The sequence below is a fragment of the Erigeron canadensis genome, chromosome 1 (assembly GCF_010389155.1).
Source record: "Erigeron canadensis isolate Cc75 chromosome 1, C_canadensis_v1, whole genome shotgun sequence".
NCBI lineage: Eukaryota > Viridiplantae > Streptophyta > Magnoliopsida > Asterales > Asteraceae > Erigeron > Erigeron canadensis.
Window position 1 is genome coordinate 8,220,258 of NC_057761.1, and position 72,089 is coordinate 8,292,346.

Consider the following 72,089-nt stretch of genomic DNA (forward strand, 5'->3'; position numbering starts at 1 on the left):
GTTTCAACAAACAATAAATCACCATTGAGTGATTCAGTAATGTCCAGTTTCAGTTCTGGGTCATCCTGCTTATCATAATCACATACCTTCTTCAAAATGATGTTCACCCATCTTCCTACAATGACATCATCTTTCACCAGATGCTGTTGTTGATCTTCCAGTTCCATAAAACACATATCCCTAATCTCTTCCTCATCATCAGATAAATCATCAGAGAGTTCTCACTTCCCTTCAGCGCTTGCCGTCATGCATTTGTTCTTTTCTTTTTCTTTTTCAAGAGACAAGAGGTCAATTTGTGCCTTAAGCTTCTTATATTTAGTTTTATATTTATCATCTGGCACATTATAAATTAGGACAAGGGGACCAGCTTGATTGTTCATTTGACTAGATCTGCATTCCTTCATAAAGTGACCTTTCTTACCACACTTATAGTATGTAAGATTGGCCTTGTCCAGAGAGTTGGAGCTGGAAGCATTGTTGGAACCATTAAATCGATTAGATTTATGCTTAACCTATTAAAGGTCTTCGCAATCATGGCTACCAGATCATCATCGTCAGTTTCATCACAACCAACACTTATCTCAGTGGTCAACCCAGAGTTCAGCAAATAGCTTAGCATCTCCTTCATAGAATGTAGCTGGACATTCTCAGCAGATATTAAAGTAGCACAAGGTTGTCCAGTGAAACTGGTTATCTTGGAACTTTGGGCATGGTTTATGGCATCCTGTTCAGCCACAAGTCTTGCAGCATTCTTATCCTCAGTGAATCTAAAAGCTCCATAGAGGGATGAAAGAGTGTGACTGTGCAGGGTTTTACCTTGTCTTAAGACAAGAATCATATTTTCCCATTTAGATGTAAGAATATCACAAAATTTCTCAAGAAGGATGTCCTTGTCTTTTTCAATACCCAAACCTCTTAACTGATTGATAAGGCTAGTAAATCTGGTATATGTACCAGTTAGACTCTCATTAGGTAAAGCAAAGAAGGATTCATACTTCTTGTTTAAAGCAACTTTCCTAGTGACAATAGTATCATCACCTCCTTCAAACTGAATGACCAATTCATCCCACATTACCTTGGCACTGGGAAACAACACAAGTGTTGGAATCAAGTCTTCAGGGACAGCAACAAGGATCATGTTTTTCAGTCTGGTATCCAAGTCTACCAGTCTACGATCCTCATCTGACCAGTGGTCTTCTGGTTTTTCTCTAGAGCCTCTTCTTCCAGTTGGATCAAGAAGAGGACTTACCCCGAGAGACATGGGTATATATGGTCTATCCTTAAGGATTTTTAACATATACTTCTCTATCCCACAAAAATGCAGCAACATTATGGTCTTCCATGTCCAAATGTTTCACCATTCCCATCAAATTTGGGAACAGGATTATTTGAGTAGTGGACATGAACGTGGTTGGGGGCATTAGGAGGCGGTGGAGGAGGATTGGTATTAACAGTTTGATTAACATTTTGATTAGGTACCGCATTGTTAACATTAATGTTTTCATCATGACCAGAACCATTCTCACCTTCAGTAGTAGACATCTTAGCAGATCTAGGCAATTATGTTAGCCTTCTGCTTTGATACCACTTGTAAGTCCCAACTCAAGAGATGGTACTAACTGAAGACACCTCTATGTCGATGGTGAGATTTCTTTGCAATATAAACACTGAATTAGAGACGAACAGTCGCAATGAATGTATACCAAGTCCTTATTCAGATTACTTAACAGGTGACAATAAGTAAATGACAATGCAATAAGTAAATATAATAAAGTAAAAAGGTGAGACCTAGTTGTAGTTTTCAAATGTATTTTATTTATTGATGTTAAATAAAATACAAGGTTGTTGCGGAACCAAGATAATACATAAATGTAAATATCCTAACAACCTACGAAATACAAATGATCTATACTTGGAAATTCTCTTTCACAATCGAAACACTTAAAGTTGTGAAGTGTTCCCTTTTACGATTGAGAGAATATTTCACAAGTACACCAAGAATATTGCAAAAGTCTGAATATGCAAAGTTATATTCTTTTTGTGCAAAGACCTCTATTTATAGACAAAGTTGGCATTGGGATTCCAACTTTGTCGTATAGATATGGTTGACAACATTTAAGGAAACTAGTGAGTTCCTTTGAAATGCTTGATAAGGTAAGTCAAGATGTTACTTTATCCAACCTGCTTTATGCACTTTTGTACTTTAATCATAGATAAATGATATTATCTGTATAAAGTTGCATAAAGCAAAAAGGTCTTCCTCGTAAACAGTGTAAAGCATTATAAAGGCTTTAAGCTGATCCTCTCCAGTTTCTATCTGAGTAGAATGCCAACTGGGCTTCGCTGCCATCGTCATTCTCTATCTTCCATTTGTTGTCTTCGACGTCAATTGGAATGTCTTCAGTTCTGATCAGATCTCAACTGGAGGAAGTCTTCAGTTGCATTAACTGTACACTGCAACTAGACTTCAATATATTTCTGGACAAATCTTCTGGTATCCAGATGCAATTGGAGACTAGTCCTAACAGTATGAATGTTCGATTTGATGAACTCTCCAGAATGGTTCTTGAACAACACAGTTCAAGACCCGGTGTTCAATGTCCCCAAGCTTCCGCAACAAAACCTGATTCAACTATCAAATCTCCATTCAAAACTCCAACAACATAAGATTTGGATATTCTGTTTAAAGAATTCTACCATGATCATCCCAATGTATCTGATCCTAGAATTTTATCCTAATGAAGCTTCCGGTTCCCATACCACTAATTCTGATCAATTTGGTCCAGCTGAGTCTTCACCATCACAATCATCAGATGTATATTCTTCATCATCATGTGATTCTCCTCCACGTCCAACTGAGTCTTCGCCAAATTTGTCTCCCCACATCACTCAAGTGACAAATCCCAACACTCATCCTGAAGCTTATGAAACTGATGACTTTGTTGAGCTAATAGCCACTTCATTGGAACAATTGACTGAGCAACATACTCCTGGTTTTATTGACTCTGAAGAACCAAGTACTCCACTAGATCCACTTCCTCACACCACCAAATGGACTAGAGCTCATCCCATTTCTCAGATAATTGGGAATCCCACATTTCGCATTCAGACAAGATCAGCTTCCGCCAATGAATGTTTGTTTGTTAATTTTCTGAGTATGGTTGAACCAAAGACAGTGACTGAAGCTCTTGGTAGTCCTAATTGGGTGAAAGCAATGCAGGAAGAACTTAATCAGTTTGAAAGACTTGAAGTGTGGAAATTGGTTCCGAATCCGTACAAGAATAAAGAACCAATTAAAACCAAGTGAATTTTCAAGAATAAGAAGGATGAAAATGGAGTTGTTGTGAGAAACAAAGCACGTTTGGTTGCTACGGGATTTTGCCAACAAGATGGCATTGATTATGATGAGACGTTTGCACCTGTTGCACGAATTGAAGCAATAAGAATGTTTCTTGCCTATGTTGCCTACAAGAACTTTACTGTATACCAGATGGATGTCAAAACAACATTTTTGAATGGGTTCTCAAAGAAGAAGTCTATGTTGATCAACCAGAAGGCTTTGTGAATTCTAAACATCCGGACTATGTCTACAAGTTAGATAAGGCTTTGTATGGTTTGAAACAAGCTCCCCGTGCCTGGTATGACGCTCTCACTGCTTTTCTTTTGAAATCTGGGTTTAGCAAGGGTTCAATTGACACTACTTTGTTCATAAAACAACAAGGTAGTGATATTATTATAATCTAGATTTATGTAGATGACATATTTTTCGGGTCAACTAACCCAAAGTACTACAAGAACTTTTCTGCTTTGATGATTAGCAAGTTTGAAATGAGTATGATGGGTGAATTAAACTTTTTCCTTTGTCTTCAAGTCAAACATTTGTCTAATGGTACATTTAATTTGTCAAAATAAATATATTCTAGACATGTTGAAAAAGTTTGATATGTTAAATTGTCAACCAATTGGAACACCCATGGAAACTCGAACAAAGATTGATGTTGATTTAGATGGTAAACCTTTTGATCAAAAGAAATATCGCAGTATGATAGGGTCACTCATGTATTTGACTGCTAGTCGCCCGGACATTATGTTTGCTACGTGTATGTGTGCAAGGTACCAGGCCAATCCCAAAGAAAGTCATTTTCAGGCCGTCAAACGGATTTTCCGTTATCTTAAAGGCGTTGTGAACCTTGGTCTCTAGTATCCAAAGTATACTGGGTTTCAGTTAGTTGCATATTCGGATGCTGACTATGTAAGTTCTAAACTGGATCGAAAGAGTACTTCTAGAAGTGTACAGTTTTTAGGAGATAGATTGGTTAGTTGGTCTTAAAAGAAACAGAATTGTGACCATACAGGTTGTAAGCTGAATATGTTGCAGCAGCTAGTTGTTGTTCACAAGTTCTTTGGATGAAGACACAATTGACTGATTATGAATTTCAATTCAATAGAATCCCCATTTACTGTGACTCAAAGAGTGTTATTGCCATTTCTTGCAATCCGGTCCAGCACACTAAAACCAAACACATAGATGTTCGGTACCATTTTATTAAAGATCATGTTGAGAAAGGTAACATCGAACTCTATTTTGTTCCCACCGACTACCAACTGGCTGACCTTTTCACTAAACCACTGGATAAGCAAAGGTTTAATTTCCTAAAAACCAAGTTAGGAATGCTAGATTTGCAAAATTAAATGCTTTCATGCCATGTAATCTATGTTCATTATCTGTTTCAAACATTGTGTTTTACTTGCTATTACATGCAATGTTTGGGGGGGAGAAAAAGGATAGAATGCATGATTTTATGGGGAGTTTGTAATTTTTTAGTGTGCAATTGCATGTAAATATTTGCTTATTTTGATTGTTTATTTGATTCTATTTTTTTTTTGTTATTAATGATATTTTGTGTGTTTGTTTAAAACTGAAAACCCAAATACAAAAATGGAGAATATAAAAAGACAAAAGGATTTTTAAGTTTCAGATTTTTTTTTTGTTTTAATTTTTTTATTGTTACTGTTATTGTTATTTTTTATTTATTTTTTTTTTTTTTGATGTTTTGTTTAGCCCATTGTGTGATTAAAATACCTAAAATGATGTGAAGCCTAAAATTTGTGTTAAGCCCAATAAAAAGACTTGATCCGGGTTGACACGCGGGTCAAACCCAGACCCGTGACCCGAATTTGAGTTTTTAAAAGGAAAATTGATTTGGGCGGGGCCTCATTTATTGGAATTTAAATTCAAACCAAAGTTCTTTTCTCTCTCAAAAACCGATCATATCATTCATTATTTCTTCAATCTGGTTCTTAAGTTGGGAAATAATCAAAGAAAGTTTAGTGTAATTATCTTATTTGGGGTGATCATCTCTTTCCTGTTTCATCAATCAGGTCATTCTTTTAAGGTAATCATCTCGTTCTTGAGTTTGTATACCAACTGTTTGATTAAATGCCTATAGAACTGATCATGTATTATATGATTTCTGTGATGACTTCTTTTATAGTTTGATGTGCTTAGATGCATGATTAGGGTGTCTAATTGATGTTTATCTGATTTTGATGCTTTAATCTGCATGATTGGAATGTTCTGGGTTTGATCATCAAAGGGTTGGGTAATTTTTCTAAGTGTTTGAAGATCTTGTTCTAAGTGCCGAGGTTTTTGCTCGGCAAACAATACCACTGTCCTTCAGTATCTTCAAATCTTCTTAAGTTCTGGGGTTACTTGTTCATATTTCTTTTATCAAGGTGTGCCGAGGTGTTTGCTCGGCAAAGGTTAGTTTTCTCAAAATCAAATTTTTTTTAGCCATAAAATTGTCATTTGCAGAGCTTTATGCTCGACAAATCATTAATTTTGTTGAAAATTTTGGTTAAAGTCTTAAAAGTTATTATTTGCAGAGCTTTTTGCTCGGCAAATAATACATGTTGGTGAAATTTTTTTTAAGGCATACTTTAACTATTTGACGAGCTCTAAGCTCGGCAAATATTACAAGTTGGTAAGATTTTTGTCTAAAGTCATCTTCAACTATTTGCAGAGCTCTGAGCTCGACAAATAGTACAAGTTGATAAATTTTTCTTCAAAAAGGCTCTTTATCTATTTGTAGAGCACTGAGCTCGGCAAACCATACACTTTGATGAAAATTCAATTTTAAAAGCCTTCTTTAACCATTTGCAGAGCATTGAGCTCGGGAAATCATTCATTTTGATGAAAATTTTTCTGTCTTGTTTTTCAAATTGTACCATTTGCAGAGCATTTTGCTCGGCAAACTTTTAAAGTGTTAAAAAGATTTGAAAAATGTTTTCACTCAATTATTGAAATGATCCTTTATCAATTGGCAACATTCTTGTTGTTTAATCAAATGATTGTACATTTCTTCTACCTACCGAGGTTTTTGCTCGGCAAATCATACAAGTTGTACAAAATTGTTTCCAAAACCATTTTCCATACTTGTATTGTTACCGGGCAACATCTTTGTTACTTATGCTATTTGTCGTGCTGTGAGCTCGGCAAATACATAAATTTGTCAATTTTTCTTTCTTGTTTTAAATTTCTTGTCCTTGTCAACTTTATTATGTCTAAATAAATGTGTCTGAGTTGTTAAAATGTGTTTATTTCTTTGTGTTGTGTTTAAAGTTTTTTTTTCTGGTCAAATTTTGGTCCGTTTGTTTTTCTTTCAGATTATAAAAAATTATAAAAAGATGGCGATGTTTGAAGAGGGTGCTTCAATGAAAATGCAAGCAAACCATGCACTCCAAATTCCTTTTACCTCCAAATTCCCAATTATCACCGAAATTCTAAATAATCATCCCTTGAATGTTGTTCTTACAAATGGTGCTATAGTTCCTGAGAAATATGTCTTTGATTTATGGGAATCCATCGAATATATAAAAGCTGATAAGAGAAAGAAATCAGAAGACTACTTTCAGTACACTTTAGAATCAGAAAGTTCTACTTGTGTAAATTCAACTTGAAACAACTTAGATCTATCTTGGGATTCTTTAAACAAGAGGAATATGAAGAACTGCCATCTGTAGAAGATATGTTGGCTGCAGTTCAAGCCTTGCATTATGAAGGAGACTTGGCATCTATGAGAGACTTTAAAAGGATGAACGTGGCTACTTTATGGCACACAATGTATAATGTTCTGAGGGCTTGATGCCTACTCAGAAAGGCATAGATACTATGACAAAACATTCTCTGTCAATATATTATGCAGTCACTCACAATGTGGAGTGTGACTATGCGAAGATTATCTGGGATAAAATGGTTCAAGTTGTTTCAGCCAAAGAAGTACAAGAAAGAAAGTACATTCCGTACATCCGATTATTCACTCTGCTCATTGAAGATGTTCTTGATTCAACTGATGAGATCCCAAAGCTTGATGATAGCTTTAAATGTGTGATTGCCATGTACAAATCGAATATAAGAGACACAAGCAGTGAAGTTGTTAAACCATTCCCAATTCCTCCATTGTTGTTGAACATAGTACCGGCCAGTAGTCCCCATCTTAGGACTTATAGAGAGTGGTTAGACACAGTTACGGGGTCTGAAAGCCGACAGACTCCTACCCAAACTGTGCATAGGTCGCCAAGTGAGGGTCCAAGGAATACTAAAAGAAAAAGAGGGGTTAGTGGTAATGGGACTTCTGGGCCAAAGAGGAGGAAATCTAAAAGAGTATCTTTTGAAGAAGAAAATGTTCTCGAATCTCCAATCTCTTCTCCAATCACACCTATCATCCCATCTTCTCAATCAACACCACCACCATCTCAATCAACACCATCCATTCCATCAACACAATCTACACCACCCGTACAAATTTCACAACAATCACCTTTGACACCACTTCCATCTGTTTCTTCTCCAATTTAACCAATTCTTTCCCCACCTCGCTCATCAACAATTCTTGCACCAACACCAATTACTTTTGCTCCATCTAATATTCCAAGTCCAATTCCAGGGAGACGCTTTAAAATGAGAGCAAGAAAAATGCAAACAATCAAAGCACCATCTGGTTTGCTAAAGGTGTTGATGCGCAAAATCGAGCTTTAATGTTATAAAACTAAAACTACCTAAAAACTCACTACTACGCACTCACGAGCAGTAGACCCGATCGTTTGTAATATAGTTAAGAGATAAGTCTGAGTTCATTCTCAGGGATTGGAAATGATTTGTTGCTTATGAAATAGTTTGGAAAATGGGTTTTGCTTCGAAAATCCTCTTGACAAATAAAGTAAATTGGTTTGCAAAATAATTGCATAAACTGAAAAAGATTTCAAACAATATAATTAAAAGTCATCCATCTTGACTTCCCTCAACTTCAAATGTGATTGCATTTAATGAAGAACAAATTCTCTAGAGTTTAAAGATAATCGTGACAAGATTAAGATACTCACGTGGTACCACCAACCGTGAACAAATTATCGAATCACCTAACTGCCTGTTAAATTACCCAAGTCGGTACCACCAAAACTAAGACAATTCTTCTAACAATCAGTTTTATTGACTATCAAATTATCAATTGAACCTATGTGACAATAGCATGGTACCACCAACCGATATCAATCACGTTGACAAAATAATCTTTTCTTAAAATGATATTCACTGTCATACCATGAACAAGTGATAATTACTTATAGACAAGTAACCGTTTTAAAATCACATACACATTCAACTGGTACCACTAACGAAGAATCATATGCAACCAATATCAAAATTAATTAATGAAAAGAATTAACTTCATCAAGATCACAGAACAACGATAATTAAATAAACCTTTTTGAATTAAAAATATTGCAATCACATTATCCGTCTAGTTTCATCAAGGTGGATGATTAAACGTTTAGCCACTCATGATCAATCCAAAATAATAAATAAAATAGAAGAGAAACATGATGTACCAATCGTTTGATGAAAAGTAAATTTCAAGACAATAAGTAGATACGATCTAGATGGGTGCCCGTGAATCTTCAACGAATCCGCCTAAGAAATAATCTTTATTGGAGGAAGAAGAACCCTTGTAGAACAGCTCCTAGAAAGATTTTTGATGCCTGATTTTCGACCTAGGGTTTGCTATATATACTCCTCCAAAATCTGATGCAAAAACAAGGAAAGTCTTGTTTTCCCGTGCACCCACTGCGGCGTAGTGGGGTTGAGCCTTCCCTCACTGCGGCGCAGTGAGGTGTGGTTGAACTTTGACTTTAAGTGACTGCGGCGCAGTGGCTTGTGTGACCACCACTGCAGCGCGGTCATTTTCCTCGGCCTTCGTTTCTTCCTTTAGTGACTGCGGCACAGTCACTTCGTGCCTTCCCGACTGCAGCGCAGTTGGATGATTTCAATAAACTTCCGTGGATCTGGGCTGCGGCGCAGTGGACTCTATACATCTCCACTGCGGCGCAGTCCTGTACTTGTGTGGAGCCAAATTCTTTCGGTCTCAATTACTTGCCAAACTCTGCCGTCTCCTCCACTCAATTCAACTCTCAACATCATAACGCACTTCCGGGCCAATAATCATCCGAAAATGTACCAAATGAACGCGTATCCTGTTTAGAGCCTGTAAACACTAACAAACACCATAAACGCGCCAAATGCATACAAAAACGACTTAAAACATATAGTAAAATGGCCAATAACAATGTGGGTAATAGGTATAAATTAGTCATATCAGGTATCAAAGAAGAAGCATAAAAAGAAAGATTCTACTACTTCTTCTAGATCTCAAAGAGTAGAGTCGGGTACAACTGAATTTGATGAAATTTTTGGTACCTTGGGAGAATTTGATGATGCCAACATCACACAGACAATTGAAAGTATGATTTCAGATGTTTATATTGAGAATGAGGGCACTAGAGATGATGTTGTGTCGAAGGAACAAGGCAGAATTAAGGGAGGAGTTCAAAATAATAGAGAAGTTGAGAGTTTCGGGCTAGGACAAGGGCAAAAAGAAAACGTTAGCCCTCTGATAGATGAAACCAATGAGTCTAGCTGGGATGACAACCCTAGGATAGAAGTCGAGAACTCCCCACTCTCGCAAGCACATAACTCTCCTCGCCATTCTGACTCCTCACAACAGGAGTTAGTCTTAGAAATGCACGAGGAACAGCCACGATCACCACACTCTCCTCATTTGGAGGATGAGAGTGTTGAAACAAGAGAGGACCAGCCCCACCTCTCGCCTTCATTTTGCGCACTTGAGTCTAGATCTCCTAGGGACACGAACCTGGAAGCTCAGTTGAGTACTGATGCCGAAACAAGCGGAGGGGGACCCACTTTGCATGACCTGCAAGGACAGCTTGGAAGTCTTACCTTAGCTAACATCACGCCAGCTTTAGCCGCAGGCAACAATTCTCAAACCGAGACTGAGAGACAGTATGAACGCCAAGGTGACACTGCTGTTTCTCAGAATCAACTTCAGACTGTATTAACGGGCATTCTCAGTGACCCCGGTGTTGTTAGTGGTGTTACCTAACAACAAGTCCCCGACAGTGATTTATCACAGTCTAGGACCAACCCGATTCTGGTTGCAAAGCCACTGAATCTGAAATTGCTGGTGAGGGTCTAACCCGAGGAATTGCAGGAAATCCTGAATCGGCTTCGGTTGATTTAGGTCACACCACAAGTGTGCCAACAACCTCCGGGTTGGTTTCACTATGTATACCAACACCAACATAAATACCCCATCAAATTTCATCAACTTCAAACCAACAAGAAAAAGATAAAGCATGTGATCACTTATTGCAAATCTTGAGGTCTGAGGGAGATTTGCTTAATATGATTGACAGGGGAATGTTGAATGCTTTGGAGTTAAGGGATAGAGAACTTGAGCGTGAGCGTCAAGTTAAAGCTTTGAAAGAGCAAGTGTAAAGTCAGAAGAATGAATATAATGTTAAACTTGCTGCTTTTGAGCTAAGATTAATTGCTCTGGAATCTTGCCGATCGACCTCAGTTTCTACAAGACGGGATGATCCTGATTCTGATGATCACCCCGAAGGGAGAACCAAGGAGAGGGTCAAACAAACGAAAACATTTCGGCAAGAGTTGAAGGAAATGTGGCTAGTGGAGATGTAAAGATGAGAGAAAGGAGTGAGGGTGGAAATCAATGAGCTATTGAAGATCAAGCTGAAATTGACAGATTAGCTGAGTGTAGTGCTAAGTCTGATAAAATATAGAAAGAGCTTGGTCTAAACATTCATGAGGTTGAAAATGAGGAAGTTGAGAGAATTGATGAGATTAGCAGGAAAGTTGATGAATTTTTTGGTATTGAAGAAGAAAAAGATGAACACCATGGAGAAGAAGAAGAAGATGTAACTGATGAGGATGTTGTTGATGAGGCTATTATTGAATTTGTTGAAGGAGAGGCTGATGTAGAGGCTATCAAAGACAATGTTGTTTTAGATGAGCCTGAATTTGTAGAGACTCAAGAACAAGAAAATGTTGAAACTACCGATGAACCAGTGTTTGAAGAATTTGCAGATCTTGATTACTTTAAAATTGGTCCATCAAGTAGAAGTGAAGTTGGAGAGTCGTCAAATCCTTCTATGTCAACTCCTAAGCATTATACTTTTAATGATTTTGATGGGTTTAATGAACTGAGAAAAACTCCTGAAGCTGTTGCTCAAGACTTCAAGAAGTCTACATTCAAGCAAGTGTTTAGAGAAGCAATCATATCTTAAGAAGAACCACTTCCTGACTATTTCCCTACCGAATTAACTGAAGAGCAGTGGAATTTTGTAAATAGGGGATACTTCCTAAGAGATCAAGAAAGAATGGTTGCACTTGGTATAAAGCCAAAGCAAGAAGCAATCAAATCAAGATTTTTGGAAGAAAGAGCATTTCCGATCTTTTATGGAGCAACTAAAATTGCAAAAGTAGAAAGACCTGAATTTGCTTCTATGTACAAGTTTAAGGATCCAAGACAAGTTGAAGAATACAAAGCACTCCTTAAACTTACAGATAGCTATAATCCAAAACTTCTTGAAGATCAAAGGAACTACAGGATCTTGGTGCTTGTCAGAGTGATTTTGATAAGAAAAGCATATATATATGTTCCTTGCTTTCATGTGAAAAGAGAGAATGATGTGATATACAGATTCAGTGAAGCTCATTTCAAGCTCTTACCTATAGATGACATAATCTTTCTTTACAACCATTACATCAATGCTATTCAGAGATATCGTGAGGATCTTATTGCTTTTGATGCAGTAAAGAGATATATGTAAAGTGTTATTCAACATGCATCATTAGAAGATTTTCATATTGGTTTTGAGTTGGTTAAAAGAAAGATTAATGTTTTCTATCCTGATCAAAGTCTTTATACAACAGATATTGAAAATATCAGTATTGGTCATGTTCTTAAAAAACCAACACTTGGAGTGATTTTTCTTAACAGCAGAAAGAAGAAGATTTTCATCAAAACGTGTGACCTTGCTTCTTACTCTGATGGAACTTTGGAATTCTGTAAGAATGTTCTGTTATGTCTAAAAGGAGATAAAGAATCTGAATAGAAGAAAGCATTACTTGATCGAGTAATAGACAAGATTGATAAAAGACTTTGTTTCAGAGAGAGAGCATCAGAATGTTAAGAGAAGCAAAGAATGTTAAGAAGTCCAAGTATGTTGTTCTTCAAAAAGGAGGATGCTGGATTAAGTATGAGCCTAGCAATGTTCTAGGACCACAAAATCTTCCTCCAAGAGATTATGAAGCAAACATGGTGGTTCCTGATGATAGACCGGAAGGAGACAACTGGTTCTGGCATCCAAATAAAAACAGACCAAATACTCGAGCTTGAAGACTATTGATCAAAGGATATCTTTTGACAAATCACTACTAAGGGGGAGATTGTTAGAAATATTATTTGTAGTAGTTGATTTGTATTAATAACACCTTTGTAATTATATTGTAATATTCATAAGTATGGAACGGGAATAAGTGTAAATTGTATAGAAGTATATAAACCCCCTCTATAGCTTTGTTTTGTAACCTTTTACCCATTAATGCAATCCAATCTTTCCATTACACACACTATTTCTCTCTCAGATCACACACACACTAACCGCCATTATCACACACTAAAACACACACAAAAGCTCAATTACACATCTTATCAGATAATATAAAACAAAACCTGTATAACTGATTTTCACCAAATACAACTATCTTTTAAAGTAAACTTGATACTACTAACCAGGTCATATCTTAACCTGGTGAAATTCAATCTTGACAAGATTGAACTTCGGGTTTCTTATATAAGCTGAACTTTAATCTTAACTGGTGATAAAACCATACCTTAGATTGAAATTATTTTGAGGACTAGACGACTTGAACATAACTCCGAATTTAACAAAAAATTAACTCCTTTGCGTTCTTGAGCTATAGTTACCTCTTCTAGCACTCTTTTACACCTTCCACTTCACACACTATATACACGTGTTTTCTATAAGTGTAGCTCCCATGGAGTATTTATCTCTGATCTATTTTTTTTCTTTTATATATTCATTTAATTAAGTTAATCTAGTAATAATGAAATAAACTCTACATATATGACACATTAGTCCCTAAAATAAGTTACTTTGTGCAAGAAAGGCACTAACTAGTTGACTGATACTTTACACATATACCAGATATAACTTATATATCATAATGTTTATATTTTAGCCTATATAGATTAAAAATACTTATTTAATATACCTTCAATTATGGGGTGTTACAGAATGGGTCAAGAAGCAACAGATGGAGGTTGCTTTGGGTTTAAGAGTTCCAGATTCATTACCATCCTCTCTATCTCCCAAGAGGAAGGCCACTGAAGAAGCCCAGGGGCATGTGAAAAAACGAAGGGCCTAACTCTTTTATCTTTTACTTGTACTTGTATTTATTCTAAATGAAGTTTTAACTTTTACCAGTTGATGTCTGCAAATATAAGTTGCCAGCTTTAATTTTTACAAGTAATTGATCAGATTAAGTCTAGCAGAATTAAAATGTAAAAACTAGAAACACTGTTAATCTATAAAGTGTTTTCCAGTAACTCAAAATTTAGACTTGCATAGATAGAAGCTTGAAAATCCATGCATAATTTCTACACATATAAGGGGAATTTGTTAGGTCAAGATCTACTGGACTCACTCGAGACGTGAACACTAGAGTCCTTTGAAGATTTGTCCAGAAATTATGAGAGGAACAGTGAACCATTTACTTGTACAAGAATCTGGATTCCACCAGATTGGTTCACTGGATGTAGATGCAGATTCGTTGTGACAATCGCAACATAGATTTGATTATCGTTTATGTTTTTAGGAACTTGTGTGTAATCATTTAAATAAGAACTTGTGTTGATATTTAATGATTACGTTCGAACTTCAACATTATATCTGTTTATGTTTTGTATTGTATTTGTGTCTTATATATTGTTTTACAGGTACAAGAACATAGAATCAAGGTTTTATAAGTGTCATAGAACACTTAAACGGTGATTGGATGTTATGTACGAGTCAAACAAAGTCAAACAAAGAACAAAGGATCGTCCCTCGTGCTGACGTCATCAGCATGTAGGATGAACCTCGTGCTGACGTCAGCACGAGGCAGATCGGTTGTTAATTGTTTCGGGCCTAATACGTAATTAAGGCCTAAGCCCACACGATCCAATACTTAACTAGTATAAATACAAGACCTAATCTACGGAATTAGGTTAATCTTCGTTAATAATTTACGAATTTACGAGCTAAGGTTAATTGTTCCTTCGTGTGATCTCCTACACGAACCACAAGCCTTGTGCATCTCCTTGGGTTGATTAATTGCTCATTAATCAACGAAAGGCAATAGCAATTTAGTTATCTCAAGAGGATTCCGCACTCTTGACATAACGAATCACGTCTTATTACGATCCACGCAACAATAGGGCACCTTACACTGGACTTCACTCCAGTCAATATCTTTCCACTGAATACACTTTCACTGAAGTCGAAGACTAAAGTCTGAAGAAAGAAGACTGACAAATGGCGGGGCCCACTGGTAGTCTTACCAGATCTCCTGACTGGAGTCCTTGCCAGTGTTCTACACCTTACAAGTCTGAACACTGATTACGAGGAATTGACTTATTTGCCTTTGCACGCTTTTATCCGGACAATCCATTTGTCCTTTGTTAAAAGTTCTTACACGTGTGTAAAGGTGGTTGGTTAAAGTATTACAAGTCACATCATATTGACTTTATTCATGTACTTTAACCAATGCTTTTAAGGAATAAATATTATATTCCTTAAATGCATGAAACCTTATTTGTATATAAATACCAAGTCATTTCCCTCGTCCAAATCACTTTTGCAATTTGGTGAACTTGCACAAATACTCTCGATCGCTATAAGGAATACTTCATAACTTTAAGTGTTTCGATCTTAAGTTTATTTGGCAAGTATAGATCACTTGTAATTCATAGATTGTTAGGATATTTACATTATTTGCAATATCTTGGTTCCGCAACAATCTTGTATATTATTTAACATCAATAAAGAAAATACACTTGAAAATTACACTTGTATTCCACCATTTACATACTTGTTTACCTTATTTATTGCTTAAGTCTTTATTGCTTTATTTATATTTTTGCATTTATATTCAAAGCAATACTAGTCCAATCTAGTGCATACTTGACTTGTTATTCTACACTTGTGGGTTAAACCATCGAGTGAGGGACTTCACATGTGGTATGGGAATCTAGATACCTCATGTGGCATAGTTACGTTTGATTATTCCGGGTGGAGTAACTAACCACCATTGCGCAAAGGCATAAACGGTTTATTCAGTTGGAATGACGTAAGTCTATTACTTAACGATGTCGATGGACCACCTTATGGTTTACCCATCATGTCAGGTGTGAGGACTCCATGTATGGTCTATGACCTCCTGCACACAAACCTCACATCTCTATGTAAGTGGCGTAAGTCACTTAGCCTACGTCTAGGCAAAGAAACAAAGTAAAGAAAAGAAAGAATGTAGGCACATTAGGTATAAGATGATCCTAATGTGATATGATTATGTGTGCAATGATTTATATGTATGTGATATTAACATTAAAAGATGATTTTGTTAATATATCTGAAATGGCAAATGTTTTCAATCTTATGTTATCTCACTTAGCTAATTTATTAGCTAACACTTGTTCTTTTGAAAATGTTATGCCTTCAGGATAAGCAAGCTTGAACTAGGAAAGGATTAGCTCGGTGAGATGGGTAGAAGTAATAAAGATGAATAGCATTAGACATTAAATGCTTAGACTTCACCTTTTAGCCTTATGTTTTGGCTGCTCTCATTTATGATTTATGAACATGTAATAATGATGGCATTTATGTTGGTGCCATAACTTGGATTTCATTTATATTGTTTCGATGATGCATTAGTAACACCATTTATTGAAAGGTACCATTGTAAAAAAGAAATTTGAGCTCGATTTGTGCAAAAATGGAGTTAGTGTGTGAAATGGTGTTTGTGTGTGTATGGAGGTTGAAGATGGAGATGGAGAGAGAATAAATAGAGTGAAATGGAATGATTAGGATAAATGTGGGAAAAGTCTTACAATTAATGTGTGGAAGGGGGCTATTTATATCATAAATCTAAGTTTCACTAATGCCCCTTCTACCTCTAAAACATTTACATTTTAACACCATTTTTAGTTCTAACATTCTTCCCCTTGGTGTTAAAATGTAATTCATGCATGACATCATCTTTAAATACGAATTTGTTGATGAAGGTCTTCGAAGCTTTCTCATTGTCTTCAAGATCTTCCATCGAACTTGGCTTTACGTCTTTAATCTTCACACTTACCTTAAAGATGTATCTTTCAGTCTTGAATCTTCTCAGAGTATAAGCATTGCGGAAACTTGATCTTGGCTCTTTAGGTTTGAACATGAAAGCCTCTTCTTGACAATCTTAACTTTGTCACACTTCCCCTTAATTTATGAATCTCTCTCTTGAAGCATTTGGACAAACATCATTTTCATCACAAACTTCCCCTCGATCAAACAATCATATTTGCGTACCACCAACGCTTATGTATAGGGTGTAATCGCGACGTACCCACCACGTTGGCGATAACTATCTTCAAATAATAATTTGGGGATCACTTTAGTCAACAATTTATCTTTCTTCCCCTCAACTGATGAATTCTTCTTTCTCCCCATCAAATTTCAAGAAACTTAAGGTATTTTCGACTACATTGTTCTCTTTCTTCCCCTCATGATGAATGTGTTCCAATATGTTCATCATGTTTATTTGAAGTCGAAACTGGGGAATCAACCATTATGAAGATGTAGTCTAATAAACAACATCTTTAGCCCGGGTTATACACTGACATGTGTATAAGCCATTTTCATCGAATCACTTATGAACCACCTTCGGGACCCATTTGAGTGTAGGCCCAATGGTTTTTGTTTTAACATTCCAAATGTACGTGTCATCGATTCGACAAATAGAATCTGCAGTCCATGGTGGGTGAAAACTCGAGGTTGTTGAAAAGTTGTGTTTTTGTGGCCGCAGTGAAGATGCAAAGACATTCACTTTTTGCACTGCAAATGGTTTTGGTGCAAGATCAAATAACTCCCAAAGTGAATATTTGAATGTCTTTGACTTAGTTGTCTTTGGTTTGTAAACTTTCTAACTTTTTGGCTTCTTTAACTGAGATTTTGCTTGAGAGAAGAGCTTGGTATTGTCTTTAAAAGATAGGAATGAGACTGAAGATACTAATCCATCAACTGTAGATGATGTTGAATACTTCTTACTCTTCTCCAATGAGTAATTGGTAAACTGAGACATCTTTGGGCAGGGGTTGATGTAACATTGACATTGGAGCTCTTTGGGATAGACTCAGTGGAAACTTTCTTTGAAACATCAAGTTCAGTTGGAAGTATTGGAGTTGCATCATGATAAACTGAGCCATCGTCACTTTGAGTGTCACAAGATGTTGATTGTGTTTGCAATTCAATCTCAAGTTCAGAGATTCTCTTTTGTAAAGATGTTTCATTTGATTAAGATTGCAAACATTTTTCTTCAAAAGTCTTGATTTTGTAGCAAACATCTTGTCTCTCCTTCTCAACTTTGTTCATCTCATCAATGAACTTGCTCTCCATGGTTAAGAATATGGATGTCTCATTTTTCAACTGAGATTGAAAACTTGAAATATTTTCTTGCAAAATAAGTTCTCTTGATTTGCTCTCCAAGATAGTATCATTCAGCTTCTTGTTGGAAGTTTCCAATTCCTTTGATAGACTTGAAATCTTGGACTGCAAAAGATCTTGTTCTTTTTTAACACTTTCCATGTTGGACAACTTTAGATCATTTGCATGTTTGAGCTCTTTGTTTTCTTCTTTGAGATGTTGAACTTCAAATTGGAAATTGTGGTGTTGTTTCAAAATATCAAGAAGCTTTTTCAAGTTAGCTTCTTTTCTTTCATATTCAGCCACAATACAATTTGTAGAAACATATTGAGCACCACATGAGCAAGTTTTAGAAACATGATGATGAATCTCTTTCCAATTTGGTTCTAAGCCTGTTAAATCTTCTGACAAGGAATGAATAAAATATTTTGTAATTTCGATTGACATTTTGTTGAGCAAAGGTGGAATGAAATGAAAGGTAATTGTGATTGAAATTGAAGTGAAAATTTTGATAATTTCTAAAATTTTTTCGTCAAAACCGCGTCGATAACGGATGAAAATTGGCCTAAAATTTTTTTTAATGCTATCAAATTTTAAATCTTCATGAATTATCCCTTTTTAAGACCCTAGGAAAAAATTATTTTTCCCGCCAAAATACTCTCTTTTTTTTTTAATTGGATTTTTGAAATTGGAACGATCTTGTGAAGATCGTCTTAGAAATTTCATACCAATTTCTAAGTATGAAAATAGGAAGGTAGGACGGTTTTGAAAGGAGATCGTCCTGGGAAAAAAATGGGACGGTCTTGGGATGAACTGAAATGATCTTGGTCAGGATCGTCCTAGTGTCACAATGCTGAGACGATCTGGTCAGGATCGTCCTAGCCTTCAATGTGCTAGGACGATCTTGGTAGGTTCTGGCTTAGAATCTTCAAGTATCAAACACTTTCCAAGTGTTTGAATTGACCAAACCAATCCGTAAGGATTAGTTAGCCACAACAAACACTTCACCACACACAACCACTTGTCAGAACGATCTTGAGGAGATCGTCCTACAAGCCACTAAGTAAAAGTATGAAAATGAGGTTCAAAGACTAAGACGATCTCAGGGAGATCGTCCTAGTAAAGATCGTTTTTTTAAAAAAACGGTTTTGCATAAAAATTCGAAAATTGTATGAGAATTGCACAAAATTGAGCTATGGATCGTTCTGATTAACTAATTGAGGTCTGATACCAAATGTAAAATAGAAATTTGAGCTCGATTTGTGCAAGTTGGAGTTAGTGTGTTAATAGGTGTTTGTGTGTGTATGGAGGTTGAAGATGGAGATGGAGAAAGAATAATAAGAGTGAAATGGAATGATTAGGATAAATGTGAGAAAAGGCTTACAATTAATGTGTGGAAGGGGGCTATTTATATCATAAATCTAAGTTTCACTAATGCCCCTTCCACCTCTAAAATATTTACATTTTAACACCATTTTTAGTTCTAACAACCATCCGGTTACGGATGTGGCAGTTTTAAAGTGATCATTTTCCGCTACATTTTAAACGCCATTTGGCAAAGTTTTTTTGAAAATCCAGGTTTTTAAATGACGGGTGTTACAGTATGTAAACTCAAAAGATCTATATCGTTTGATATCTCATGGGCCAAATGGGTTGTGTGTGCTCGTCTTTCACTCGAATAGTCCTAATGGGCCAAATTATGTTCATCAATTATATAAACGGGTCAAATGGATTATATGTGCTCGTATTTTAATCGAATAGGCCTATTAGGCTTACATACTCCTTTGATATCTCATGTGAGTTGTGTGTATTTATATATGGATATATGTTTGAAAATTCAAAAGATCCGTATCGTTTGATATCTCATGTGAGTCGTCTGTATGTATATATGGATATATGTATGTAAATTCAAAATATCCACATCGCTTTATATCTGATGGGCCAAATGGTTTGTATGTGCTCATCTTATATAAAATGGGATTTTTTATGCATGCGATGAAGATCCTCCGGAAGTCTTGGCCTAAAGCCGCCGCCAGGTTGATGTATGAGCAGGCCACACAACCGTGGCAGGGACCGGAGCCGTTGATCATGCCACCGCCATTTCCAAGTGTACGGATTGAGCAGGTGCCTATGAGGCTTCAGCATGATAGGGATGCCGACCATCAGGTGGACCCCCCACCACCATATCACCCGCGACGCTGCTAATAGGTTACCCAGCTTCCTCACGACACCACACGTGAGCTTCAGCATCTAGCATCTCGAGTCGGGAGTCTGGAGCACGTTGTGGCTAGTCTTGAGCAGATGATGACCACGACGCATGCTCGTATACATTGGATGTGTCGTTTGCTAACCCAGGGGCCAGATGGTCCATACCCGATGATACCACCTCCGAGTCCTCGTGCTATTGTTGTTCCATCACATATTGTTGGTCCCACTCCTCCCCTAGATATACCTGCTTCTGTTGCTAGTACTGCATTTATTTATCTTGCTTATGATGTTCCACCTGCGACTGCTACTGCTCCACCTTCGAGTCCTGGTCATATTGTTCCACCTCAGTCTTCTACTTGTGTAAGTAGTCCTACTCTTAGTGATCCATCAACTCCCTTAGCTCCACCAGGTTTTGAGCGTGTTGCTTCACCTACGGGTTTTGAGCCTACTGATCCACTGAGTCCTGATTTTACTACCCCACCAGAAAGTCCTGATCATGGATTGCAATGTATTTAATGTTATGCGTACTTATTAGGACTATTATTATGATATATTATGATGTGTTATGTGTAGTTTTTAGGAACTATAACGATGTGTGTATTATGTAGAATTTTATGTTTTAATGTCTAGGAACTATGATGATGTGTGTATTGTGTAATATTTCATGTTTTAATGGCTAGGGACTACAATGATTTGTGTATTATGTAATATTTTGTGTTTTAATGACCCATCTAATTGTGTTTGGTTTGAGCGTCCATTTTGAGATAAATACCCCTATCGAAAGGCCTCATTTCTATGTCTTAAATGAGTTAATATTCTAGAACTATCGGTACTTAATGAGTCATATGTTTACGCAGGTTCATGGAAGATGCGAGATAGGGTAAATGGCATCAAGTAACTCAAGATGAAGGCCTATGAAGTTACAAGACACAAGGAGGTGATTCGGGAGTCAAACGAAGAAGTACGAGAAGCAGTAGCAGTTGCCAGCACCGCTGGCCCATGCCTAGCGCCGCTGGGAGCCCATCCAGCGCTGCTAGGCGGCCCAGTTCAGCAACCAATTTAAACACCTATTTATATCGAACTACCCCTCAAAACCTTAAGAGATAGCTGATTCAGCACCCCTAGCCGCCCATATTCAACCCTAGGTCGACTTTGCAGATTCCAATGAGGTTTTAGAGCTTCTAACACCTTCCGATCTTCATCCTCAACCTAGATCTACTCTTTTATTTTACTTTCAGTTGGTAAACAATATCTTTCATCTTTTCAGACTTTGTTATACCTTTAATAATGTCAGGCTAGTAGGCTGAATACTTGTTTAGATCGATGTGATCATGTAGACATTTATCTCTTTTACTTTATTTGTTAGATCTGTTGGAGTGTGTTTTACTGTTTATCGTAGATCCATGTTTTACTAGTTCTTCATACTGTTATCGGTTTTATATCTGCATGTATTGATTTAATTCTTATGATCGGTCTATAACCATACACTAGGATTAATACATAAGGATGGAAAACACTAGTCGGTCTTTAACTAGATGTAAAAGGTGATTCACTTGTAATCGAGGGATCCAGAACCAAAGTAATTAGGATGAATAGAACATGATGCTTAACAATGTCATACGCGATCCTTGACTTGAAAACGAGCACTTTAGTCACCGGAGATAATTATTATCTGGTCATGGCTTAAGAGCTGTTTAACTAAAAGATGAATTAGTAACACGAACTTTAAGTCATTTATGCATAAACAATGAATCTAAAGAAAATTTGTTTATAGGGTAGTGTGAGTCTAGCGACAACACTAGTTATTTAGGCAAAATGAATCTAACGAGAATCTGAGCTGTGATTAAGTTTTCAACAGACTAGCAAGTAGGTAGAATGATATTTGGTTGTACCATGATATCTGAGATGTCAAACAAGTATTTTATATTAATTACTGTTATTTACTTTTTCAAAACTATTTTCAGACTTAACTTCTCGCTGAATAAGCAGTTGCGGCTTCTATTTACTTTTCAATATTTTTAATTAGTTTAATAGGACATCGTGACAACACCACGACCGCTAGAATTACACGTATTACTAGATTAGGTAAAGCAACGCGTCCCTGTGAACGATCCTGTTCTTATCACTAAACTATACTACATCTGATCGGGTCCCCTGTCCATTAAGGTGTATGTGTTTTTGGAGATAATAACTTGTACAACAAATATATAAATTTAAACACTAAAAGAAAAACCACCGTCAATTATTCAGGGTTGTGTTTTTGTGTTTGGAAAATAATTGTGTTAACAAGTTATTTCCCATAGGTGAAAATGTGAAATGCGACAACATTCATTTAAGGTATACATTTATAATGTCAAATGTATCAGTTAATACACGGTTATCAGGAGGTTAATATCTTATACCGTGAGATTAGAAAGAGATTTTTATGTTAACATATCAAGTACTTTACAATTATTAAATTTTTTTTAAAAACTTATAATAAACTTATATAATAAACGTATCTGTTAATACAGGGGATTATCAGGAGGTTAACATCTTATACGTTGAGATTAGAAAGAGATTTCTATGTTAACATATCAAGTACTCTACAATTATTAAAATCTTTTAAAAAACTTATAATAAGCTTTGTATCATCTACACGCTCATATCAATGATATCGTACATTATTAAGAAGATTAGAGGGGAACACTAAATTTTGATTTCGCCGTATTATTAGCTTATACAATGTTATTATAACTTTCTTTAAAATAATTATAATAAGGTTTTCAACTAATTAAAATACCCCGTTTTACAGCATATGGATAATACAAGGCACCTATTGATGGAGAATTAAACGAAGTTAAAAGGAGTGACGGTTGTGTTACACTTTTAATATAGTAAGGATGGATGATACAAAATTTTAACAAAGATGGATGGTAAGTGATAATCCCCTTAAAATACAGGGGAAGTTTATGTATTTGACTCATTTATATATAAATAATTACTTATCTCTTGTTTTTATATGAAACTCCCCGTTTTAAATCATATACACCATTTTGTTGATTATGACGTGTCATTCTCTGACATGTCAGTACAATCATTGCGCCATATTTACACACCGTTTTTTACCCTGTTTTACTTCATACGGGGCGTTTTCATCACCAAAACAAAGAGTATTACATAAAACGGGTTGTATGAGCGGTGTGTAAATGAACAATTGTCGGTGTGTAAGTAGGAGCACTGTAACATCCCAATATTTTAAGGTAATAGAAAATTAACCCTTTTTATAGTTTTGACATTTAATTAATTTCCTAGTATTTTGTTTTGAGATAAGGGGTTAATTTAGTTGGAACTTTAGTGGCTAGCGGGTATTTTACCCACAAAAATTAGAATGGGACGTGGTTATCAGGAAATAAGCCAGCCAATTCATCCTTATGACTCATAATTCCCACTTCAAAATTCTACCCTTCTCCTAACTATCTTATTTTCTCAAATTCTTCCAAAGTACATGCAATTGAATCTTCAAATTATAAATTAAAGAACCTTAATCTTTGAACAATAACAACAATCACCACCAATTGAATAAGAAATTGAAATTTGAGGGTTGTGTGGAGGTGGTGGTGGTCGAAATTCTTAAGAAGAAAAAGGGGGGGAAATTGTGATTGAAAGCCTTAATCTCTTGTCTCTCACATTGAGGTATTGATTTTCATAACCTTAGTTTAATTTGTTATTGAAATTTAGGGTTCTTAGCCTTAGAATTGGGGGTTTTTGCTATTGGAGATTTTCAAGTAAAACCCTAACTAAATTTGATTGATAAATGGATAATTGATTGAAAGAATTGTTGTCAATGAAAATCCCCCTTGGTAAGAATCTCATATTTTATGGTGTTTGGCTAGTGATTATGAAATAAAGCTTTATTTTGAGAATTTGGAACTTGTTGGAAAAGTATTTAGTAGCCAAACACCATAATCTTAGAGTTGTTGAATGCAAGTAGATGTTTGTAAGAAGTTGAGTCATGGAACTCATAAATGATATGTCATTATTCTTGTATAGGTGTTAAAGAAGAAATTGTTGAACTTGTAGCCTTATAGTGTCCAGTAGCCAAATTGAGGTGAGTGTATATGCATATAATCATATTCTTGTTATTAGAGGTCATAGGTGGGTAAATTCCTATGACCCATAGTTTGATTGTTTGTAAGAACTAGTAGGTGGGTAAATTCCTACTAGTCATAATGTATGTAAGAGCTAGTAGGTGGGTAAATTACTACTAGCCAAAATATCCATGGCCATGTCGAAAATGTATGTATGATGTTTGTTATGAATGATAAGGCTAGCTTGTTAGGCTTTATGTGGTGATTGATGCACAATGTTAAGATAGCATGGTTATGATTATATGTGTATGCATTCACTAAGCGTAGCTTACGTTTTAGTTGTTTAACTCTTTTATAGGAGTTGGTAGTAGCAAGAGTAAAGAAGCGTTAGAGTGAATATCAAGTTGAAGGTTCTTGCCATCTCAAAGGTTGGCATTTGGGTAACTTGGGTAGAATATCCCTTTTGTACTTAATAGCTCTTGATACAAGTTCTTTTGGTTAATGTATTTTGGTACATATCTGGAAATTTGAGGTTAAGGTGGAATTGTAAGTTTTTGGAAGAAACATGTATATGATTTGGTGATTATCCAAGATGGGTAATGACCCACTTGTGAAACAATGTTGTTGTCGATAGTTCATAGAGGCAAATCCTTTTGTAAAGATGTTTTTGTATGTCTCAAAATGTTTAGTTTAGCTTTTGAAAAGTTTAGATGTGAAATGGTGTTTTGAAGTTTGAGGTTAAAATCTTTGTGCAGGAAAAACCTGATTTTGAACAAAGGGTTTCCTGCAGGTGGTCTCACTGCGCCGCAGTGGGAGCCCTTCTTGGCCCACTGCGCCGCAGTGGGCAATTGCCCTTTTGTTTCCAAGATTTCCCACTGCGCCGCAGCGGGTGTGAATTGCCTCACTGCGCCGCAGTGGGGTACTGTAAAAAAAATATATAAAATAAAATAAAATATAAAACTTTTAATCGATTTTGATTTAAATGGTTTGGGTCCTTACAAGCACCCTATAATATTTCACCATTCCAATTTCCAGTATCTTAAATTGTTTTCAACATCATAAACCCCTACTTTCATCCTCATAATTTAATTAAGTCAAGGAAAGAAAGAAAAATTGACATCATCATCATTATCAGCGGGGAGAGAGTCGGAGGGCTCATTTTCCTCATCTCCCTCCAATTATCTAATCAAATTACTCCACCTCATTTCAATTCTCCAACCTTTTTTTCAACTTTTTTTATTGGCAACCGAAACTCCGAACCTTTTCTTCATATTTTAATAATTTATCCTTAACATTTATAAACTTTACATAATTAACCCTTTTTTTATTTATATGTTTTATTAATAACAAAACACAATACGTAATATTAAAAAACACGTTACATAATAATAAAAAAAAAACATTACATAAATAAATAAAAAAAATTTACACTATGCAAAAAAAAAAAAGTTGGAAAAACAAAAACAAAACAGAATAACTTACCGCTACCTTAAAAAAAAGCTTAAAAAAGAACCATAAAAAAATATATTAAAAAAAAGCAGTTAAAAAAAAACAATCTCATTTTGCTAAAAAAAAGTAACTAAAAGGTTGGAGAAAAAACAAAAAAAAAAAAGCAACGTGCAGCAATCAACAGCTCAAGGAAAAAAATAAAATAAAAGTTTGGTCCATTTTACGCTTTTGGTCCCTGGCGTCTGCAAATGTACACAGTAGATCCCTAAAACGGTCATATTAGTTTACACATTCAGTCCTTCCTCCCCCATGTCCCTCCCAACCCTCCACGAACTCAAAGCTCGCTAGCCTCCATCTCGCCGTATTGGCTGCCGAACCACTCTCAACCCTCCCATCTCCCTCCTATCTCCTTCCCATCTCCCTTTCCACTCCCTCCACCCTCATCTTTGGACTTTCAAACCAAACATCGACAACATAATCCTCCCATCAATCCCAACAAATTCAAGAATGATAAATAGTCATCACCATATGAATCCACACCACTTCCCCCATAATCGTACTTTGCACCCTCCTGACTGAATCCCAATTTGCCTCTATCTCAAATCAGCCCCATCTATGTTTATGATGAATAGTAAACTCATATCAGATTGTTAATGGATAGAATAGCAATGTTTTAACTATAATCAGGTGTCCTGTAGAAATACGGCAGTGGGGTTGTCGGTATATATGGGTGCAAATTTGGGGTCTATATTTGTTGTTACTCGGTGGGCATATATAAAGATGGTTAAAAGAGGGTTTATATTATGTATATTGTAACAAAATTGTTGTTGACGAAATGGATGTACAAATCTATGTGACAAATCTGAAGCGACAGCCATGAGCCTATGAAATGAGGTGTCACCGTGGCAGTAATATATATATATATATATATATATAGATATATATATATAGGTTTTAGGTAAAATAAAACAAGTATTAAAGTAAAACAAATAAAACAATTGGTTTTTCTTCACTGAAGATCACCGTGCAGCATGAAAATCAGTGTGCATCAATTGCTTCGTGAATCTTCGTGCATCAATTTAACTATGATCCAAGGGTCAATATCATGTCTTATTTGTTTTACTTTAATACTTGTTTTACAATACCCAACCCCTATATATATATATATATATATATATGTTTTAGGTAAAATAAAACAAGTATTAAAGTAAAACAGATAAAACAATATGTTTCTATTTATTGATAATCACCGTAAATAATGAAAATCATCATGCATCCTGTGCTTCGTAAATTTTCGTGCATCAATTTTATCATGATCTAACGGTCAAGATCTTGTACTATTTATTTTACTTTAATACTTGTTTTACAATAATCAACCATGTATATATATATATATAGTTGGTTATTGTAAAAAAAGTATTAAAGTAAAACAAATGAGACAAGATCTTGACCACTAGATCATGGTAAAACTGATGCACGAAAATTCACAAAATAAAATTATATATATTGATGCACAATGATTTTCATGATGCACATTGATTTTCAATGAACAAAAACATATTGTTTTATTTATTTTACTTTAATACTTGTTTTATTTTACTTAAACCTATATATATATATATATATATATATATATATATATGGAAAAGGTTCAAATGAGAAACATTTGAATTGGAATAACCATGAGAACCTTTTAATTATAACTTGGTGTTCATATGTGAATAATCTATGTGAACAAATACATGCACATATGAACATGTCAAGTTATAACTAATATTACATATGTTCATATTGAATGGTTCTCAAATGAACATATGTGAACGAATATGTTCATATATACCTATCACATATGAACATCTAGTTATAATATAGTGGTTCTCATGGTTTTTTTAATTTAAATAGTTTTTAATTGAATCTTACCATATATATATATATATATATATTATATATATATATATATATATATCCCTTATATATATATATCCCTTGTAGTTTTCATTTTGATAGTCACCCTATATATGGGATATATATATGTTGTTGGGTTACATGAGGTAAAATTGTTTATTTATTTAATTTCTTTGGATTAATAAAAAATTTTAGTGTAAAAAACAACCCCCAAAAGTTATAGGACTGGTTTTGACTAAGCGTGATTGTAGGATAACGATTGGGATGTTTTGAGTTTTGACAACGATTGTCGGTTAAGCATCTTTGACTAATCAATTGCTTCTCTCAACGGGGTTGATTTGGATTATTCGATTTTAGATCACTGTTAAAACTTTAAACACAAAATATTATAGTATTTTTATAACAATTTAGTTTTTATTCAAATAAAAACGATTAACACTTTTTTTTATTTTAAATAAAAGTTAAGTGGTTTCATGATAGTAAAATTTTAATTTACAAAATTATTAAATAATTGTATATATTTACCATAAAATTTAGGGTTGAACTTTTAATATGAAAACGTACAATTTTGTATGCACGTTTAAAAAAGACTCCATTTAAAGTTTTTCTTTTTATTATTATGTTTAAATACCTTTCTCTTTATAAGTGAAAAAATCAAATGACCAAACTAAAGTTTGAAGCCGCCATTTCCAATTCATAAACTCACACAAATTTCTCCAAATATCCGTAAGTTTTAGGTTATCCAATGAAGAATTTCACGAATGGGATTTAGTCTCATATATATGTAATGTAATAATAATAATTATACTAAAGTAGTAAGGGTTTTACGGACATATCATATCATTATTTAGGTATTAAGAGGCATTTAATGGTATTTTTAATTTGTTCACTTAATCACTTTTTATATGTGTGGATATCGGATATTTGGGGATCTAAATTTCGGATGTGTATTCCGGAATTTGAAAAATGAATTCCACTATTTAAGTTTCGGATTTCCGAATTTGAACACCTCTAACCATCAACACTCCTCTAGTCCATTTTAGTTGGTTGAATCACGGAACTTCTCACGGCTATCTTGATGGTAAATATCTTAATTAATTAGCATGACTTCGTACAATTTCCATGTAGCATTATCGACAGGGAAGAATGACTCATATAGACTCAACTTTTTATTTTTTTTTTATTTTAGTCATCATCTTTTATTTTTACTAAAATAAGGTGTAACCTTTCATTTTTTTTACCACTATAAGCACTTACCTTTTATTTTTGTTAATAGGATGCAACTTTTCACTTTTTAACATTTTAGTTACCCAATTTTTATTTTATTAAAATGACAATTAATATTTACCTATTGTCTATTCTCTTTGACATAAAATTAATACCTATTTTAATTTTAGTTTTAACCATTAGATTCATAAAAATAATATATAAAAATATATATGATGCATAACATAAGATACATATATGATATCAAAGTAATACTTATCATAAACCATTTATTCACTAATTAAAGTTAAAAAAATTATTATATAAACAACAACAATGACATTATAAACAAAGATATTTAAAAGGTTTTCAATTCCTTTAGTTACAAAAAAGTTTTAGGTTAAAAATAGAAACGGTAAATGGGTATGGATGGATTTAATAAGGTTTTGATGTGTCATCTTAAGTTTTGATGACAAAAATAATTGTTTTAAGTGACATGACAAGCTACGTGAAAGATAAGATGGACTTTTTATAGGTTACCTAATTACATGTTGGTGTTCAAGTATATTTTAATACCATTTTTTACAATGTAAGTAATTAATGTAAAAACTTATCCAAAGGTTACATCCTATTTTAACAAAATAAAAGTTGAGTGACTAAAGTGGTAAAAAGGTGAAAAGTTGCATCTCATTTTAACAAAAATAAAAAGTGGATGACCAAAGTCGCAAAAAATGAAAGGTTGAGTCTATACGGATGATTTTTCCCTTATCGACAAGTTCATTCACTAATGAATAACATACCAAAACATGGTCTCCTATGCATTGATCATATCAAATCTCGAATCGAAAACGAATATAGTTCTATAAGTAGGTATATCTATCGCCAATTGAACCATCTACATTACAATAATGACACGGTATGAGACGGAGTTAGCCTAATTTTCATTGTTATATGGTGGTTGGCTTTGGCTAGATTTTGGATTAAATTAATTTTCACTTGTGTATCCAAAGTATGTTATGATCAAGCTTCCTCTTTACAAGTCTCATACATTCAAAGGAATAAATTTGGCAGACATAAGTTAATGTTATTAACTTATTAAGCAACAGACTTGAGATGTTGAGCATCAAAGATTTACAAAACTAGCCAACACATTAAACTTGTTAACTTGACAAAGATCGTCAAGTAAAAATTTAAGCAACCATGCTAGTATGCTACTAATGACTACTATCACATCCCACAAAGTGACAAAACCACCACCCAGATGTAACAACCATATCAAATGAACGGTCACTCGTATAAATCTCAACGTGGCTACTCGATCATTAACAACTAACTTAAAATACCAATATGTAAGTATATAAGCGCCTACTCAGAAAACAACTTTAAAGTAGGCAAATTAAGCATTAATTACACCACTTGTAACCTTCATAACATCACCTATCTAAAGTAATATCGTAACATCATCACATTCTCATCGCCTATCGTAACTTTTATCTTATGTGGCCTAACTCATCACCTCAAATTGGAGCTCACTTTTATGAATTAATAAAACACAACAAATTTAAATTAAAAATAACACATAACATTAAGTTAGCCTATACATTTGATTTGTTTGCGTTTGTTTGTTTACGTTTATTAACATAAACGAACGAACATAAACAACGTAACTCAAATTTCTTAATGAACAACTCATGAAATATTCATTAAGGTATACCAATTAACATAAACAACTCAATTTTTCTAATAAACCACTACTCACGAACATAGAACATAAACAAAATTTGTTTGGTACATTTACAACACCTTAATATTCAACAGCCATATTTTATCATATCGCCAGGTGTTCAAATACAACATTCTATGCAAGTTACCACACGTCTGACCGTAAATGAGATTACCTTTTGTTTTTAAAATAATTCGAAAACTAAAAGCTCCATACAATAATGTTCGAAACAATAATGTTCCAAAGATAGTTTATGAATGGTTCAGAGGAATCATATTCTAGTATCTCTACAACCTCCAACAAAGCAAGAAAGACGTGACTCATCAAACACTTTAGCCCAGTAATTTGTTGTTTTCCCCTCGATCATTTAACATTTTCCACTTCTTAGAAAACGATAAACACCAATAAATAACGAAAACGATAAACACCAATAAATAACGACTTTATCATAAATCTTATTTCTACTTACTTTTCTAAACAACATAATTCTATTAAATTATATCATATCCGAGTATCTGACTAAATATTAGGAAAAATGTAACATTTGGATTTTGCTAAACAAAGTCGGTTTTCGTTAAAGTACATTAATTAGTTGTATACTTATCATAAAATTCAGAGGACCGACATTTAATATGGAAATGTAAAACTTTTTTATGTATGTTAAGTAAAGCCCTAAGGGGTTCATTTAACATTTTTTTTTAATATAAAGAACAACTATTATTATAACAAATACTTCTGTCAAAAGTTTTTTAAGTTTTTTAGAATTTTTCTTAATATATAAATATAATTTATTATTTATCATGTATTTAAAAATTTTTTTATTTTTAAATTTATTTTTAACTTGATATATAAATATAATATTATACTTCTACAAAAGAATTTATATATAATTATAAAAAATATATAATCAAATATTCTGACTCTTATAATTCAAGTCTAAAAGTTAAAAATTAAGATTTCAATCGGGTGTAAAACAATGAATCGACAACTATGTTGTTAATGATGTTGTATATATGAGACAAAATAGACAATATTGTTTAATGATCTTATACACATAGGTAAACAATGTTGTAATCAAAATAAATGAAAGAAAAACATTGCCTAAAATACTATTGTACAAAAATACCATATTCTTTGTACAGAGCACAGACTTATAATTATCAAAATAAAATCAAATAAAGTAAGATTAACATATAAAATTCACCAGGCTTATTATGTGTTTATAAGCACAAACCCCAATACACCAACTCACTCAACACATTTCACACTCTCCCAAAGCCTCCATCCATGGCTTTACTGATACCAATCTGTTCCCTTTTGTTCCTATTTTTCACCGCCGGTGAATCAGATCCAACGGCTAAAACCTACATTATCCGAATAGACGGTGAATCCAAACCATCCATTTTCCCAACTCACTACCACTGGTACTCATCAGAGTTCACTGAATCCACATCCATTCTTCACACATACGACACCGTTTTCAGAGGCTTTTCAGCCTCTTTAACCTCAGCTCAACTCTCCACCTTGAAAAACCACCCATCAGTTTTAGCAATATTTGAAGATAAAAAAAGACAACTTCATACCACCAGGTCGCCACAGTTTGTCGGGTTAAGAAACCAACGAGGTTTATGGTCCGAATCTGATTACGGGTCAGATGTAATTGTCGGTGTTTTCGACACCGGGATTTGGCCCGAGAGACGGAGTTTCTCTGATGTAAACCTCGGGCCAATTCCCAAACGCTGGAAAGGCGTTTGCCAGACCGGCGTTAAGTTCACTTTAAAAAACTGTAATAAAAAAATAATTGGGGCCCGGTTTTTTTCTAAAGGACATGAAGCGGCTGGTGGGGGTATAGGATTTGGTGGTGCGATTAATGACACAGTTGAGTTCAGGTCAGCTAGAGATGCAGATGGTCATGGGACCCACACAGCTTCAACTGCGGCTGGTAGGTATGTGTTTAAAGCCAGTATGGCGGGTTATGCAGCTGGTATTGCTAAAGGTGTTGCTCCAAAAGCAAGAATAGCTGTATATAAAGTGTGTTGGAAAGGATCTGGATGTTTTGATTCAGATATACTTGCGGCTTTTGATATGGCTGTTAATGACGGGGTTGATGTGATTTCGATTTCCATTGGTGGTGGTGATGGAATATCTTCTCCTTATTATCTTGACCCAATTGCGATTGGGTCATATGGTGCGGTTGCAAGAGGGGTATTTGTGTCATCTTCGGCTGGAAATGATGGGCCAAATGGGATGTCAGTTACTAATCTCGCCCCTTGGCTTATGACCGTTGGCGCAAGTACAATTGACCGGAATTTTCCGGCTCAAGTCGTGCTTGGGGATGGAAGGAAACTTGCTGGAGTTTCCTTGTATGCGGGACCCGCGATTAGTGGGAAAAAGTATCCACTTGTTTACCCTGGTAAGTCCGGGATTTTATCTGCTTCTTTGTGTATGGATAATGCATTAGATGCTAATTTGGTTAAGGGTAAGATTGTAATTTGTGATAGAGGGAGTAGTCCTAGAGTAGCCAAGGGTTTGGTGGTTAAAAAGGCCGGGGGAGTTGGTATGATTTTGTCTAATGGTGTTTCTAATGGGGAAGGACTTGTGGGTGATGCCCATCTTATCCCGGCTTGTTCTGTTGGTTCGGATGAGGGAGACGCTATTAAGGCGTATGCGGCCACTGGCCGTGTCACGGCTACGATTACTTTCCAAGGAACTGTGATTGGAGTTAAGCCTGCCCCTGTGGTGGCTTCTTTTTCGGGTAGAGGACCAAATGGGATGAACCCGGAGATACTAAAACCGGATTTGATTGCCCCGGGGGTTAACATTTTAGCTGCTTGGACCGATGCGGTTGGTCCAACAGGGTTAGATTCAGATGTTCGGAAAGTAGAGTTTAACATACTTTCTGGCACTTCAATGTCAGCTCCACATGTAAGCGGAGCTGCAGCTTTGTTGAAGTCTGCCCATCCTGGATGGTCTCCTGCAGCCATTAAGTCGGCACTCATGACAACTGCAAGCACGGTAAATAAACAATTACAACCAATGACAGATGAATCCACTGGAAACGCAACCACACCATATGATTTCGGTGCTGGTCATTTAAACCTTGATTTAGCAATGGACCCGGGTCTTGTTTATGATCTCACCAATGCAGATTACGTGAGCTTTTTATGCTCAATTGGCTATGGTGCCAAGACAATTCAAGTAATCACTAGATCAACAGCAGCATGTCCAATGAGAAGAAAGCCCGTACCAGAGAACCTAAACTATCCATCGATCGCAGCCATGTTCTCAACAGGGAAAAAGGGGGTTTTGAGCAAGACTTTGATTAGGAGAGTAAAAAATGTCGGGGATGTAAATTCAGTTTACACTGTCAAAGTAGAGGCGCCGAAAGGCGTCATCATAGCAGTTAGGCCTCGAAAATTGGTGTTCTCCGACAAGGTTAGGGAACTGAGTTATTATGTGAGTGTGAAGATGGACGGGACCAATGTCATGATGGGCGAGTCGGGTGCTTTATTCGGGTCACTTTCATGGGTCGATGGAAAGCATGTGGTTCGTAGTCCCATTGTGGTGACACAATTAGACCCACTTTAATTACTTTGTTTTTTTTACTTGTAACTTGTCATCAATGGGGTGATCATGGTGGTGTTTTCGTACACTCTGCCGTAAATTAATTTGTAGGTTGGCGTGTTACCGGAGAGTATGGCCGGAGAAAACAGATTCTCCATTAGGGGTTATGTGTTTTTGCTTAGGGGTCAACTTTTTCTTTGTTTCTTTGTTTTTTTTCATTCCCTTTATGTAAAATATAATCAAATGGTTTAATGTCAAAATTGCCGAAAACAAAGAACATGAAATGGGCCATGACAAAGATAGAAGATATCTTCATATGGGACTACAGGATGTTAATTTATTACATCTGGGGTCAAAAAAATTAAAGTATTGTTGGTACATGTCATTATGATGTTTAGATATTTACTTGTTAACGTCCAACAAAGATATGACCAGTTACTCGAGGTTACTCAATGACTAAAACAGCGGTACACTTGTGAATGACAAACAACGTTGGGTAGCTAAAGCAGGCATTGATTTCGGAGAAACGTGCCGCCCAGAGACCTACCACGGTGAACCAGTTCCGGACCATATTCGAACTTGCTACCTACAAATCTATAATCTCTGCATCATCTATTCATTTTCATGCCAATTGAGCTAAAGCTCTGTTTAGATATTTTGTAACTCATTTTTTAATTTGTTTTTAGAATGTTGGGATTTTATATCAGTAGGTTATAGCTAAAGCTTTTTAGAGAGAGAGTTCATTTTGATGCCATTAGTTATTTATCAACTTACTATATTGTTATAAATTTTGCAACATATCTATCACAGAATAGGATAATTATATATATCTATTACATCTGGGGTAAAAAACAAAGCATTGTTGGTACATGTCATTGTGATGTTTAGATATTTATTTTTTAACGTCCAACAAAATTATGACCAGTTATCCGAGGTCACTCAATTTCGAAAGCACCACAAACGCTTATGAATGAAAAATAATTTTTGGTAGCTAAAGCCTATCACTTCGGTGAAAACGGGCCGCTCGAAGACCTACCTTAAAACTTGTTCTGGATCATATTTGTTTGTACAGCCAATCCGGTTATCTAAAAAGGAGGAATGGGGTGATTGTGGTTGTTCTTTGGCAATTCCCTTCCAGTAAGGCTATGCCTTTTGTACGCCAAGAATGTGTATGTGTGATCATGAATTATTCTAGCCATCCTTCCCCCTATTTATAGGTGGTTCGTGACTTATTCCCCAAGTAGGGTTTTATGAGCCGGGTATATCTCTTCCGGGAATAAGGGAATTGATTTGATCTTCTTTCCTAAGATATAGGATTCTTGATAAAAACAAATCCTTTCTTTGTTTACCGAAAGTGGAACGTACCCTTTAAGTGTACCTTGCGTGCATGCGTCTAGGTGGGTACATCATCAACATTCGAACCTGATACCTATAGTCTCAAATCCTTTTATTTTTATTATTTCATATCGATTGAGTTAAAGCTTTGTTTAGATATTTTTTAACTTACCTCTAAATTTCTTTTTAGAATGTTAGGACAATATTAATTAGCTTATTATATTATACAAATTTTACAAGATAGTGTATATGTTTTATATGTATAGTTATGATAAATTTATCTAAGATGAGTGGTATATTTATCAATTTCTTTTTAGAAAACTTTAGGCACTATGCTTTAGCCATTTATGTTTAATATGTCGATAGAAATGATGTTAGTCATATATATAAAAAAATACAAAGTACTTTTGGGTCAAAAGCAATGTTTTGTTTCGTTAACTAAGTTTTCTGGCTTCTTTCTTTCACTTGTTATTTTACTTTAAGAAAAGAATTGTATCAAACAATTCCATGCAGTTCCTTTTCTTCTCTTTTGTAATAATAATAATAATAATAATAATAATAATAATAATAATAATAATAATAATAATAATAATAATAATAATAATAATAATAATAATAATAATACACTATTTATTTCCAAATTAATAAACAAAAAAAAGCTCATTCACCGCACTGATGCCAAAAGTATGTAAGATTTATGTCTGCTAATTACGAAAGCTTCAGATAAGTTCATTTAACACATTATTATGTTTTGTTTCATTAGCTAAACAACAATTTTTGGGTCACGGGGAACAGAAATGTTGGCTTCTTTCTTTTTCTTGTCATTTTACTTTAAGAAAAGAATTAATTATATCAAATGATTCCATACTGTTTTCTTTCTTTTCCTTTTTAGGTACGTTTAGACTTACAAATCTTAGTGCTATCTTTTAATAGCAGTTTTGAGAATTATATGTTTTAAACTGATTGAATAAAATTTTCAGTATCAATGTTCAAAATGTATTATAACTATCAGTTTAAAACATGATTTAAATTGGCATGTTAATTGAGAGATGCACCTAAGTACCTAACTGCAAAGCATACAATTTCCATGTAGTGAACACGCATACAAAACCATATATGATCAGTTGTAGGAGTAAATTTAAATATACATGCCTAATGATCATAGTATTTGTTTCCTTTTATGAACAAACACACTATACATTTTTTTTTTTTTTTGAAGGGTTTGGATCATTTACTAGTTTAATCGTTTATACCATCAAACAAGAAAAGTTAGATCAACTGAAAAACCTCGTGCCTTTGGATACAAAAGTCAATCGTTTGATTTTTACGCCCTACAAAATAACCAGAGGTCTTTTGAAAATAATCTTTTTACTTTTGGGTAGGGATAAAATTGGTCATATATCACTTCCCTTATACCTTGTGGAAGACGTGGTGCACAACATATATATGAAATAATAATGAAATGAACCGGGTTAAATGAGTAACTTTGTGTCATGAATTTGCTTATTTTCATGTTTTCCACCATTATCTACAAAAATTATAAAGAAAAAATGAACAATCTTGGAAGCATGCTCCGAGGTGACTTTATAATGACACAAGTCACACAACTTGTGCCCATTTGTGGTGCAGGAACTAGAATACACAATGTCTTTTTTGATAAATTATCTCACATCACATAATGTTAGACTAAGACATTGTTCTTATCAATTTAATTTGAATTGCTTTGGTAGTTTTGTTGGTTCATATGGGCTCTAATGAGTTTCTTTTTTGACGGCCCAACGGGATGCATTAATCATCTATTTTACTTGCATCAATTTTGGACGGCCCACAAACGAAAGTAGATGCGTATGAATGTATGATATCAAGGATTTATGTAAAAGAATTTAAGTAAGGCCCAAATCATAACCTGGTAAATCCATTTAAGTTCTAACACTTTGTATATAGTTTTTTTAACGGGACCTCGTCAAAAAGTAACAAGAAAAATACTCAATTCCGTCAAATGCAAGGTGTGTTATTAAAGATCATATCTTTAATACTATCTAGTCAATCTGAGACACTGACAATCACCATGGAAATTGCCGTCAAACTCTGCAGCAACACCAGAATCTCTCAAACCCGTTAATAAAATAAATCAACTAACCATTGGAAACTACTCGTATTATTTGTCATTGCTTTGTACGGATATCATAACCATTGAAAATTAAAAATTGACATGAAAGCCAGAACACATAATCATTTCTATGGGAAAACCATCTTAGCTTGGAGTAAATATTAGAAATCAGTCATATCATATTACATTACATTACCTTGTCATTATATATGATCAAGTTTATATGATGTAGCTTTTAGTGTACCACATATATAAGTCATGAATAATTGTGCTTTAATCATCTTGGTACCAATAAAAGACACCAATACCCATAAGAAAAATGCCAATGTCATGATGAGTGGGGATAATTATTAGATGTGATTTATATATATATATCATGGTGGGTGGGTAAGGGTGGGGTAAGGTTGGTACTATGGGATATGAAGTTGGTTTAGTTTAGTTGACATTATTTGGCTCTGTCTTGAATGATATCAAACCCCATCTCAGTTGGATCAGTTGCTTGTAGTTCATAGTGAATACCTTCCAATACTCTTCTTAGTCCATCCTTGGATGTTGCATACAACATTTTGGCTCTTATTTTTGAAGCACTTGGAGCCCTATAATATATGTAACAACATTGATTAGAATTTATAAAGAAATATTGAAAAAGGCTTTCACTTTTGATTTGATTATTACTTATATGATTCAGTGTGAAAATATTACTACTTATGTCAAAAAGTCGATTTCTTTTTATGACCATTACATTTTTACTTTTCATCAAGGTCGTGACACTAAAATCACTACATTTTGTCTCCTCTTTAGGTCTTAGACCAAAGTTTTGCCATTATAAAAATTACAACAACAACAACACACGATCTAAATTCTTGTAATTGCATTACCTCACTACCTTTTTCTTAAACACTAGTAATTATGTTACCTTTTTGTGATGGGAACTTAATCCTAATCTTTTTTATTTTTCAAAAAACATATTACGAACCTCTAATTAGGAAATACATGTAATTATGTTAAATTTATTTATTTGTAATTTTTCCAAGATACAACAGGTTGCTTTAAAGTTATTTTTAGCAGTAATCAATTTTTTTAGAAAGTATTAACTTCAGAATGTTATATACTTAATGAAAATAAACATATACATATAAAGCAATAAAGTAAAGTCTGGAAAGAAAAATAATTAATTTCGTACTCCTAAAGATTAAATTCTATCATTACTTTTCATCCTTTTTCTTTATGGGTGAATGTTCTTTCATTATTACCAAATTCACTTTTTGTTTTATGGTGAAAAAGGTCTCAAATTTGAATAGCATGTATATAAAATCATCAAACTACTTTCCTCATCACCAGTTTACTCATATAAAATTTGACATGTTATATTTTTTTTTAGAACATTGACATCTTATATTAATTGCAGCTTATAAATTTAACATGTTATATTAATGGCAGTTTTGTTTGCCATATAGAAATGATTTGACATACATATACTTACTAAATCAATTAAACCTTAATTAACTAGTTTGTCCTAAAATACAAGAAATCAGGTTTACAATCGAAACATACATTAATAGAAATTTTGTTTACCATACTTGTATATCACCCATTTCGTTTACCATACTTGTATTTCTGGTGATATTTAAGTCACTTTTTAAAAATGTATCAATATTCTTTTTTCTTTATTAATTTAAGGATCTTACGATGTCTTTAGAATTATGATTAATTAATTAGTTTTAAAGAATGATTATTTTTGTACAACACTTCTTTTCGCATGTTAGTAATAGCTTTATTCTTAACTTAATTGCAAAATAGATTTAACAAGAAATGACTTAGAAGTAGTATAACAAAAACTTTACGAAGCATAGTAGTCTTTAGGACTATAATTAACTTGCTTGTATAGTTTGTATATGATGGTTCACGGTTATTTCTAAGGACTGTTGATTTTTTTACAACATTTTACAAAGATTTAACCATTGTTTAAAAGTTTATAACTACCAAAACTTTATAATTAACGAGAGGGGTACCTGCAATGCGGCGGCAGAGCGGCGACGACGGGTGATGGTGACATTAACAGTGTGGTTATTAATGTAAAGTTAATTGAAATAAAAGATAACATAGTTAATAAAAAGGAACACTTGTGAAATATGAGATTTGTGTAAAGATGTTTGATTTTGTGTAAAAATGTTTTAGAGTTTAGGATACATGTGTTAAAAGGTTAGGAGCGAAAAATGTAATTAAATGCTGAATTGTTTAAAGAAAAAAAAAATTTCTTTTTATTAGAGCATTGATTTAAATTTGTAATTCTAATGGTGGAGTTTTAAGTAGAACTAGCATATCGTGTCTGACACGACACGATAAGATACGAACACGATAAGACATAAACACGATAGGGTTAAATACGAGCACGACACGATAGCTAATCGTGTCAGTTTTTTCAAACACGAACACGACACGATTTTTAACGGGTTACACGATAAGGGACCTGTTAAGAGACTTGTTAAAAGTTACACGATAAGGGACCTGATAACATATCTTATCGTGTCTTAACGTGTCTTATCGTGTCTTAACGTGTCCTTAACGTGTCTTTAACAGGTCTTTAACGTGTCTTTAACATGTCCATGTATATACTACTTGTCTTATCGTGTCATATCATGTCTTAACAGGTCAGGACCTGTTAAGACACGATAACTATTCGTGTCTTAACAGGTTCGGACCTGTTAAGACACGAAACACGTTAAGACCAAACACGAAAAAACCAGGTCGTGTCGTATCGTGCTAACAGATCAGTGTCAGAAATTGACAGCTCTAGTTTTAAGATATATTTTATATGCATGCCAACTATTTGTAGAATAATAATTTTACATCAGTGCTAATTTATTTATTATATGAATTTAATTAAAAGATGGGGTTAGTATACTAACCATGCAATAAAGAAAATCTTGCTTTTCCGGCAATTATCAACGGTGACATAATCGAAATCAAAGACGGCGTAACGACAGTCATCATTCGGGAGCGAGGCAGTGAGATGGGCGTACCCTTCTCCGGCTTTACCAACTTTATCGACAGTCACTAGCTTCGATTTTTCGTCGATTTTGAACACGATATACCGAGAAACTCTCTTCCATTTCATTTCCATGAAGGAGTTCTTGCATTCATCCGCCACCCACATCCCCGTTGTTGCCTAAATATATATAAAATAATAATTCAAAGATAAATTTAAATGTAATATTATACAATATACAATATCTCGGACTCAGATGGAGGCCACTCGCTCACAAAATCTATGAAACGTTATACTTTTATTAAATATATATATATATATATATGTATTAGTTTACTCAAAAGTTAATTAATTGGCCCATCAACAAAACATAAATTTCTGCTCCGCCACTAAATGTATATTTGATATAATTGGAATGTATAATTAGACAAATTAATTAAGATGGGATATAGCTAGAGCTAGTTATGAATATACGTACCATCTTGAAAGCCATAGCCATGGTGGATGATTGTGGTGCTGTCCGGCGGCTGAGGAAGGAAACGTGTTGTTTACGGTGGTGTTAACGTGTGAAAGAAAAGGTTGTGGGGATGAAAAGAACGGAATAATGGAGCATGGCGTGGTGTTAGTGTTGGTGTGTATGGAGTTTATATAGGTATTTCATTGTTCGAATACCACTGTAGTTGAAGATAATTACATGTGATAAAAAAATTTAAAACATTTGTTTGTCGATAAATTTCAAAATTTATCATTTTTTTTTTTGAGAATTTTTATTTAAAGTATTATATCATTTGTTCGCAACAGAGGATCTAGCTTACGTTATTCTAACCGGGTCCGCGCTAAAGAGCTCCTCGTCCTCAATACCTAGTAGGAGGAGAAACCTCCAACTAAACCGCTCCAAGGTACGACATTTAAGTGGGATACAATATTGTCCCCTCTACAAGACTTAAACCTATTTCAGTAGAGGACTTTATTTGTGAAATTTTTTTAAATGTCATTCTCAATTCTCGAACTCGAAACTTACAATTCGTAAAGCTGATGCTCAACCACTTAGCTATAATGAGAATTCTTAAATAAAATAACAAAAATATAAGATAAAATTATAGAAATCAATATAAGTTGACACTTGTAAGTATTTGATAATCAATTTGCTAATCATGTGCATTGTATAAATTTGACCAATCAAATACTTACAAATATATCAACTTATATTGGCGCAACATATACTCAGTAACATACGATTCATCACATCATTAGCAGCTTGATTACATACAATAAACCGATTAAAATTATTTCCATACAATAAAATAAAGACTTAAGTTACATACACTTCTAAATACTTATCTTAAAAAAAAAAAAGTCATCCAATGTGAACATAATAGTTAGTTATATATGAATTTTAGTTGATTTGGAAAGAGTTTATTTTTTTAAAGTAACTTTTATTCACAAGTCTTCAAACTACCACAAATCGTGGAATGACATATATACAAACACTAATAATTACACTTATACATTAAAGAGATTCCAAACTTGCAAACTAATTGAGCAATGCCTCGATTGATTTTTGTACCATTAGTAACTCGTAGTCTTAATCTCGTAAATGACCTTCTCCACATCAATATTCTTTCTTTTGAATTTCAATTCATTTCTCGCCATCCAAATACACCAACATGCTTCAAAGACCACACCTTTAAAACCTTTCTTCCCTTTTTTTCCTAACCCCATATGTTCTTTAACATAAAATAAGTCTTTAGCAAAAAAAAGAAAGATCGGGTTATCCTTGCACCATATTCTAGCTTTGTACCATATATCCAAGGCGATTTCACATGAGCATAAAATATGTTCAAATGGTTTCCATTCCTTCCTGACACATACCACAAACCACACTGTCAAAGTTGCAGTTCCTAGTTCTCAAGACAACCAAAGTCGGTACTTTATCCAATGATACTAACCTGTAGGATGTAAATGGGTATACAAGATTAAGTACAAGGCTAATGGGGAAATAGAGAGGTATAAGGCTAGGTTAGTTGTCAAAAGGTTGGTGTTGACTTTTGATGAAACCTTTGCCACATAAAGATGTTGCACTTCTTCGTCACCCATTTTGATCATTTGAACATGAGATTCTCTTTTTCATCGTTCCTTTTCCTCAAGAATTCTTTGACATTCCTAACCGAGAAGTTGTTGTCTTTACTTCCTGTCCATACCCATCTATCTTTCCGTTGGTTAACAACAACCCCACTCATCAATCTTCCTACTCCTTCCAATTCCCGAAGCTCCTCATAAGTCGATGGTGAACGTGACCATAGACATTCTGACCCAAAAACATTTGTCGTTACACCAACTCTTTCTTTGACAAAACACTTCTTTTCTTTTTCGAGTTTGAACACTAAAAGGAATGAGCATCATAAAGACTATCACTGCACCAGCTCATCTGTCGAGCCAGAAACGTACATGATCCCCCAACCCAGAAGCGTTGTTTTGATTGATGCTAGTACTTATGACATTTTTTTTAGTATTATCGAATTTATTTTTACATATATGCAAAACTTTGGTACAAAGGGATTAGTTTTTATTTATTGAACAATGCCTATAAAATCCACGGGACGACACTGCTTAATTGAATACCACTCTGTCGTATAGATGCCTGATGGTTGGAGAACAAAATGGGCACAACCATTACTCCTTTCATCTCCATGTTTCTTTTATTATTTAAGTGGATGAATAGAGGTAATGAGACATTCCTTACAAATGGTGAAAAAGTGAAAAATACGGAGTAATAGAAATAGTGGAAGAAAAAAAGTGAGGAGTGGTAAAGGATGCTTTCCACTCTTATAGAATGCCATTTTTTAACTAAAATTGTCTTCTTAATTTTCTACTTTTCCCCAATATAGTCGGGCTGATGGTTATTTTCTTTTTGTGGCACTCTTTCAAAACTATTAAAAAAATCATCTAACAAGTATGCTTATTGTATAAGTGAACAACCAATCACGATTCACATAACAAGTTTCTAAGCAAAATTTACAATCAAACTTTCATTTTCACAAAATGCAAATTCAATTCCTTATACAGTAAAGGCTGGGACTTGTAAAGGAGATCATAAATATTGGCACCCGGAAGGATATCAAAGACATACAATAACAATATACTTGATTCCATCAAAAATGGATTTTAAAGAAAGAGGTCGTTTGGCTCCAAAAACTTATGAAAAATTGGTTAAATAAATTTTGAATTTTGTTCGTTTTCATGTTAATTTAACCAACAAAACAAAATATCTAAATCTCATTTTATCGGATTTCTATAAACATTGAGAACCAAACGGCCCAAAAAGATAGATGGTCATATATATATAAAAATTCATAAACATTGATGTCTCGAATTGGGGATCAACAAGAAGAGGTATCCCATTAGCAGATTTGTATGTGCTTTGATGTTTTCAAATCTGTTTACATTGCACATGATCATCTTAGTTAATCATGTCAGCATGAATCTCCAAAAAAAATTATTACAAATCTAAAGGCCAAAGTCAACATTAGTTTCCCCATATTAATGTCTAGCAATTTGTATAATTGAAATATCTGATGTGCATCCTCATCATCTGAATCATGTACGTGATTAATTAATCAACCTAACTAAAGAACCTAATAATCAATCTAACAACATGATAATGACAATTGGCATATTCAAAGGAAGATATTGAGAGATATAATAAGTGAATAAAACATGTCATGCGATAAAATCTTTAGGTTAATATATCATTACTCAGTCATTATAATTAACCAATCATATTACACATAGGTCTACTCTTACCTTTCTATGACGTATTCAAAGTGTACCATACCTTTTTTTATTGAGTAAAGGGTTAGTTAACCCGGATGGTTTAATTTTTTGAACGGTAAACTTTTATTGATATAAAAATAACATTTCCAGCAAGACACCGAATATGAAAAATTACAACAATTATTGTTGTAATTCTTATTACTTTCAATATTTGGTGTCTTGTCGAAAATGTTATTTTTATATCACTAAAAGTTTGCCGTTCAAAAAAAAATCAAAAACCAGGCGATATAGTTAATTGCTATATCGACTAAATAATGTACATGCAAGTTGCAACAACCAAAACCCACCGAAGAAAACATGTCATCCCTATCTCTAATTAAACGCCAACACAAGATACGACTAGACAGAGATAACTAAATCAAGCATCTATGTTGTAGCCGTACGACGAGAACAAGGATCTTCCAGGCAACAAGTGCCTTTTCAACTCGGCTTGTCTTCTTAAACTTGAAGGCGAGAAGCTTCAAATGAACATTAGAGAACACAACTTTAATCAATTGGTATTTCATTCTTTTCTTCTGGTGAAATGATCTTAAGTTGCATTCCTACCAAATAAAGTGAACCGTAGCTGCCAAAATCAGTTTCTTAGAAACACTTTGGAACGACCTCTTCTTAGCAAATGTCTTAATCTTACTCATCGATAAGGAATCGACGATTAACGCTTTTTTGGTATTGAGAATTCAAGTACTTTTGACAAGTCGGGGAAAAAAACTCATTGAGTTATAATATATAAACAACTTTAAATATAGGGATATGGGATGTATTTTGACACTCCCCCGTCCTCGTGATAAAAATGGATATGGGATGTATTTTGACAAAAATTTCTATTATTTAAAACGTAAATCAATTTTACATCAATGCTAAGAAAGAATATAGCATACCATGTGGCATGTGCTTACAAAGTGATGTTTGTTAATTGATGGATTTACCAAGACCGTGCACTATTATAAAATTTGTGTATTGTGATGTATTTATAGAAAATGGTGATACATATATCACTTCCCATAACTTATATGATTATGCGTTTGTACTTTTACAAGATTTTAGTTCTAATCGGGCGCTTTTCTTTGTAAACATAATGAATAGAGTTTAACTATATTAACCGAAATGATAGAATATGATAGAGTGTTATTTTCTGCCCCTGTCAAATAAAGTAAAGGGAGAAGGGAGAGTCTTTCTCCAAAGAGTATTATCACGTAGAAATTTTACATACAAATTCTCAACTAAACCGAACATTTTTGTGTATTTTGCTTACAACTTGTTTCCAAGATTTGGGGGAAAAAAAGCAAATAAAGAGAAGAACCTTCACTAATAGGCTCCAATTTTCTTTTGGGTTCAGAAACAACATGTGTATGCACATTGAAGTTGATTCTTATAAATGTAGTCATTAACTTTTGAAAACCTATTATCCTGTCATTCGATGTTCATAAGGGCTTGATTTCATTTAACTTTAGTGTTTCAATCATACTATTGCCACATGTTATACAACATCCACAAATAATAAAAAGAGGTTGTTCTCATCGCTTTAGATAAGCCCAAAAGTGTATATGATCGATATAAACATGAATGCTTGGTTGTCAAAATCGGTTGCCAGTTGGCGATATACTGGGTTGTCCCTTTATTTTGGCTGGAGGTGGGTAAAGGGTAATCAACTAACTATTGTGAATGCCTCTAGGAGCGATGACACTAGAATCCTGAAATGGTTGCGACTTACCTAGACGTTATCATTAAGGGGCGGAACATGACCAATATGTTTTGGGAGGCCAAGTCAGAACGTGACCAATATGTTTGAGGGACCAAGTTCAATCAATATGTCTTACATAACTCTTGGTATCTATATAAACAAAAAATTTATCAAGTGGATGGAGATTAAGGGTTAGCATACACAGTAGTTAACAAACACTAAAGTCTAACTCACCAAAAGACATTTAACATATGGAATAAGAGATAAAAGAGACATACCCTCGTGAAGTTGAACAACTATCACCATAATTCAACACGAGTACTCTGTCGATTTCATGTTTGCCTTGTTTCCTTTTGGAATCTACTTATATCTCACAAAACATTGGCTCATAGTGTTTGGATATTTCTAGTTGTGGGTTGCAGATAGCACATTGTAGGCCAAGTTCGATAAGGAAACATTCCTCTGTTTGGATGATACAGGTTTTGCCTGTAATACAATTGTCTTCTTGGGCACAATCTCGATAGATTAAACATACTCAGTAATATACATTAAATCAATAGAACATTTTATAAGCAAATACAATTTTCTCAGGCATGGTAGATAAAACCAGTTTCTCTTGGAATCCTGAATATGCCAATAATTGTGCAACACCAACCTTTAGCCACAGACTCAATATCTAACCAAGCGTTCCACAAAACAGGCGTTTGCATAGCGCACAAGAACATTGTACAGTGCGCATGTGCAGGCCCTGAGAAAATTCTTTTGTGATGGACTGATGGTTTCTACAACAATAAAGAAGTAAAACAAAACTATTTGTAATGGTACGTAGAAATTTAAATTATAATTTTTGTATTAATCGTGCAAGTCATCCACAACACAAGAAGAGATCAAGATCAAGCTCAAACTATGTCAAGTGAAAGTCATATCATTTACTAACCCGCATTTACTACAATATCGCACTTGTCTACATTTTCTGATCAGTTTACTATGAGATATATCAACATCAAGAAGGAAAAAAAGGGCATGGAGATGATACAAAGCATTAATACGAAACTATCTAAAAACCCCCCAACAAAACAAAAACATGCTGTAAAATCTAGGCTATCTCAGTGTCACTGTCATGATTCACTTGTTGTACTTCGTAATTCACCATTCAACTCGCTTTTTGGGATCTCACCTGAATCAGCAATAATCACCTTTTTACGGGGTTTCCCGCTGTAAGTACCTGCCATGCCTTCTACTGCATACACATTATCCATCCCTTCAATAACCTTGCCAAACACAACATGTTGACCATCTAACCTGAAAAATCAGGGTCGTCTAATGTGAAATTTGACCAGCATTTAAAGGATAGTTTTTCATAGATATAAGACGTAGATCACTGTCCTAAAATAGTGGTAAAATATCCTTTATTAAAGGATTTTCAAGTTCCGGTGACCTCTTTGCCTATCCATAAGTGCACTGCTACAAGCTAAGAAGCTTACCAGTAGGCCTTAACTGTGGTGATGAAGAATTGTGAACCATTGGAATCTGGTCCTGTATTAACCATGGCCACCATACCTGCAAACATATAGCATTTTAGCAGAACATTACATATGTTATCTAACAATTAAGAATAGTTCTTCCCCGTGGATTATTAATGTAGAGAAGAAAGTCAAAAACCTGGGTGTGATTGCTTGATTTTGAAATTTTCATCACGGAATGTGCCACCGTATATAGATTCATTTCCCCTCCCATCACGATAGACAATATCTCCACCTTGAATCATGAAGCCAGGAATAATACGATGGAATGGTGTTCCTTTATAGTGTAGCGGTTTACCACTAGAACATTTTCCCAATTCTCCTGCAAGTCATGCAGTTTTTAGTGTTTGGTAAAAGATATACTCCTATATGATATACCATTTTCGAATAATTTATGTCGACATATGAGATTTGGAACACCAATTGCTATAAGAAAATCTCATATTGAATAACTAACTTAACTACCCCTGATGTTTATCAACTGAATGCAACAATCACTATGAAAACCATATCAATGAAATTCCCCAAATTCAAAGATAGTTTTAAAATCTGTATATGATGATGGAAGCTTAATTACCTGTACACAGAGCACGGAAATTTTCTGCAAAGATGAAAACAATGAAGATTAGTTTATGATAGATAATCATCTCATAATGTTTTTCTAACTTTCTCACTATATGTACGCCAGATGATTTAATACTTATAGCAAATTCATGAAGTCCCAATAATCTTTTGGAGTAGTTCAGTAAGGGTAAAATGATGGATCAATAAGCTTACTTAGAGGGTGCTGAGATTGCATGTTTTGAAAAGCTTATTAGCTTACTTAAATTCTTACAACACAATAAACACATTATACAGTGTTTTGTTGAAGACAAGTACTTATTTACATAGTTTGTGATGATACAAGCACATTTCTATGACCACTGAAGATGTTAATTAAAAGGTCTTAAAAACAAGCATAAGCTGAAACTACGCCACAAACACCCTCTTAAATACACGATTAACATTTCAAATATTCAAAGAGATGTTTAAAAGCTCACCAACAGTTTTTGGCACCACTTCACCATACAATCCAATAACGATTCTTCCTGAAGTAAAACTACATAAGGTTATAACCAAACAAAAATATCCAGATACTCTCTAAATTGTTATAAAGCAGTTACAAGTTAATATGTCATTTGCTAGCTTAATTTGAAAGTGTCGAAAATTTCCCAACAATATAGCAACTAAATTCCATCATATATTTAAAACGATCTTCGTTACGGAGTAGTAGTATTAGTTTACATGCTACAGAACAAAACCAGATACCAAGTGTGAAATATCCTGTATACATTTAATTACCAATTAATTTGCAAAAGGTTGTTCCTTCAACTCTTAACATTCCTATCACAAACAAGCAGGCATGGTAAATGGGCAGATAGGGTAACAGAGTGAAACGGGTTCAGCTCAAAACAAATAAGTTTTTTGTACAGGTCGGCTCATTTCCCTAAGACACTTCAATGTCCATATAAACATTTTTTGATAAAAAACAAATTTAAAGAATGCAATGATTGAAGTGGTTTCATCACTTCAGGCATTCAAAATACATTTCGGATACTTCAACTGTTTCATCTATCAAACAGATTTCATACATTTCCCTTTAGGCTAGAATTTTTAAACCCATTTACCCTGAAAGATATACAACCCCAACTTGGCCCATTAATAACAAATAGGTAGACGGTCTCACCACTTATTAATAATTCAAAACACATGAAATGTAGACGTGAAGGTTGATACCTAAACGTTGCTTATCAATATCAACATCCAGGAATACTCTGTGAGTAATTTTGTACACCGCCTCCACTGCATATTCCTCCTAAAATTTAGGTTAAGGGTAACAGAATATTAATAGCTTTTACGAAAAACTGAAAAGAACTTCAGTACTCGCATATAAAAATTTTGTGAGAGCAAGAAAAGTAATGGGTGATAACATAGTACTTAACTACTTATGGGCAATGTCTTGCAGATTTACGTAACTTGACAACTGAAACACAAATAATTATGGGCTGTCGTTTCTAGTATCAATCAGACTATCCCAGGACATTGAGACCAAACAGTCTCATTTATATTTTAAACTTCAAACCAAACTTTCCAAGCACCTTAAGACCAAAACTATAAACGATAAACGAAAAGGTTTAAATAGCGCTTCTTTAATTGTGTGAAACGATCACCCATAGGCAAGATGCCTTAACATGTACAGTGCTCAAGATATTGCTGTGTTAATCTAGTGCCAACACATAGAAACCTAGTTCCTTTTATTTAAATCTTTTCATTTATTATAATCTGTCCTGCATCAGAAGAAGTTTTGTCACGAGAACCTTGAGGAAAAGAAAAAGAAAACAAAAACATTGTGCCGAGAAAATTAACATAAACTTTCTAATAGGGTTTTTTTTTTTTTTTTTTTTTTTTGAGGAGACTTAATCACATTTCTACAGTTTTACATAATCGAAACACCCAACAAAAGGCAACAATTATGTCACATAATCAAAAGGGAACCATTGTGACATGTATACTCAGAGCATCATGAAGAAAACAGCAAACAAAACTAGTGAATGTTCGTACTATAAAATTAAATAATAAAGCTAAAAATGAACAATATTCCGAGTGCCAAAAAAGATAACGATAAAAGTTCATTACGCCAATTTGAGGTATCTAACGATAAATGTACAATTGCCTAGAAATCAGCCTAAACTTCAATTTCCTCACATTTAGGGATAACATAGACTAAAATCATACAGCATTACATACATCACAGTGGAAAAAAAAACGATACGTTTGTAAAAAGAATTTCGGCCATGATCATACGAAAAACACAAATCTACAAGTTGAATGTAGTTTTTAACTATCTTGGTTTTGCTATAAAAAGAGATTAACTACGCAGTGTCTTGCCCGTTTGCCTTCTATTTCCATATACAATTTTCATTATTAGATATATATATATATTTTAATCAGTCAATCCACATTGGAGTTAATTAATAATAAGCTACTAAAAGAAACAACTTCCATATCAAAAAGAAACAGATCCAAAAACAAAATGAAATTCCAACTATCAAAATCAATAATAATTATATATGTATATAAAAAAAATATAAATAGAGTTGATACCTGATAAGAGAAGGAAGAGAAGTTACAGAAGAGGAAAACAAGTGTAGTAGTGATCAACAAAAATAAGAGTAATACAAATCTTGGCCGCAACAATACATTCCTATCCATCTCATCTGATTCTCTTTATACATTCATTCAAATAATTGATTTATTGATTGTCGTTTTGTGTATAAATGCCTGCTTCTTGATATTATTATTTGTATGTATGTGTGGAATTATACATATACAGTTATACACACATACACCAGGTGTTTGACTATATGTCAATGTGAGGTGAGATAAAGACGGATACTGTTACCATTTGCGTATGTGTCTCTTTGGGGGTAACAGTTTCAGGCCCAATCATTTAAGGGCTTAACTATCCTGATAAAACTTTATACCTTTTTGGGCTTAGTTAACATCTCATGTAACTTTAGGCCCAATACCCATATGGTAAGAATAAGTGGATAACGAGATTATTTCTCGCGTGGTTAAACATATTAAATTTTTGTTATAACTTATATTGAATTAATAATTATTAAATTATGCACGTCAAGATTTGATGATACAATTATTTCAAAAAATGTTTTTTGTCAGAAATTATTAATAGGATATACATGTTAATAATAGCTTTTATAAATCAATAATGTAACATCATGATAAATGTAGATGTTAGTTGCTAAAAGATTTTATATATTAAAGATAACTAAATGTTAAATTTATGTAATATCATAGTTTAGCAAATATAGATAAACGATGTTAAAAATAGCGATATTATCATTTTTAAAATAATTTATTTTTGTATTATTCTAAACACAATATACATACTAATATATTTTATTTAAATATCAAAAAATACTAATGATGCAAAACTAAATATTTATAACCAAATCCCACTCATTTAACCTTTTTTTATATTTATTACGTCAAATGATTAAAATCTTATATAATGTCATAGTTTGATAACAAAGTACGACATAAAACAAAAGAAAGTATTATAAATAAATGAAAATAAAAAACTGATTTAAAGTTTAATAGTATAAAATGTAATTATTTTTCATATTTATATCATTAAAATAATTACTTTTCATAGTAATAAAATGTAGAAATTAGTTTCTATAATTAATAACTTGTCTATACTTTCACATTAAAGCAAATCACCCCCGTCCCATTTAACTTTCTACATTTGAAATATCTAATTTACCCTTTTAATTTACACTACTTTCACATACCTTATTCTTGAAATTTCAAAATTACCTTTAAAAAAAACCCCACACCTACCTAAAAACCCCATTGTGATAAAAACCTCATTCAATTCTAAAATTATTATTGAAGGTATTGTCACGGATAAAAAAAAATATCTTAATTGTCATATATTATACCATGAAATATATAAACAATAATTACCTTTTTATAACTGACAAAATTACTAACCAATTATGTCCCTTTTTATATTCATATTAAATTTTAATTTTTGACTATTTATTTTTTTTCAATTGCCCTGACTTCCCCCTCTACAATTGTATGTATTGTATGTTTCATACAATTGTAAGTGGTTATTTTTCAGGCTTAGTTTTTCCACTTCATTATTTCTTGCACCTAATCCGTGACTTATTTTTAGAATGATAGATACAGTTAGATGTTGCATTGATACATCTCATGAAAGTAACCTGAACGCTATAAACCGTTACGGCATCTGACGCACTATAAACTATCGCTGCTGCAACGCGGTAGCACCACTCTTATTAAATTAGAATTAAAAATACAAAAGTTTAAAAACGATACATGACATCAGCATTTTGATCTAATATCTATAATTAAATATTAAGCTTTAGCCAATGCAAACCAAACGACAGCTTGTATAAATGGTCAATTTTTTCTTAAAAACAATAAACTTATACAGCGTTATTATTTATTAGTTTTATTAATTTCAATGAAAATGAAAAAAACACAACAAAATTCAATTAGCTTTTATTAATTCTCAAACAATTGCGTATGTGTCTCTTTGGGGGTAACAGTTTCAGGCCCAGTCATTAAGGGCTTAATTATCCTGATAAAACTTTATACCTTTTTGAGCTTTGTTAACATCTCATGTTGTTTAGGCCCAATACCCATATTTATTACGTTAAATAATTAAAAACCTTTTTTATATTTATAATAACCAATTCTCACTCATTTAACCTTTTTTATATTTATTACGTGAAATGATTAAAAGCCTAAATAATTTCATAATTTTATAATAAAGTACGACATAAAACAAAAGAAAATATTATAAAGAAATGAAAATAAAAAAGTGATTTAAAGTTTAATAGTATAAATTGTAATCACATAAGGTCCTTTATGGAATATAATATCCAAAAGCTAGAAGCTGTATTCAAACGCTACATAAGGTGCTGCATGCTGTTTCTCAAATTTAAAAAGCTTGAAGCTCTTTTAAACAAACGAGAACAAGTACCTGTGCGTTGCGGCGGTGAGATGGTGAGGGTGATAGGTCATAGAATGTGATAGGTTATAGGAGGTGATATGTCATAGAGTGTCATAGCCAAATGCCTTAACCGTACGGGCTCCGCCCTCGGATTTAAAAATTCATCGAAAATATATCGAATGACATCTCTAATGAAAGAACATGAAATTTTAAGAACACCCATATAATTTTTATAATTTATTGATGTACGGTTATTGAGATAAAAGATTTTGAATAAATTAGAAAACTAAAATGATTTATGAAGGAGAGAGAAAAATAATCATTGGTTGATATTTGAGGAGAGAGAAAAGTATTATAGTTATTTTAGGTAAATATAGAATAGATAGGATGAGCATTTTAGAAAAGTACTTAAAATCAATATTGAAAATTTAAGTTCAATGTTGAAAATTTAAAGGCTTTTTGCTTTGTAATATAGTATAGAAGTATAGATATAGATGAAGCTTTTTATTATTTAGAAGCTTTTTTTTTAAAAGCTAAAAGTTTGAAACTCCTAAAAGCTTACTGTTAAATATACCCAAACTAAGAATAAAGCTATTAAGAGAAATCCGTCAACATTTTCGTGATCCGAATCCGAACCCGGATATACATTAGATCAATAGCACACATTGTAGTTTTAAGACTTCAATGATTTTAATAAGCAATCAAAATCAAATGGATTTATATAGCCTAGATACAACTTCTACCAAGTAATGGCTCTACCAAAAATAAAAGAAAACAACTCGAAACAAAATGGAATTAATCAAGGGTTCTCCATCTAAGCTTAGATGGAGAACTCCTCACATACAAATATTTTAATATTTGTTTGAATTTTTAATAAATACATGGCCCCCCATGATTTTTATGATTGTAAAAACCAAATGTGAGGGGTTCCTCATCTAAGCTTAGATGGGGGATAACCCCATACTCACTTCCCCCCTCATATATATATATATAAGAACATTTTTTTTTGCGAAAACCCTTGAAAACTTTTCAAATCAAGCCCAACCGATGATTGTTCTTTATATGAAAATTGTTTTTTGACTATTTTCTGAATAACTTATGTGTAATTTTGAAGTTTATAATTGTGTGGAGACATTGATTATCATCCGTTATACAATTATGTGGAGATTTGGATTCTTGATCACATGTGCACGAATATTGCTATGTCACATGTATGCAAGTCGATCACATGTAATCATAGCAATATTCGTGCACATGTGATCAAGAATCCAAATCTCCACATAATTGTATAACGGATGATAATTCATGCCTCCACACAATTATAAACTTCAAAATTACACATAAGTTATTCAAAAAACAATTTTCATGTAAAGAATAATCATCGATTGGGCTTGATTTGAAAAGTTCTCAAAGGTTCCCGCAAAAAAAAGGTTCTCAAAATAACTTTTCACTATAACACTCCGGTGAGAACACTGTTAAAATAAGAACGATGAAAACACTTAAAACCATCATTTTGATGCATTAAAAGTCCATAAAAGTAACAAAGTGCATAACTAATTATCATTATTTACGTGTTTAACAACACATTGATTCGTCAAAATCGAAAAATCACGTTTTTTGTTTTGTGCATCCATCTTGAATGCATATTAATCAAAATGATGCATCCAACAAAAAACGTGATTTTTTCGATTTTGACGGATTAATGTGTTGTTAAACACTTAAATAATGATAATTAGTTATGCACTATGTCAGTTTTATGGACTTTTAATGCATCAAAATGTAGTTTTTAAGTGTTCTCATTTGTTCTTATTTTAATTTAGTTCTCATTTGATAACCACCATCTACCAATAAACTAAAACAGGATTGACATATTCTTAAAACGACACGTGGCGAAATCCTTGTTCGACATGTGTCCTTTTAGTTTATTTATTTTGTTAAATTAGCTTTTTTTTAGTTGTATATAAATTCAATTTCCTTTTTAGACTTAGAATTAAACTTTAATTCTTGCCCTATTAATACAAAAGACATTACAACCTAATTTGATTGATCGTATTCTCACTAATAAATTTTCTCTTTTTTTTTTCTCAATTCTTCAACTCTTGTTACTTATATTAATTATAATAAGTTATTAACGTAAAGACTTCAAAAAGTTGAGTTTACAATCCGAAATCACAAGGCTATTTGTCATCATCCACTATGTTTTTAACTTCCGATTTTGATGTGTTTTTAAAAATTTAAGGTAAATCTAAAAATCTAACTAAACATATATTATATATATCATTACTGTTTATTATAATTTAGCATCGATTATCGATTTGCCTTAACCACGATTTATTTCATACTAACGAATCATGTATAAAGCATATTCGAGTTTTTTTATGAATCAATCTATATAGTTACCGTACATCGTACGGATATTAAGACTAGTATATATATATATATATATACATATTCCCAATTTACCAATAACATAAAGTAACACAATAATTCTAAACCTAAAACTTCTACTTTCTTATCGCAAACGTTTAACCATTTCTGGTTAAATCCTACCACATTAACATCGCACAAAAAGGGAGAGTAAGACCATTTGATTATGATCAAAGCATAATATATAAATAGGCTTAAGTATCGCTTTTATGTTAAATCACAAACATTTATAACACACCTGTTGTAGATCGATTTGATAGCCAAACTATCTAAACCAAACCATCCATGTTGTATCGTTACGTTGATCAATTAAAAACTCAACAAAAACAATTTAAAAAGCATGGCTCAAATATAATGTACACGTACAAATACAAAAGCAATTAAAGACAAAAAAAAAGTATACATTTTGGTTTCTCTGTACGGGTAATCAAACATGTTTTTCAAAAAACATTAATTTTAATTAATATAACGAAATAAATGAATTCGATTAAATTTGGATCTTGAGGATTCAAATTTTAATCCATGGGTTTAGAAAAGTGGAAAAAAAAATGGTAAATTTTGATTTTGTAAAATGATTAGCTCAGAATTTCATAATTTATAGCAATGTTGTTTAAAGACTAAATTTTAGTGAAGAAGTCGACGATGATATTTATGTGCCCCTTCGTTTACAGAAAGAACAAGTGATACTAGCAATTTAAAAACGATATGATAAAGTCACAATCTTGAAAGTATGCTACCTTTAAATATTTTGTTATTATTATTGTAATGAAACGATTTATAGCATGTGTTTGGTGTATAGGTATTTCAAGACTCGTGGTTTATGTGCATTGATATTTTAATTTTATGTTAATTGTTACAAGATTGGTCTTAGTAGTTTGTTATCTTTGCAAGAGAGTTTTTTTTAAATTCACTAACAATGGAGATTCTTAAATTTAGTTTTCTTTTTTCTTTTTTTTAAAATTTTTTTTTATTTTTATCCTTAATCCAAAATTAACTGATAGTAGGGATCATTGTCTTCATACAAGATTGGTCACTGTAGGCCATGGGCACTTAATGATCTTTTGTAACAACTTTGGAGCAAGAATGCATAATAAAATTTTAATTTAAAAACTAGGGTTAATATCACAAATGGCCCTTGTGGTTGTCGAAATTAGCGTTTTGTACCCTGTGGTCGATTAATGCTTCTAGATGCCCCTATCGTTTCAATTTTGATCACCAGAAGCCCCTGGCTCAAACGTCCGTCCATGAGGAGCTGTTAAAGCCCTCACGTGCTACCCACGTGAGGGTATTTTCGTCCGTCTGCTTATTATAGACTATAAAAACACTTTATTACCCCTTTTTACTATAACCCAATCGATCAAAACATACACACATCATATTCCCCTTTTTTTCTCTCTTTGCTTCCTCTTTTCCCATTTAGGGTTCATACAATTTCCAGATACAACTCATGGTTTTAAGATGCCATTGCGGAAATCCAACAGTAGTTCAAACTTCATGGACACCTCACAACCCAGGTCGAAGATTCTATGGCTGTGCAAGCAAGGTAAGTAATCGTGGTTACCTCAGGTGGGTTGATCCACCCATGTGTCAAAGATCCATGGACATAATTCCTGGTTTACTAAGAACTAAAAACAATCTTGAAGCTACATTGCGTGGAAGAGAACAACAAAATTGGAGAATGAAGATGTATTTAATTTGTAGTTGGTTATTTTTTTTTGTAATTTTCTTTTGTTCTTAAAGTAGTTGGTTGTTGGTTGTTGTAATGAAGGTAATCTGACATTTTGATGTACTTGGTTCCAATGTTAATGCAATTCCTGGATTGGGTTCTTTGTTTTTGTTGAATATCTTTTTTTGGTTATTTTGTGACAATAAACAATCAGATACATTAAACAAGATTTTGTGTCAAATTTTGTTTATTTTGTGACAATAACTAAGCAGACCAAAATGTGATACCCAATAAACAAAAAAACAAGCAGATAACAATGTGACAACAATAAACAAACAAACTAGCAGACATAACAATTTCCCTGAAAATTTGCTTGTATCAAGCATGACATACCAAAAGCATAGTTCAAATACCAAAAGCATGATTCAAGTTATAGTACCAACAGACATAACAAATACATTATACCAAAAGACATAGTTCAAATACCAACCCTTGAGATCTAAATTAAACCAAGCCTACTTGTTTTTAATTCCACCAAACCTCTTAACAGCAAGCTTGGGACTTTTGTTTAATCTTTGCCTTCCACCAGTTGGACTTGCACAAACAAAAGCTTGACTTGAAAAAACATTGTATTGACATGCAGAATCATTAGGTTGACTTGCAGAAACATTAGGTTGCCTTGAAGAAACATTAGGTTGACTTGCAGAAACATTAGGTTGAAATGCAGAAACATTAGGTTGCCTTGAAGAAACATTAGGTTGACTTGCAGAAACATTAGGTTGAAATGCAGAAACATTAGGTTGCCTTGAAGAAACATTAGGTTGACTTGATGAGACACTGGCTTGATCTTGACCACCTGCTTGAGTAGCACTACAACAAAAATACATACCAGCTTAATACTTAATCCAATTCATGAAAAACAAATACAAAATAGTAAGAAATTTACCTTTGCTTCTTCTGTTTTTTTTGCTTGTTCTGTTGACTGGAAGTAGATGGCATTTGGCCTTTGCAGCTTTTTAAATTGTGGCCTTTCTGCTTACATTTTGAGCATGTAACAGTCTTCCCAACCCTAGATAACTCACATGGGTAGATGCCATTATTTCCATCTACACCCACTGCAGTGAGAACTTGATCAGGATAAGGTCCTTTCATAAATGCTCCATCTAACCCTAATAAATCCCTACCACCAACTTTCAAACCCTTCTTTAATGCCCCTATGCATATGTATATTCTTCTAAAAATCCTTGTATCAGATTCAGGATTCATAGGAGGCTGAACATCAATCCTGACAGTGGTTTCTGGATTTCTAGCCTGTAGATCTAGCAAATAACTCCTTAGATTAGCATACTGTTCCTCAAAATCACCTCTCAGCTTTGTCATTGCTTTTTGTTTTGCTCTGTAGACCACCTGTTTATCAAATCCTAACCTAAAGTGTCTCTGAAGTTGTTCTTGCAATGTCTTCCCACTAACCTCTGGATCTGCACAAACAGTGTCTCCAATGTGCTCAGAGAGAAAGGTGTTGCTTGCCCATTTGAGATGTCTTGTTGGAAGACACTTATGTATATCCTTGTGAGTTTTTACATAGAAATGCTCATCTTAGTCTGTTTTAGAAATAAATAAAACCCAAGGGCAAGTGGGTGGATCTGCAATTACTTTCTTACCCTTATCTCCTTTATGACCATCTTTTGAAGATTCCTTGTTAATTGTTTTTTCTGTCATGTATTCAGAAACCTTCCCACCACAAACCACTCTAATTCTTTTTGGTTCATTTCTTACATATTTAAGTTCCCTCCTTGTTTCAATTGCATGAGTTTTTATTAAAGACTTTATTTGTTTTGGACACAAGAACTTCTGACCAAGGTAAAAAGGACTCCTTTCCACCTTTCCATCTGCATTCAGCTTCCTCAATTTTGCCCTTCTACTATTGCCATCCTCATCTGATCCAGGACCACTATCATACTGATCAAAGTCAATACCAACTACTTCTTCAGTGATTTCTAAGTTTCCAACTCCTGATTGAACACCTTTCTGAATCCAATAATCATCCCTTTCAAAGTGTTCTTGCATATGGCTCATGTCTACTTCAACATCATTTATCCTGTCACTTTGATCCAAATTATTCTGAAAACAGTCTGCATTTTCTCTTACACTAGGACCTTTTTCATATGTCACATTAGCAGTTCCCTTTTCACCTTGTACCTCCACATTTTCAGCAGTTGGAACCTCACCAGTTGGAACCTCACCACTTGTAACCTCACCACTTGGAACCTCATCATGTATCTTGTCACATTGATCCACATTGAACTCAAATGGATCAAAGTTATCATAGCTTTCTTCGCTAGGTCCTTCTAATAACAACCTTGTAAAACTCTTTGGTTTTACCACTTTTTGAACATTAACTGTATCATCTACTATCTCTTCAATGACCACACTACTTGAACCATAATACTCTCCTATAGTAGACTTTAAATGCTCAATGTAAACCTCAAACATGTCATACTTGCCAACATAAGATATCATTTTTATCACATCTTGGTCATTAGCAAATGGTAACAGTCCAATATCTAAATTATCTGTATCAGGTTTTAGGAAGTGATAGTACATGATCATTTCCTTATAACCTAATTTCTTAACATAGCTGTTAAATTCATGGATTGAAAACTTGTCACTATCAATATAATCAACTATTACCTCTTGGCCATGGTAATACTCCCTATCTGGAAATCCCAAAAATTATCCACCATGATGATACCGGATAGAGAATAAGTTTCCAACTTTTTCTGAATAACAAGTAAATAAAATGTCTAAGTATACAAGTTTACGAAAAATATGTGGTAATTATTAATTTATTCAAATTATTTTATGTAAATAAAAGCACATAAAATATAGGGTAAACTTACTATAATGGAGCTTCCTCACCCTGCTATCTTCTTCATCGAACTGTGGAGACCTAAAAATGGGATCTCTCTGATCATCAAGGACTGTATAATCGAACATTACCATTGTTAAAACACATAAACTAGCTTTAATAAAAGGGAAGATAAAAGGGAAGACCAAAGGGGGGTTTTGGGAGGTGTGTGTGTATATTTGATCGTTTAGGTTAGAAGAGAAAAGGGGAAATAAAGTGTTTTTATAGATATATAATAAGCAGACGGATGAAAATACCCTCACGTGGGTAGCACGTGAGGGCTTTAACGGCTCCTCATGGACGGACGTTTGAGTCAGGGGCTTCTAGTGATCAAAAATGAAAGGATAGGGGCATCTAGAAGCATTAATCGACCACAGGGTGCAAAATGCTAATTTCGACAACCACAAGGGCCATTTGTGATATTAACCCTAAAAACTATCATTGCTAGTGAATTTGAAAAGAAGCCCTCATTGAATAAGAAATTAAACTAGTAATTATACTCCCCACACATTACAACGGAACATGTTTTTACACGATAAATATTTTAGAGAGAACCTCTCATATATACCACTTGCTAAGTATCAAAATATCATATTTACCAAACTTGTTCATAATATCAGATATACCCACCTTAAACCTAAAATTATGTCATATATATCTAGGGCTATAAACGAACCGAACGAACACGAACGAGACCTTGTTCATGTTCGTTCGTTTAACTTAACGAACGGTTCACGAACAGATAAACGAACAAAATGACTTGTTCATCTTCGTTCGTTTATGTTCATGAACGACTGTTCACGAACACAAATGAACGAACACTAATGAATGAACACAAACAAACGAAATATTTATAAATTAAGTATTTTTATTTAAATTTTTTCTTAAATAGTTAGGTATTTATAATATATTGATTATATATAAAACTAATATTTATATATGTAAATGAACATAACGAACAAATGTTCACGAACATAAACAAACTATTGTTCACGAACGACGGTTCATGAACATAAATGAACGGACTTTCACGAACAGATTATCGAATGTTCACGAACGTAAATGAAAGAACGAGAGCTTTGTTCATGTTCGTTCATTTAACTAAACGAACGAACACGAACGAACTTCCCGCCGAACGGTTCATGAACTGTTCAGTTCGTTTACAGCTCTATATATATCCAAATAATAATATTAATTCTAGTTATTAATTAATATTCTGGAAATCATAATAATAATAATAATCATTTAATTAGTTATTGACTATTATATCCTTCTTCTCCTATATTAAAAATCCTTAATTTATGTGATTACATTTCTTCATTGTCCAACTTTACAAACATATTATAAAACATAAACATTGTATTGAAAAAATTTTATTGAGAGATTGTCTCAACATAGGACTAATGGACAATGGATTGAAATAGAATGACATGGACCACAACTATTTAAAAAAATATTAAAAAATAAAAAAACGAATTATATACAATTCATTGAATTCACAAAGTGTAAGTACCTCTTTGTTTTGGACATTCTTTTACTTGTAATTTTGTTTATTTAAAACTAATTCAAGAAGATATAAAATTACGTGTTACAGTATAATTTGAGAATGATTTATAAACAAATAATAATAACAAGGCAAAAGTAGATTAATTAATTATTGTTATGACTTGTTGAAAAATTATTATCTCGATATATATGATATATTTTCAGTTCAATGTTGGTAAATATGATATTGTGAACTTAAGCTGATATTTTGATGTTTATGGGGATACATATGATAACCTGTTAACCTATTTGGAACTACTATAGTAAAATCATTTATATAGTTTCCTTATTATCTATATGTATATACTTTTTGTATTATCTATTATTCCGTCTAAGGGACGAGAATAACCTAATTGTTTTATACAAATGTATACTTCATATCCCCTAAATCATATGAAATACAATGCTCATACAACAACGGTTCGAAATTTCTAGCTAACCGAACCAAACTGAAATGTTTACGGCCCTAATATATAGACCGGTGATTTACCTTTAACCTTTCATCTTAAATTTATCATCCCAAAACTCGACTAGAACATAAAAAATTTTCTTGTGTTCTTTGCCGTACGTTGTTTTATCTAATGATATTGTAATACTAAATTAAACTAAAAAAATACCGATTCATTTCAAACTCTGAACAACGTACATGGTTTATCATATGGATGATGATGATCATAACCATTTTTCTATTGCCATTTTTTTTTCTAAAACCTTGAGAGGCGAAAACCATTAACAAGACAAACTCACAAAGCACATTGCACATGTTATATGATATTTGTATGTTTTATTGTAAAAGTTAATAATGGTAGGTGGGGTTTATGGTATTGTGGGGTAAGATGCCTTTTCTGTTTTCACAATTTTTGTTTGGTTTTGAACTTTTGGTTGTAATGAAAAAGAGCACAAAATGGAATTTGTATCTTTGAAAGGGATATTCTTCCGGAAACAAAGAGGAGACAGGCTGTGAATTGAAATTTTAAAAGTGAACATCTTGGCGTGATTAATCTATCACACAAGTGGATTTGTGATAAGATCCGCTGCCTATTTGATCACTTGTTGTTCATATATGTACTCATATACATTTAAATTTGACTACTTCTACTCTTTGAGATGTGACATTGACATGTTGAAAGAATGAAAAGTTTGTACACCTCGTAGATTTTGAAATATTGTAACAAGGTAATGGACTTGTTCCCTTTAGATCAAGGCTTCTATTCGATCCTTTGGTAATCAATATTCACTAATCCATAGGTTTGCAAATTATTGAGGTTTTGGGGTATTGAGGTTCCGAGCCTAGTACCCGGTAGACGGTAGCACTGTTGGCCTGAGGACCCAACAAAGGAGTGTGACATCTTGAGTTATGTTATTTAAGTATGGATACATGAAAAGTGGGATGTAGAATTGATTTTAAGAATGAGGACACCCCGTCTTAACATGATTAATCACTTAACGTAAATAATCACTAAAATTCATTTCATCATTGTTAAGTGATCATAAAAATTTAAACGAACATATTTTTGACAGGAAAAAAAAAGAAAAAAAAAAGAAAGAAAGAAAACAAAATAGACAGCCTGTATATCCAAAAAAATAAAAAATAAAAACAAACAAAAAAAACACATGTTGCCGTACCTATTCGAAAGATGGAAAAGGACAACAATGAATTTTTATTAGGGATTGGCATCAGATGGAAGATGGACGCATTATGGATGTGGCACCACCACTCAACACCGCCGTCAACATACGAAAAATGAGTGGTGGCATGAAATGTGTGGTGTGACCACGTGGCCGACCATCCATTTTCTTCCAATCATTAACATGTGATTTGACTTTTTGTTTTGTTTTTAAGTTACTTTTTTAAAATATTAGTGAGTGGTGAAGTGAGTGGTCGGATGCCAACAAAATTTAGATGAGTGGTGAGTGAGTGGTAGAGTTGAGATGACATAAGGTGATTGGTTAGAAGTGAGTGGTGAAAAAGGAAGTAGGAAGTGGGTTGTTAACCCTCTTAATGATAAGTTGTGATGCCTATAAGGCTATTGCCACATAAAAAGAAAAAAAAGAAAAGAAAGTATTTATCATTTGCTATCCTATTTATAATCTTTATAAATATTCTTAAACTCAATTTACCTTTAAGCATAACTAGCACTGTAACCACGCAATGCGACATTCGTTGTGGCGGCAACGGTCTGGTGGTGAAGACGACTGTTGATGGTGGAGGCGGCGTCGAGTAGTGTAGATAATTGATGCAAATGTAATTGATGTAAAAGGTTAATGGAGATATATTGGACAAATGACTGATATCGTAATTTAATCATTAATGGTATTTTAGATAATTTCTCTATACCTTTTAAAGAGAGAGTTGTTTTTATTTATTCAATAGTATAAAAGTATAGATTATATATATAGGGGTATTACGAAATAAAGGGGAAAAGTAAGATTGACAAGACAGTTATCAAAGGCATTATTATGATAAGCTGTTGGAGTATTTGGAAGGCTAAAAACGAGATCAAGTTTTCAAGAACCAATCGTAATGTGACGAGAATAATTCAAGACATTAAATCTTACGGGTACTTGTGGTATAGGAATCGTTCAAAGAATAAAAGTATAACTTGGGAAGATTGGTGTAATTGTAAGTTTGTATAATTGTTGTATATTTACCGCAGGCGATTTGCCGGAGGTGCTGTGAATAAAAGTTTACTTTTAAAAAAAAAATGTATATAGGGGTATTTTGGGTGTAAAAAAATATTGAATTTCCTAAAATATGAGAGGTCAATATGCTTTATAAGGGGTTATAGATTTAAAGAATTTAATTCTAAATTGGAAAACTCGTGTGTTATTTGGAGGTTGCTTTGACGATTTTTCCCAACAAATCCAATATCCAGTGAACAATATCAGTATTATGCGGAATAGGGTCAACAAATAATAAAGATCAACTAACACGGATATATATATCAATTAGCAGTCTAGATTGTTTAGTCTTATATTTATCTTTACTTCTTTATAAAATATTTTGGATTTTATTTATGGTATGCCTTAAGATATTAAACATATATTTTTTTTTTTACCAAAAAGCCCCATTTAGCATATTTACTAGATTTTAGACCCTTGTCTAACACTGGACACAGGGTGTATAATATTATCAATATTAGATTTTTATACATTTAATTCACAAAAATTTATAATTTTGAAGATTTACGGTTCCAAGTGTTATACTTTACAATTTGTAGTAAAATAATCACAGGTTCGTCACTGCCATTATTAGCTGAGACATATTAATGAAATTGTTTGTCGTAGTCATTCCACAAGGCACATACTACAATAATTTCTCTATTATGGAATTTTTGAAACCAATTGTATTCATAATGTGATATTATTATGAAAGATAATTAAGAATTAAAATAAAAACATAATTGTGATCATGTACTTGACATTCATATATATGTATTTGATCATGATGCGGACCCATAACACAAATAGGTTTATTTTTAATCACCTGTCATATGATAATTAGATAACAATTAGAATTATTTTCATATTCTTAGGACTCTTGATTTGGGTGACAACCTTAAAAAATTAAATATAAATACTTTTTCTAACTTTTTAAAAAAATTTTAAAAAGTCGTCTCAAGTAAATGGGTAAAAATAAATATAAATTAAGTATTTAGGGTTAAAAAGTGTAAATTATTGATGGAAAACAAAAAAAATGTAAATTAATGAGACTTTTATACAAATTAATATAAATACTAATAATATATTTGGATAATAACTATTAAGATTTTTAATTTATAGTTAATATAAAGGATGACATAAACGAGAGTCAATTTGATGAAATTGAAATATTTGATTGGTTAATAAGTCATTAGTTCAACTGTCTTATAGTATATATTAAAATAAGATGTGTAACGACCAAACTCATTTTCATTAAACATCATTTATTTTTTAATTAGAGATGCGCTGCATGTTTTTATACATGCGCTGCATTTTTGTTCAGACATGAAACATCCGCCGCATGTATAAAAACATGCGCCACATATTTTGCTCAAAAGACACCCAAATTTTAGACCTCCAAAAATGCGCCGCATGTACCAAAATATGCGCCGCATATTTGGGTCTGACAATATTTAAACTCAAGTTTGCCATTTGACTCCAACTTGAAAACTTTACCTAACTCAAATTCTCATACAACAAAACAACATTCCATATTTCAAACATCCATTTGACATAACATTTGCTACTTACAATCAAGTTTTTAACCAAAAGAATCAATGTACGACCAAACGGGTCACTTATCCAAATCCATGACCTACTAAACATTTACTTGACCTACTAAACGTTTACATAACCAATTATGACTCAAATGACTACAAACTTGTCCAAATCACAGATTTCATACTCAACAAAACTTGTTTATCCAAAAAGAGTTTGTATCAAGAGCCATAATATACCAAGGGATTGTCTATACCATTATCTAAGTTGTCAACCTTCTAAGATGGCCAAAATACCTTCAATAACAACTTTCACTTCAAATCTATCACTTGATCAATTCCTTTCCCTTGCCACTACCAATTCCTATAAAAAGTTAAACAACTAGAACATAATCAATTGCTTAGTAAATGCATACACATATGATCATAATCAAGTTACCAAAACATTAGTGTATCAAAGCATCATTCATAGCTTATGTTTTGATAGTTATTTCATTCATATCAATCATAAACACAAAAATCATCACAAATCATTTTCAACATGGTCACGGATTATGCTAGTAGGACTTTACCCACATACTAGTCTTTATCATTCAATTTGGCTAGTATGAATTTACCCACCTACTAGCTCGCATATTCAAATTCACATTATGCTAGTAGGAATTTACCCACCTACTAGCTTTTATCGTCAAACATCAGTTATGCTAGTAGGAATTTATCCACCTACTAGCTTTCATTCATTAAATCAACAATTTGACTAGTACGAATTTACTCACATACTAGTCTTCATATTCAACAAACATATGGGTCATATGAATTTACCCACCTATGACCTCTAATAATAATAACATGATCATATGCATATATACTCACCTTAAACTTGGCTATTTGGCACTACATGGCTATTAGTCTCAACACAATGATCTTCATCAGCTATACATTATGTAATATATATCTATGAGTTCTACAAACTCAACTCTTTCACAATCATCTAATTGAATTCACCATGAACTATATCATTATGGTGTTTGGCTACTTAAAACAATTCAACACAAATTTCATACTAATTTTAATAACACAATTCTAGCTAAACACCCAAAATGTATGTTTCATCACTATGGGTTCATCATCATAAAAGTTCATTGTATTAACCCCAAATTTCTCTCTATTAATTCCATTAGGGTTCATTAAAAATCCCCCAATTACAAAATTCCCAAATTCATTAGTCAAAAACCATAATTTTAATTGAATCAAAATAACACTTCTTTAATAAAATCCCCAATTTCATAAAATTCAAGAACCCTAAATTCAAATAGTAAAAATCATTAAAATCTTACATACCTTCAAGGAATAATAAGTCAACTTACTAGAAATCATACTCTCTTCTTCCTTTTTCTTGCAAATTTCGACACACACATTCACACACCACCTCCATCAAAATTTATCTTATTATTGATTGTTGATTTGTTTAGATAGAAATTAAATATGTAATTTATTGAATTTGATGTTATGCTAATCACACAAGAGAATTGAAAGATTGGAAAAGAAATTTGGAGAAGATTGGAGAAGAAGATGGAATGAGTTTCCATGAAATGGAACTATGATTCATCAAGGGGAAATGGCTGGTCCCCCCCTTGTTGCCATGTTTTATAAGATAAAATAAGGTATTATACTCGCCAGCCACTAAAGTTCCATCTAAATTAACTCCTTATCTCAAAACTAAATACCATGAAATTATTTTAAGGGCTAAAATGCATAAAATATTGATTTATTTACCTTTTATATTTTTAGGGTGTTACATTATGGTTCCCAAAATGTCCCTCCACACACTACAACACGAAATTACCATATCTACCCTTATAACAAATTGTCACTCATAAAACAAAATTCAGCCGCAACGCGCGGGGATTATGCTCGTATATTGTAATATGTCTTTGTAAAGTGGTTGTCATTAATAAACTCCATATTATGCATAGAATACTAGATTAAGTTTAAGTATTGAATGTGTAAATCTACTTAAGTATGAATTGCGACCTCGCAATTCATAGGAGCAAATACGACCTTGTATTTGCAGGGACAAATACGATGCCAATCATAGAATGCGACCTCGCATTAGTGACGCGCTGATCTGGATTTGCGAGGCCGACTCACTTAAGCCCATGTCGAGTTTGTATCTGTATATATTGAACCCTAACAGAGATTAGGGTTGAAAATTTGTCAAAATTTCAAGCATATTTGCAGGTTATAGTCGTCAAGTATTGTTCCATACGACCTAGAGAAGATCTGCGAGGCAACAAATTATCTGAAGGCTAGTTCTTCATTGTTGTGAATCATCAAGTTATAGTGAGGAATTCTGCACCTTAAGATGACTAGAACAAAATATTAACGATCTTTTCAAGAGAACTTACAGAAAACAATAAAGTAAATAGAGATACAGAGATTTACGTGGAAAAGCCAAGACTTGAAAAAAACCACGGTCGAAGTGGTTGAAGATCCATTCACTATCAGAACTAAGAATGTATACAAGCTTGAAAGATTAATACTACAATGAACTTTAATAATGTTTCGTTAGGGTAATATTAATACTACAATGAACTTTAATAATGTTGATTTGTAGTTTTGTGGTCTAGAAGAATAGCAATAGATTTCTTTTTGTAATGATCTTTCGAGAGATAAAAATCTCTACAACTTTTAAGCGTACACCATTAAAGATGCTTTAAACTGTTGTACAATATAATATGTGAAACATGTTTAATGATATACGGTTAAAAGTTGGTAGTGTATAGATCACTACCTGTAGTAGTAATGAATGTTAAAAAAAAAAACTACCTGTAGTAATAAAACTATTAGATTTGAGGCATTATCAATATTAGAGTTAATTTATTATAGTTTGAAATTTAATATACTATATTGAGTAGTAAAAAATTAATCTACATATTAACACTTTGTGTTTATATTCAAATAATTTTTAAAAATATGTTCATCGAAGTTGTTTACCGTGACATGCTTTGCGATATTTGAATATTACGAAATATAATATGTCCATCAAAGTTGTAAATTGTGAGATACTTAGCGATATTTGAACATTAAAAAATCATAATAGGTCACTATCATTTTATTTGTTTTATTTCACTTCAATAAAAAATGATAGTACAATTACTCTTAAATCTTAATATAATTACGTTAAATTTTATTTAGATTTAATTAATTAGTTTTATGTTTATATGATAGAATATACTATTGGATATATACTAGTTTTATTTAGTTAAATATATATTAGTCACTATTATATTGGATAAATATTAACTATTATTTTATTAGACATATATTAGCTATTATTATTTATGTATTATATCAAAATTATTGGATAGAAAGTATAAATTTGTAATGGAAAAGAAATAAGTATAAATTAAAGTCAAAATTAAAAACAAAAACCAACATTAAAAAATCAAGAGCTATGATTGGTTGTTAAGTTATTTGAGCAATTATGCTTTATTATAATAAAAAGATATATTTTGTGCATTTGGTGGTGACACATATGGAAAGCTAGAAATAATGTGATTCATAACAATGACCGCGAAAGTGGCATGACGGTCTTTAACTCCATCGTACCGACTTCGTTCTTATGGATTAATAGTCGTGACAGAAAATACCGACCTACTTGGGAGAGTTGGTATGCGTGTCCTTTCTCTAGCGACTAGGAAAGGATAATTTGCTTATGTTCTTTGTCTTCGAGTTGGTGTAATAACTCGTATAGTAGAATTATGTACCTCTTATCATCTAGCGTTTTGCTAAGTGATTTTTAATAAAAAGTCTTCTAAAAAAAAGAAAAAAAAGATATATTAGATTAAAGCATATATATTAAAATGCCCTTTGAAAAAACTAAACTCGTACAGTAGAATTACGTACCACATAGCATATGTTCTTTAACTAAATACCTCCTAAAGCTTTTTCCTGAAACCCTCAAATTGAAAAAACAAGATAAAGATAAAGCGTGTAGTGTATATCCGATGAAAACAATGAGTCAATGACTCTTTTGTATGTTAAAGGTTTTGACTCAAAATTGAAGTATTTTTTTCATTTCATACATGAAATTAAACGTGTACACGTCATTTGCATTTCAAACGAACTATCCTCAAGATTAACACATCGAACTTTGTTATATCTACATACATGACTGATTAAAATTTAAGATTAAAAAAATGAGTATATATTATACTAAAATGAACTTTTGGCATATTTTCAAATTTAACAAATTAATCATCGAGGCACGTAACACTATCAGACAAAAAGTGTAACACCACCAGGGAGAGTATTAGCGGCGACGTCGCCGTTAATACTGTGGGGCCTCATGTCTGTAATGGTAAATCTGACAGAGAAATTAACAGGCCACCTGTCAGTGTCAGAGTATTAACGACGACGTTGTCGCTAATGCCCTGATCGTGTTGATCTTTTTCTAGTGGTGTTACCCAGTGTCTTGTTCAAATATATTTGTAGGTATGGTGTGATATATTGAATATGGAAATGGAAAATTGATACGTTCACGAGTATAACTCCGATGAATTATATGCATACGCTAGCCAGCCGTCACCACGTTTTCTTATTTCTGAGAAGCCATTCATCCTCAAATTCTCTCATGACCATCTGAGAACCTAAAAATGACAAAATAATGCTTTGTCGTTTTACCGTCTATCACCTTCAACTTGGTAGCACTCTTTCAAATTGAACATTGATCAGTACAATTTACATCTTGCTTGTAAAATTCAAAAAGGTTTCACTATCTACAACCCAAACCCATCATAATCATGCAAATATGTAATTATAATAGCGTGAGAATTGTCAGATTCAAATTTAAACATTGACGTACGAGTAATAATACATTGTTCCTATAACATTAAATGATCAAATTTTCACCTACATTATATTTTAAACATAATAATTAAATTATTTTTATTTTATTTTATTTATTTATTAATTTATTTTTTATTTTTGTATCTTTTTAACGATCTTTATGAACCCTTTAAATCATGTATTTTTATACCAATTATTTACGCTATTCGACGTTGCCTCCATCATCAACGGTCGCTCCCACCACCAATACTAATTTGAGATGATGTAAAAGAAAAAATACTGTATAAGATAACATCCTGCCGTTTTAAAAAATAAATTAAGGACTAAATATCTATTGACTTCAAACGAGAAAATAACTCCGCATACTATGAGAAATAATTGGATTTAGAATTATTATTCTTTTAAGTTTTAACCTAGTGTTTCTGTTATGTTTTGAATGTTAAACCGCATATACAACAAAGATAATAGGTCCACATAAATGTTTATAGTTATTGATTGTATACCAAACCGAGATTAGGTTTAGAAATGGGATGATGGATGTTTTTGGTTATTTGTTGGCGATTCTCCGAAGGTAGAGTTCGTGCCTTTTTATGCCAATCGAATATGATTGATATATGGTCGATTGAGATCATGCCAATGACCTTGGATTTGTTTGATCTTGCTTTGTATGTATGACGGTCGGTATAATAGCCGATTATTATCATGCTACTGAATAGACTTTGAGTCTGCCCGATCGTATCGAGTTGATGAGTATTGTGATAATTGTGTGTTAATCAGAATGCCTTTGAAGGTCTCACACGTCTCCTTTTATAGAGGAGATTCGACTTGGAGAGGAAGCAAGCTTTCTTGGGTTTTCTTGATTTAAGGCCAGGAGTATTATTTCCATAATTACCGGCCTTTTATGATAAGAACAAATCCCGACTTCATAGGAGGACAATTCTTATCTTTTTATTTTATTGCGGGAATCTTCGTTATGGAGAGTCACTATCCCGCAACATGTTAGTACTTCTTCGTGTGACATGTTCTGCGTACAGCTGGAGGGGTATGTCATCAAGCCCCCCAGTCCGTGGGGGTGATTTTTGCCAAAGAAACATTGCGTTGGACTATTTCTGCCAATTTACTAACTCTTTGGGGGGGGGGGGGGGGGACATGTTGCAATATCTGGAATCCAAAAAGTCTTGCTTGTCAGTGCACGTATCCCTAGACGTGTTTTCAATGGTTAGGA

At 33.2% G+C, this 72,089-nt stretch overlaps 3 protein-coding genes and 1 long non-coding RNA gene across 5 annotated transcripts; 1 reads left to right on the forward strand and 3 right to left on the reverse strand.

Annotated features, from left to right (window-relative positions):
- The first annotated feature begins 31,880 nt into the window (after positions 1 to 31,880).
- On the forward strand, positions 31,881 to 34,508 carry LOC122601556 (subtilisin-like protease SBT1.6). The gene has a single exon (XM_043774310.1). The coding sequence runs from the start codon at positions 31,972 to 31,974 to the stop codon at positions 34,270 to 34,272; it is 2,301 nt and encodes a 766-aa protein (XP_043630245.1). The 5' UTR covers positions 31,881 to 31,971; the 3' UTR covers positions 34,273 to 34,508.
- A 3,310-nt stretch (positions 34,509 to 37,818) lies between these two features.
- Positions 37,819 to 41,298, reverse strand: LOC122582665 (actin-depolymerizing factor 5-like). The gene is made up of 3 exons (XM_043755094.1): positions 41,161 to 41,298; positions 40,603 to 40,862; positions 37,819 to 38,289 (listed from the first exon to the last, which is right to left on the reverse strand). Exons 1-3 carry the CDS (start codon positions 41,179 to 41,181, stop codon positions 38,139 to 38,141), a joined length of 432 nt encoding a protein of 143 aa, XP_043611029.1. The 5' UTR covers positions 41,182 to 41,298; the 3' UTR covers positions 37,819 to 38,138.
- Positions 41,299 to 47,102: 5,804 nt separating this feature from the next.
- On the reverse strand, positions 47,103 to 51,082 carry LOC122609042 (peptidyl-prolyl cis-trans isomerase CYP21-1-like). 2 transcript variants are annotated; one of them, XM_043782104.1, is made up of 7 exons: positions 50,865 to 51,082; positions 49,497 to 49,575; positions 48,761 to 48,808; positions 48,298 to 48,321; positions 47,860 to 48,042; positions 47,682 to 47,757; positions 47,103 to 47,499 (listed from the first exon to the last, which is right to left on the reverse strand). In XM_043782104.1, exons 1-7 carry the CDS (start codon positions 50,970 to 50,972, stop codon positions 47,316 to 47,318), a joined length of 702 nt encoding a protein of 233 aa, XP_043638039.1. In that variant the 5' UTR covers positions 50,973 to 51,082; the 3' UTR covers positions 47,103 to 47,315. The 2 variants fall into 2 exon arrangements, with proteins under 2 accessions (XP_043638039.1, XP_043638043.1); XM_043782108.1 differs by lacking the exon at positions 48,761 to 48,808.
- Positions 51,083 to 65,988: 14,906 nt separating this feature from the next.
- On the reverse strand, positions 65,989 to 67,400 carry LOC122597739. Its single transcript, XR_006323452.1, has 2 exons — positions 67,355 to 67,400; positions 65,989 to 66,377 (listed from the first exon to the last, which is right to left on the reverse strand). It is a non-coding gene; the product is annotated as an uncharacterized LOC122597739 (long non-coding RNA).
- Between the last annotated feature and the right edge of the window lie 4,689 nt (positions 67,401 to 72,089).

Bases quoted from the DNA above. Each gene is read 5' to 3' on its own strand.
- LOC122601556 (XM_043774310.1), top strand. From the start codon at position 31,972: ATGGCTTTACTGATACCAATCTGTTCCCTTTTGTTCCTATTTTTCACC.
- LOC122582665 (XM_043755094.1), bottom strand. From the start codon at position 41,181: ATGGCTATGGCTTTCAAGATG. The intron at 40,863-41,160 runs GTACGTATATTC...ATATATATTTAG, and splicing joins TGGCTATGGCTTTCAAGATG to GCAACAACGGGGATGTGGGT. The intron at 38,290-40,602 runs GTTAGTATACTA...CATATATTATAG, and splicing joins AAGATTTTCTTTATTGCATG to GGCTCCAAGTGCTTCAAAAA.
- LOC122609042 (XM_043782104.1), bottom strand. From the start codon at position 50,972: ATGGATAGGAATGTATTGTTGCGGCCAAGATTTGTATTACTCTTATTT. The intron at 48,322-48,760 runs GTGAGCTTTTAA...TCATCTTTGCAG, and splicing joins AGTGGTGCCAAAAACTGTTG to AAAATTTCCGTGCTCTGTGT. The intron at 47,500-47,681 runs GTAAGCTTCTTA...CTGATTTTTCAG, and splicing joins ACCACAGTTAAGGCCTACTG to GTTAGATGGTCAACATGTTG.